This window comes from Schistocerca piceifrons, chromosome 1, assembly GCF_021461385.2.
Source record: "Schistocerca piceifrons isolate TAMUIC-IGC-003096 chromosome 1, iqSchPice1.1, whole genome shotgun sequence".
Classification (NCBI taxonomy): domain Eukaryota; kingdom Metazoa; phylum Arthropoda; class Insecta; order Orthoptera; family Acrididae; genus Schistocerca; species Schistocerca piceifrons.
Window position 1 is genome coordinate 1,209,626,695 of NC_060138.1, and position 72,089 is coordinate 1,209,698,783.

At 44.1% G+C, this 72,089-nt stretch overlaps 1 protein-coding gene across 1 annotated transcript; it reads right to left on the minus strand.

Annotated features, from left to right (window-relative positions):
- Positions 1 to 2,533: 2,533 nt before the first annotated feature.
- Positions 2,534 to 57,346, minus strand: LOC124779416 (chondroitin sulfate N-acetylgalactosaminyltransferase 2-like). Its single transcript, XM_047253710.1, has 6 exons — positions 56,855 to 57,346; positions 42,547 to 42,872; positions 27,418 to 27,697; positions 21,331 to 21,482; positions 7,849 to 7,996; positions 2,534 to 2,656 (listed from the first exon to the last, which is right to left on the minus strand). The coding sequence occupies exons 1-6, from the start codon at positions 57,344 to 57,346 to the stop codon at positions 2,534 to 2,536; spliced, it is 1,521 nt and encodes a 506-aa protein (XP_047109666.1).
- Positions 57,347 to 72,089: the final 14,743 nt, after the last annotated feature.

A 72,089-nucleotide genomic window follows, 5' to 3' on the forward strand; every position in this document is an offset into this window, starting at 1 on the left:
AAATCTACCGCACAATCAGCTTCACAGCTCACGATTCATTTGATGAAAAGAATATTTTACAGAAAAATTGAGGTAAGGTAAAGGCACCAGAGAGGCAATTCTGACATTTGAAGCAAGACTAGAGACAAATCAAGACACATTCATAGGATTTGTCGACCTGGAAAAGCGTTCGAAAATGTAATGTGGTGGAAAATGTTTGAAATTCTAAGGACAATATAGACAAGCTGTAGAGAGGGGTAATTTAACTTATACAAGAGCCAGAGAGGATAGTAAGATTGGAAGACCAAGACTGAAGTGCTAGGAACAAAAAGCATGTAAGAGAGAGACATGCAGTCATCCGTCCATATCAACCAATACATCAGAGAAGCAATGACAGAAATAAAAAAGATCTTCAACAACGGGATTAAATTTAGGACGAAAGGATGTCCATGATAAGATGCGCCGACGCGCTGCTATCCTCATTGAAAGTCAGGGATAATTTCAGTATCTGTTAAATGGAATGTTGTAACGAGTAAAGAATATCGATTGAGAGCAAATCGAAAGACGTACGAAGCAGGAGAAATGAGAACAAACCATCAAAGTTGGTGATCACGAAGTAGATGAAGTTAAGGAAGTCTGCAACCTTGGAAGCAAAATAAGTCATGACGGACGACGGAAGGAGGGCATCGAGAAGTCTACAGGCCTTAATTTGCAGCACGGCACTGTGTGGCAGTGAATCACAGTTTGTGAAAAAAGTGGAACAGAAGAGAATCGAAGCGTTTTAGATGTGGTGCTGCAGAAGGATGTTGAAAATTAAGTGGACTGATAAGGCTAGGAACGAGAAGGTTCTCCGCACAATCGGCGAAGAATCAACAATAAGGAGGTACAGGAAGATGGGACATGTGGTGAGATATCTGGGAATAACTTTGATGGTAGTGAGGGAGCTGTAGAGGGCAAAGAATGTAGAAGAATCAGGAGATTGGAATACGTACAGTAAATAATTGAAGACGTAAAGGTAGGTTTCTAAAAAGAAGGTCGCTTACTGAATCCTCTTCTGACCGCTTCTTGAGTGTTTTTCACTGTCGGCTGGCCTGGAGCTCTTACCTAGCTGAACAAAGGGACGGGGTTAGAGAAAATCCGCCATAGTGCTATTTAGTCAGTTTGAGATAGTCTTAAATGCCAAAAAGAATCCCCAGTTGGATATGGAGCAAGAAATTTTCTTTAATTATAAGTTACAGAAAGTCTAAAAATTCCAACAGTGAGTTCCAATATGTATATTACTTCCTACAATACATTTCTACTATTGATCGTCAATGAAAATTATTATTAAAACGACGAGGCCCACAAGGAGATGTTGCTGTGATAGAATCTTCTCGGGTTGACAGCCGAGTCAATGTGTTGTTCTCCGGCAACGTTTCAGCAAGTTTCTTACATGCCATCTTCAGGCGAAGATTCGCCGAGAAAGCCTACCTTCTCAGAAATGTTGCTATGTCTACAGCTGTGAACCTTTGAATTACTGCTGTTGTAGTACGCCGTACTGCACATTAGGATACGGCGAAAAATCCACAAAACTGAAATATTTTCTGTATTAATAACCATTTCTAACTGAAGACCGAATTTTTATATAAATGACCTGCATTCTCACAGTTTTTTTGTTATGTTCTTCACAAAATACTTCTCCGTGCTATTGTATTTGTGCATTATAAAAAGATTAAATGTGGAATGAATGCATGTTACTATGTTATGTTATGTGGTCGGAATGATATACTTTATTTTACAGACTCAGATTAAGTACAAAATATTTATTCCTTGTTACTCTACACAGTTTCGTACACAGTTCAAGACTTGTTTGTGAGGTGAGCCACTGTCAGTCTACTTAGTAGCACTGGTTCGCAGGTCTGAAGCTCTGCGGCTGTATCACCGCCACTCTATGGAGACGTTTTGACCATGGGATGGATCTCACTTTAAAGCACAAGGTGACACGTGTGTGTGGGTGAGCATCATCAGCCAGCCGACGTTTTGGCACGTCCCATGATATAATTCGAGCTGCTTCAGTTGCAGATGTGATGTTTTGCTGAGGGCACTCGACCCAAGGCAGGAGACGATTCGGTGATTAAATGTGAGTCCAACGTCAGCTGTAGGACACCTTGGAACAGCCCCAGCTATACATAAGACGTTTTGATTAGAGATCACATCCTGAGACAGGCAACATTTATACTGCAAAGCAGACTTCATCGTCAGGGGAGGCATCATTTGGCCAGTCGTGCATGTGTCGTGTGTGTAAGGTCGCACGACTTCAGACAGGTGAAGTTTCGGCCGCGGGACGTACTACATCGTCAAGCATTGGTGAAGTCGAGGAAGGCAAGCAGCCGGAGCAGCGAACGTTCTGCTTCGGCGAGGGCGCACTTCCACGGGAAGAGGATTTTGACGTAGTAGTAGGGGTAGTCCACCATCAGGTTTGGAGCACGAGTGGCCCCAGCTGGATATACAAGGCTTCAGTGAGATGGCCCGTTCTTAGGTAGACGACGTTTCGTCCACTAGACGTAGTCCATCGTCAGGCGTGACGCGACTCGTCGCGGAAGGCGAGCAGCCCCAGCTGCGCGTGCGACGCTTCGGTGAGGGCGCGCATCCTCAGGCAGGCTCGCAGCTGTTCCGCGGGCAGCCGCCGACTGCACTCCTGCAAACATGTCAACGTCTTTGTGACACCTACACATACGAAGGTGGTTCGAAATTCAAGGAAAAGGTTTATTCAGGAAGTCAAAGAGGTACACATTTACTCGGGCAATTATACATATTACGGGGACTATTCCAAAAGTAAGGTCCGTTCGGAAATGGAAGCCACCGTGAGAACCAAAAATATTTTATTTGCTACAGCTACCTACACCTTCCAGCTACTTCTCTACATAGTCGCCGCTCCGACTTACACATGTGACCTAGCGTTGTACCACCTTTCCACTACCCTCGTCATAGAAGGCAGCCGCCTGTACTTCGCGCCAATTGTCTGCGCTTGTCTACAGCTCGTTGACTGTGACAAGAAGTTGTCTTCAAAGTTAGCAGATCGTGTGAGCAGATATGAAACTCAGGGGCATCCAGTTACAGGCTGTATTGTGGGTGGGCAAACACTTCCCATCGAAAACGCTACAGGAGCATCTTTATTGCCGCTGCAAGGTTCGCAGGACAGCTTCTGTAAAGTTTGGAAGGTAGGAGACGAGATACTGGCAGAAGTAAAGCTGTGAGTACCGGGCGTGAGTCGTGCTTCGGTAGCTCAGATGGTAGAGCACTTGCCCGCGAAAAGCAAAGGTCCCGAGTTCGAGTCTCGGTCGGGCACATAGTTTTAATCTGCCAGGAAGTTTCATGCCACAAGCAGTCGAGCGTCCACACCTTATTAAACAACGTGTAGGCTGACGGCTTGCTTGCTCTGTAAGGAAATATAGCCGGCAATCTGTCGTCTGACAGAGTACAGTGCAGTGGGAGGCACAAGTGTTTCAGAGCACTCCATTCAGCGCACGTGATTGAGCATCGGCCTATGCAGCAAAAGGCGCCCCCCTCGGCTCCGTCTTTCCATGGTATTTCAACGACATCGTCAGTTACTACTGGAGTGGGCATGCAGTCATCGAGAGTGGACCGTGGATCAATGGGAACTTGTCGCATAGTCGGATGTATGACGTTTCTTGTTACATATTATGGATAACCATGTCTAGAAACGCCATCATTCAGGTTGATCAAAACATGCACTGCACTGCAGGTGCTTTCCTGTAAATGCAATATTGTGGGCTTCCAAGGGACGTTTGGCAGTAATCGAAGGCAGCATAACAGCTTTGGGCTGCATGAACATTACTGTGGACCACGTCCATCCCTTCATGCTTGATGTCTTCCCTGAAGGGAGGATGACGGTTCAATCCCGCGTCCGGCCATCCTGATTTATGATTTCCGTGATTTCCCTAAATCGCTCCAGGCAAATGCCGGGATGGTTCCTTTGAAAGAGCACGGCCGCCTTCCTTCCCGTCCTTCCCTAATCCGATGAGACCGATGACCTCGCAGTTTGGTTTTCTCCCCCAAACAATCCAATCTTCCCTGACGGCGATATTATACAGGGTGATTCAAAAAGAATACCACAACTTTAGGAATTTAAAACTCTGCAACGACAAAAGGCAGAGCTAAACACTATCTGTCGGCGAATTAAGGGAGCTATAAAGTTTCATTTAGTTGTACATTTGTTCGCTTGAGGCGCTGTTGACTAGGCGTCAGCGTCAGTTGATGCTAAGATGGCGACCGCTCAACAGAAAGCTTTTTGTGTTATTGAGTACGGCAGAAGTGAATCGACGACAGTTGTCCAGCGTGCATTTCGAACGAAGTATGGTGTTAAACATCCTGATAGGTGGTGTATTAAACGTTGGTATAAACAGTTTACAAAGAATGGGTGTTTGTGCAAAGGGAAAAGTTCTGGACGGCCGAGAACGAGTGATGAAAATGTACATGCATCCAGCAAGCATTTGTTCGCAGCCCAGGAAAATCGACTCGCAGAGCTAGCAGAGAGCTGCAAATTCCACAATCAACTGCACGGAGAGTCCTACGAAAAAGGTTAGTTATGAAACCTTATCGTCTGACATTGGTTCAAGCACCTGAACGTCAACTACCCGAGGCGATGGATCGGCCGCCAGGTAGCCCGTGACAGAGCACTTCATCACTGGCCTCCAAGAAGCCCTGATCTTACCCCCTGCGATTTTTTCTTATGGGGGTATGTTAAGGATATGGTGTTTCGGCCACCTCTCCCAGCCACCATTGATGATTTGAAATGAGAAATAACAGCAGCTATCCAAACTGTTACGCCTGATATGCTACAGAGAGTGTGGAACGAGTTGGAGTATCGGGTTGATATTGCTCGAGTGTCTGGAGGGGGCCATATTGAACATCTCTGAACTTGTTTTTGAGTGAAAAAAAAACCTTTTTAAATACTCTTTGTAATGATGTATAACAGAAGGTTTCTTTCATTAAATACACATTTTTAAAGTTGTGGTATTCTTTTTGAATCACCCTGTATTTCAGGAGGATAACTCTCCATATCAAAAGGCTAGGATCGTGCTACACTGGTTTGCGAGGACTGGTAGTGAACTCACGTTGATGTCTTGCCCACCGAATTCGCGTAATCTGTACCTGACGCAACACATCTGGGAGGCTTGCGTGCTTGATCAGCGTCCACAACCCATCGGTCCATAACTTACGTGAAGTGTATGACATGCACGAAGACGTCTGGTGCCACATGTCTCGGGAAACCAACGAAGGACTTGCCGCATCTACGTGCCGCATAAAATCGCTGATGTATTTCGCTCCAAAGGTGGATCAACAAACTACTGAATGGTTGGTCATAACGTTTTGTCTCATCAGTGTTTGCGGAATATTATGAAGATATCTGGATGGTTGTCTCAAGTGCGCGTCATATATCTTGGCGGCCGAGTTTAGGTTCGTTCTGCGCATCTGACGTCACAAAACACAGTCAGCCAATGAACAGAGAACGACGTTGCCAGATCTCGACAGCAGTGCAGAGCATGGACGAGTGTCTTCTGTTTTAGAAACGTTCAGTCATAAATAAAGTAATAGAACAAAAGCAATGTCTTGATAGCAGACTTTCTTTTACAGAAAGTTTGGAAAAAGCATTCTTTATACCAATTGCTTCATATTCTATTAATTAATTAAACCAAACAAGCAATAAGACTCCTAATTCAGGCGATAGCAAGGAAAGGTGTTTGTTTCAATCTCACGAACTGCTTTTTCGCAGTAAATAACAGCGGTAATTGTTTATTTCCTATTGTACTTCGACGAAGCGTGAGTAATTCATAGTCATACCAACAGTGTTTATAAGTAGTTGCGTGAGGTGTTAGAGTCCTTACGGAGTTACACTGTTCGACGAGCTGAGGTAGCGGAACGGTTAAGGTGTTGTGCTGCCAAGTGAAAGGTTATGAGTTCAAACCTTGTGTGGTGTTCAATATTTTCTTTATTTAAAAACAATATTGGAGTGCCTTACTTCACGAATTTTATTCGTTTGAATGAAATTTCTAGTGCTTTGCCTCTTCATTAACTTTTTCGCTGCTGCAGACACGTGCTCCCCGCATTCCGCGCTGTGCGCGATTTTGTCATCACTGTACTTGTCGCCTGTGCAGACATATGGTGTTCCCACTGCTTTGACACACTTATCATTCGATTTCACAAAAACTATTTGGCCAAAAAAATTGATTTTTACACGTCTTCTTGCCTGATACCTTCCCCCCATAAATGACTTAATTTTGTTTTGATGTGCAGCATTAAATGTAGTAAACCATTGCACGAAATTTTGAAGAGTTTGCAGAGGTAAAAGCCCATAGCGTATACTTTCGGTATGGTCGATTTTAGTTGCCACAATGATGAGAATGAAATGTGGACAAGATACCTAAATTTCATATAATATTTACTGTATAACAATATCTCATTTAATTTAAGTACCACATAGGTGTCGTATGTAATATTGAGAAATATTCCGCCTTTCGCGACTGTAATAAAAGTTTTATATATACACGGCGCGTTTGGCTTTATTTTAAAGCACTTCCATCGGTGAAAGGTATGGCACATACACAATGGTATTCATGTTCTATTTCTTGTTTTTGTTCCACAGTCGCAGTTTTACCAATGGTATTGAAATATATCCCTCTTCTGCAACTGTAATAAGCGACTTATTTAGACCAGACGCGTTTCTCTCTTTTGAAGCATCATAAGAGGACTGTATTTTGTGTCCTCCATTGCCAAGTCACCTTTCGTAGTTTTGTGCTGCGGTAGCACAATATTCAACTTTTGTGTTGGCTCATCAGTGTTTTATCAAATAAATGCTGTTTGTGTGTGCCACACACAAAATTATATTTGACATAGCTCTGAGCACTTCACTGACAGACGGTATATTCAAGTCCTAATGTTTTTGTAAGTCCACAGTTTTGTTTAATGTATTTTGTCTACTTCCTTTTATTGATTAAAGTGCTTTAAAATAAAGCCAAACGTGCCCAGTGTAAGTAAAACTTTTGTTACAGTCACGAAAGGTGGAATATTTCTCAATATTACATACGACACTTATGTGGTACTTCAATTAAATGAAATATATAGGTATCTTGACCACATTTCATTCTCAACATTGTGGCAACTAAAATCGACCATACGGAAAGTATACTCTATGGACTTTTACCTCTGCAAACTCTTCAAAATTTCGTGCAAAGGTTTACTATATTTAATGCTGCATAACAACTGCGTTGAGCATCAAAACAAAATTAAGTCATTTATGGGGGGAAGGTATCAGTCAAGAAGATAGGTAAAAATCTAATTTTTGAGCCAAATAGCTTTTGTGGAATCCAATGATGAAGAGTGTCATAGCAGTCGGAACACAATGTGTCTGCACAGGCGAGCAGTGCAGTGACAAAATCGCCCACAGCGCGGAATGCAGGGAGCACGTCTTTGTAGCAGCGAAAGGGTTAATGCGGCCGTGGTGGCTTTACTTCATGAACTGCGCGCTCCCCCCTACACGTAAGCTTGCGAACTATGCTACACTATGGCGCTGCTTCTATTGGCGCGTGCGTCGTGTGCAACTGGCAACGCAGCAATCTCCCGCGTCTGGGCGGGCATGCGCGAGCCGCCAAGATAAAAGAATTGAACTATAGTGACTCCCTACGTCATCGCGATCCTAGTCGGCTTTTACCGGCATGAAGTACCTTGTCTCTCGCTTGACTCCATACCACTCTAGACCGCAATCAGTAGTTTCCATTTTGAATGTCTGGTGCTCCACATGACGCTATAGCGAATGCTGCACATAATGAATATGGCTGACGTCAGCGAGCAGTGACAGCCGCCGCTCACCTTGGGGTGCCACAGGCGGAAGATGCCGGGGTCCGTGGCGCGCACCACCTTGGCGGGCGATCGCACGTGGCGTCGGTACAGCGACACGCCCTCCCCACCCCAGCCGGGTGGCTCCTCCGCCGGGGTGGACGCCTTCAGGAAGTCAGACCTGTAAACATACCCCTGCCTGCAATCGCGTCTGTAACAAATCCACACATTATGCTGCCGCTGGCAAACTGGCACACTTGGCGAATGTGACAGCCGCTAACCATCATTGAGTTCCCAGTTGTAGTTAAGCTCGATTTCACCAAACGAATTTCACTTTGTTCACTGATTCTCGGTTTTATAATTTTCATCCTCAACATCAGCATCACATAGCCGACGCTTTCTCACGGCAGCAACCGTTACTTTTTTTTATATCTATAATAAAGTCCATTACGTAGTAAATGCAATGAACTCAGTGAGAGTAATACACTACTGGCCATTAAAATTTCTACACCCAGAAGAAAGGCAGATGATAAACGGGTATTCATTGCACAAATATATTATACTAGAACTGACATGTGATTAAATTTTCACGTAATTTGGGTGCACAGGTCCTAAGAAATCAGTACGCAGAACAACCGCCTCTGGCCGTAATAGCGGCCTTGATACGCCTGGGCATTGAGTCAAACAGAGCTTGGATGGCGTGTACAGGTACAGCTGCCCATGCAGCTTCAACACGATACCGCAGTTCATCAAGAGCAGAGACAGGCGCATTGTGACGAGCCAGTTGGTCGCCACCATTGACCAGACGTTTTCAATTGGTGACAGATCTGGAGAATGTGCTGGCCAGGGCAGCAGTCGAACATTTTCTGTATCCAGAAAGTCCCGTACAGGACCTGCAACATGCGGTCGTGCATTATCCTGCTGAAATGTAGGGTTTCGCAGGTATCGAATGAAGGGTAGAGCCACGGGTCGTAACACATTTGAAATGTAACGTCCACTGTTCAAAGTGCCGTCAGTGCGAACAAGAGGTGACCGAGACGTGTAACCAATAGCACCCCATACCATCACGCCGGGTGATACGCCAGTATGGCGATGACGAATACACGCTTCCAATGTGCGTTCACCGCGATGTCGCCAAACACAGATGCTACCATCATGATGCTGTAAACAGAACTTGGATTCATCCGAAAAAATTACGTTTTGCCATTCGTGTACCCAGGTTCGTCGTTGAGTACACCATCACAGGTGCTCCTGTGTGTGATGCAGCGTCAAGGGTAACCGCAACCATGGTCTCCGAGCTGTTAGTCCATGCTGCTGCAAACGTCGTCGAACTGTTCGTGGAGATGGTTGTTGTCTTGCAAATGTCCCCATCTGTTGACTCAGGGATCGAGACGTGGCTGCACGATCCGTTACAGCCATGCGGATAAGATGCCTGTCATCTCGTCTGCTAGTGATACGAGGCCGTTGGGATCCAGCACGGCGTTCCGTATTACCGTCCTGAACCCACCGATTCCATATCCTGCTAACAGTCACTGGATCTCGACCAACGCGAGCAGCAATGTCGCGATACGATAAACTGCAATCGTGATAGGCTACAATCCGACCTTTATCAAAGTCGGAATCGTGATGGTACACATTTTCCCTCCTTACACGAGGCATCACAACAACGTTTCACGAGGCAACACCGGTCAACTGCTGTTTGTGTATGAGAAATCTGTTGGAAACTTTCCTCATGTCATCACGTTGTAGGTTTCGCCACCGGCGCCAACCTTGTGTGAATGCTCTGAAAAGCTAATCATTTTATATCCCAGCATCTTCTTCTTGTCGGTTAAATTTCGCGTCTGTAGCACGTCATCTTCGTGGTGTAGCAATTTTAATGGCCAGTAGTGTACAACCTTAGTGCACTCGGATAGTATGGTTACGTAAATAAATTTATACAGATACCCGGTTATTAATCGGCCACTTAGTGCCATTTACATCTGCATACATTCTACGGAAGACCCCATACGGTGTATAATGGAAGGTAGCTTGGAGCACTGTTAACAATTCGCTCTCCTGTACCACTCGCAAATGGAGCGCGGGAAAACTGACTGCCTGTATGCTTCCACATGAGCGCTGCGTTCTCTTATCTCGTCTTCGCGGTCCTTATGCGAACTCTACGATGGTGACAGTAGGACCATTATGCAATCTGTCATGAATTCTGGTTCTCAAAGCATTCTCAACAGTGCTTCGCGAGAAGAACGTATCACGCTCTCTATGGAAACCCATTTGATTTCACGCAGAAGTTCTATATTATTCGAGAGTTGATCGAACCCGCCGGGAACAGGTCTAGCAGAACGTCTCTGAATTCCTCAAATGTCTTCCTCTAATCCGGTCTGCTGTGGATCCAGAACAAACGAGCACTACTCACTAATGGAATGACCAACTGATCTGCACTCAGTCTCCTTTATAGAAAAGCAGGACTTTCCTAACAATTCACACAGTCAACCAGGACTACAGTTCCTCTTTCTTACAACCGGCCTTACGTACTGGCTTCCTTTTATTGACCTGCGTGTGCCAAGCAAGACACTAATAATACCGTGGTGTAACATTGCAAGATTCTTTTTCCTGCATATTGGCATTAATTTTTATTTCCTCACAATAAGGACGAGCCACATCAAAGAGAAATTCTTTCTAAGTCATCTTGCAACATCCTTTTCGACTTTTCTTTTTGGGTCATGGGCCTTCTAACTGCTTTGATGCAGCCTCTCTTACGCCATCTCATGTTCTCGGAGTATAACTTGCACCCTGCGTCCTCAGTTGTTCTACATCTACATAGGTACTCCGTAAGCCACCGTACGGTGCGTGGCGGAGGGTACCCTGTACCGCTACTAGTCATTTCCTTTCCTGTTCCTCTCGCAAATACAACGAGGAATAAACGACTGTCTGAATGCCTCCGTACACTTCCTAATCTCTCTGATCTTACGATGGGCGTTTGAAAAGTCCGTGCAAAAATAAGAACCTACGTAAGGTTTTGGAATAAACCTTCCTTTATTTTTTGGCGTAGTCTTCTTTTAGACTTTTACATTTCGTTCAACGCTCTTCTAATTTGTTGATCCCTCCGAATAATGGTAACTGTCCAAGTTTGCAAATAGCTATTAATTGCTGCAATCACCTCCTCGTTTGAATAAAATCTTTGTCCCGCTACCCATTTTTTTTAAATTGGTGAACAAATAGTAGTCCGAGGGAGCCAAGTCTGAAGAATAGGGGGGATGTGAAACTAGTTGGAATCCTATTCCCGTTAATTTTGCGACCACAACTGCTGAGGTGTGTGCTGGTGCATGGACGTGATGGAAAAGGACTTCTTTGTAGTCCAGTCGCCGGTGTTTTTCTTGCAGCTCGGTTTTCAAACGGTCCAATGACGATGAGTAATATTCACCTGTAATATTTTTACCCTTATCGAGATAGTCGATGAGGATTATCCCTTGCGAATACCAAAAGGCGGTCACATAACCTTTCCGGCCGAAGGAATGGTCTTCTCCTCTTTGGTGCAGATTCTCCCTTGGTAACCCATTGTTTAGATTGCTGTTTGGTCTCAGGATTATAGTAATCTATCCACGTTTCAGCCACAATGACGAAACGACGCTTAAAGTCCTGCGGATTCTTCCTGAACAGCTGCAAGCATCCTTGCAACACTCCACACGATTCCGTTTTTGGTCAAGCGTGAGCAATCGCGGAACCCGTCCTGCGGATACCTTTCTCATGTCCAAACGTTTACGCAAAATATTATGTACCCGTTCATTCGAGATGCCCACAGCACTAGCAATCTCACGCACCTTAACTCACCATATCACGGATTTTATCAATGATTTCTGGAGTCGTAACCTCCACAGGGCATCCAGAACGTTCAGCATCACTTGTGACCATATGACCACTTCGAAAATTTTGAAACCACTTATAAACTGTTATAATCGAAGGTGCAGAGTCACCGTAATGTTTATTAAGCTTCTCTTTAGTCTCCTGAGGCGTTTTTCCTTTCATAAAGTAATGTTTAATCACCACACGAAATTCTTGTTCGTCCATTTTTTGACAATCACTCGTCTTCCTTGATTCACACCAATGCCAAACACAGAGAAATAGACCAATATGGCTGAAACGTGGTATGCTTTCTTACCAAAGATGCTACTAACTAAAAATAACCTCAATACGCGCCGATGGTGCCATCAATCGGACTTTGCTCGGACTTTTCAAACAACCCTCGTATTTTCATGGTCCTCACGCGAAATGTACGTTGGCGGCAGTAGAATCGTTCTGCAGTCAGCCTCAAATGCCGCTTTTCTAATTTTTCTCGATAGTGCACCTCGAAAAGAACGTCCCTTCCAGTGAGTCCCACTTTAATTCCCGAAGTATCTCCGTAATACTTGCGTATTGCGCTGGTTACAAATCTAGCAGCCCACTTCTGAATTGCTTCGATGTCTTCCTTTAATTCGTCCTGGTGCGGATTCCAAACATTCCAACAGTACTCAACAATGGGTCATAGTAGTGTCCTATACTCGGTCTCCTTTACAGTGAACCATCCGTGCTACAATCCTTACATGCTCATTTCGTTTCATATTCCATATCAGCGTTACGCCTAGACATTAAATCGTTGTGACTGGGTCAAGCACCACATTACTAATGCTGTATCTGAGCATCACAGGTTTGTTTTTTGCTACTCATCCGCATTAAGTTACATTTTCCCACATTTAGAGCTACGTGCCTGTCATGACACCAACTAGAAATTTTGTATGAGTCGTCTTGTATCCTCCTACAGGCACTCAACAACGACTGCTTGCCATATACCACACCACCATCAGGAAAAATCCACAGACTGTTGCTTATCCTTTCTGTCAGATCATTCATGTATATAGGATGAAGCGAAATTCGTGCACTCGGGCATCGCAGCGCGACTCCTCACATGCTAGCGATAAAAAATGTCTCTCACAAAATTTCGTCCGGCGAGTACATACAGCAGAAAAAGGACGTTAAAGAGTGGCAATCTGGAAACACTGTAACCACCTGTATGGTAACTAAGTCTGTCACCTCATATTAGTTGTGCTGTACAGCTGGTGCATTGGATAGAGTTTTGGGCTAGCATACAGGAGGTCGAGGGTTCGACCCTGAGTTGGGGCGCACTTTTTTTATTAGCTAACTTCATTCTGACATTTAATGCTCTAATATACACTGTTGACGCGATGTTTCCACAATCCCGTCGATGATGATAATAATAATAATATTAATAATGCACTGAGATATGTACTGAACAGCATGCGGTTATCAGACTCAATGTTGAAAAGCATAATTAATGGGACCATGATGATAATACATACAAATAGTAACTGAGTTTCGACATTATTATCGAAACACTTTGCTAGTCCTACTGGCCCTAATGAAATGTAGTGGACCTCAAGGAGGCAATAATAATAGTAGCTACTAATGTATGGGACCATTGGGAAGGGTACAAAGAAACTAGGATTCGCATGTAACAGATGAAGTGGAATGTAGTCGAATTAATTCGGGTGATGCTGAGGGAATTAGATTAGGAAATGAGACACTTAAAGTACTAAAGGAGTTTTGCTATTTGGGGAGCAAAATAACTGATGATGGTCGAAGTAGAGAGGATGTAAAATGTAGACTGGCGATGGCAAGGAAAGCGTTTCTGAAGAAGAGAAATTTGTTAACATCAAGTATAGATTTAAGTGTCAGGAAGTCGTTTCTGAAAGTATTTGTATGGAGTGTAGCCATGTACGGAAGTGAAACATGTACGATAAATAGTTTGGACAAGAAGAGAATAGAAGCTTTCGAAATGTGGTGCTACAGAAGAATGCTGAAGATTAGATGGGTAGATCACATAACTATTGAGGAGGTATTGAATAGAATTGGGGAGAAGAGGAGTTTGTGGCACAACTTGACTAGAAGAAGGGATCGGTTGGTAGGACATGTTCTGAGGCATCAAGGGATCACCAATTTAGTATTGGAGGGCAGAGTGGAGGGTAAAAATCGTAGAGGGAGACCAAGAGATGAATACACTAAGCAGATTCAGAAGGATGTAGGCTGCAGTACGCACTGGGAGATGAAGAAGCTTGCACAGGATAGAGTAACATGGAGAGCTACATCAAACCAGTCTCAGGACTGAAGACCACAACAACAACACAGATGAAGTGGTGAGAATACATACACGTCCACGACGTGGAAAGGGCTTCTTTCAAAGCTGACCAATCTTCCATTTCTACGGTTGTAATATGTAAGCGCAAATGTTTTCTAGAGGACCTGCTGCAATTCTGCCGACGATTAAGATGCCAGATACCGTAACACCTGGACTACATGAACCGAATAAAAAACATATTCCTCAGCCGGGGATGCAACCCTCGACTTCCTGCATGCTAATCCAAAACTCTCTCCACTGGACCAACTGTACAGCACAACTAATGTTTGCTAAAGACGTACTTACCATACATGTGGTTACAGTGATGCCAGATTGCCACTCTGTAACGTCCTTTTTCTGCCGGGTGTACTCGCCGGACGAAATTTTGTGAGAGACATTTCATTATCGCTGGCATGTGAGTAGTCGCGCTTCGAAGCCCGAGTGCGCGAATTTCGCTTCACCGTGTATAGAAAACTTGTCCTATCACACTTCCGTAGGGCACTCGTCTGATGAATGCTCACCGTCGATGGCAACATAGGGGTTCTGTTAGATAAGAGGTCCGATATATTTCATTCTCTGTTGGCCCCACAGTTTTTATCTTCTACAGCTTCCTGTAGAACCACTGAAGTTATTCCCTGACGTCCTAACATATGTCCTATTTCTTGTCCCTTCTACTTGCCGGTGTTTTCTATGTGTTCCTTTCTTCTGTGATTTTATGCAGAATCTCATTCATTCCTTCATCAGTCCACCTAATTTTCAACGTCCTTATGGAGCACCACAGCTCAGACGCTTCGATTCTCTTGTTTTCCGGTTTTCTCACTGACCGTGGTTCACTACTACAATGCTGCCCTCCAAACTTACATTATCAGAAATTCCTTCCTCAAATTAAGATCTACCTCGGCTACTACTACAGAAATGCATTCTTTATCTGCGTTGTTCTCCTTTGTTTTTATGTCCTCCTTACCTTGCCCGTCATATGTTGTTTTGCTTCGAAGGTAACAGTATTCCTTAAATTCACAAGTTTGGTATTAAGTTCATCGCTAATCTCATTTCTGGTGCTCCTCATTACTTTCGACTTTCCGTGCTTTACTCTTAATCCATATTCTTTACTTATTACGCTTTCAGTTACATTTTTCAACTCCTGCAATTCTTCTTCACATTGCTTTCCATCATTGCTTCTTTTATATAATTGAATAACAGGGGCGAAAGACTGCATCCTGTGTTACACCGTGTTTCTTATGAGAATTTTGTCCTTTATCATCCATGCTTATTTTTCCCTCTTGGATCTTGTCCATGTTGCATATTACCCGCCTTTCCCTAAGTCTTACTATTATTCTCTCTAAATTTCCGACATCTTGCACCATTTTACATTGCCGAAAGCATTTTCTATCCATTATCGCGCACAAAGTTAGAACCACCACTGTGGTGCGTTTCCCTTTGATCGTTGTCTAACAGGTTTTCGGTTTTCTTTTCCATTCATCTGTATGTTATTCGGGTCAGCAACATGGATGCTTGTACCGTTAAGTTGATTGTGTTAAATTCTTGTGCTTACTAGCAGTTGATGTCTTCGGGATTGTGTGCGTGAAATTTTTCCGGAAGTTGGACGTGACGTCTCGAGTCTCATAGATCCTATAAACCAGCATGAATAGCCGTCCGGTTGTCAGATATCGTCAATGTACTCTTTGTCACTTAACCACTCTCTCCTCTGCGTTTTACACTGGAATCCCTACTGCGCTCTTAATATTGCCACCTTGCTTTTAATTCCACCGAAATCTGTTTTTACTTTTCTGTATGCTGAATCACTATTCTCCCATAGCCACCCAAAGATGAATCTTTCCCGTACACTATAGCGCCATCAACAGACAGTTGTAGAGCGCTCGTCATTCTATCCGAAAGATTGTGTGGTATCGATAGCAACGATGCCACAACGTAGGTCCGCTCTGCTAGGTTGGCACTACGAGAGACACAGACGACAGCGCCCTCTAGCCGGTGCTGTCGAGGTCTACAATCTCCGCGACTGCTTCAGCGCATTTCATTGGGTGCAGACAGCCAGGACACTTCGCTTCAACTTTGCACCACCTTGCAAGTTATGTAATATGTTTGCATATGTTATCCGGCAGTAAAATGCCTTGACTGTCTCTGCAGTACCGAGATATTAGTACATTTTCCTGTTCCTTACCCACGCGCCGCCTCCCAAGCGGGATACTAAAGATTGTTTGTATGTAGCAGGCTAATTTGACAGGTTCGATGTCCCAGGCACTGGGAGAGAGGCTTCTGTTTTTATGAACCACTGCGTTTTATCGCCTTCTATAAAAGCATCACTATAAAAATGAAACAAAAACACAAATTGCTATTACAGCTAGTAACACCGCTTCTCCTCTACAAGTTCTACGAGTGTTGTTACGGAAACCTATACATGAAAATGTAGCATTTTCACCGCATACTTTGAAAATATGTTATTCTTGAGCGATGTACGTTACGGATGTTGTCAAGACTCCATAAAATTAGATAAAGGGGAATTTGAAATTATATTTATTATTCTATAATACACTCCTGGAAATTGAAATAAGAACACCGTGAATTCATTGTCCCAGGAAGGGGAAACTTTATTGACACATTCCTGGGGTTAGATACATCACATGATCACACTGACAGAACCACAGGCACATAGACACAGGCAACAGAGCATGCACAATGTCGGCACTAGTACAGTGTATATCCACCTTTCGCAGCAATGCAGGCTGCTATTCTCCCATGGAGACGATCGTAGAGATGCTGGATGTAGTCCTGTGGAACGGCTTGCCATGCCATTTCCACCTGGCGCCTCAGTTGGACCAGCGTTCGTGCTGGACGTGCAGACCGCGTGAGACGACGCTTCATCCAGTCCCAAACATGCTCAATGGGGGACAGATCCGGAGATCTTGCTGGCCAGGGTAGTTGACTTACACCTTCTAGAGCACGTTGGGTGGCACGGGATACATGCGGACGTGCATTGTCCTGTTGGAACAGCAAGTTCCCTTGCCGGTCTAGGAATGGTAGAACGATGGGTTCGATGACGGTTTGGATGTACCGTGCACTATTCAGTGTCCCCTCGACGATCACCAGTGGTGTACGGCCAGTGTAGGAGATCGCTCCCCACACCATGATGCCGGGTGTTGGCCCTGTGTGCCTCGGTCGTATGCAGTCCTGATTGTGGCGCTCACCTGCACGGCGCCAAACACGCATACGACCATCATTGGCACCAAGGCAGAAGCGACTCTCATCGCTGAAGACGACACGTCTCCATTCGTCCCTCCATTCACGCCTGTCGCGACACCACTGGAGGTGGGCTGCACGATGTTGGGGCGTGAGCGGAAGACGGCCTAACGGTGTGCGGGACCGTAGCCCAGCTTCATGGAGACGGTTGCGAATGGTCCTCGCCGATACCCCAGGAGCAACAGTGTCCCTAATTTGCTGGGAAGTAGCGGTGCGGTCCCCTACGGCACTGCGTAGGATCCTACGGTCTTGGCGTGCATTCGTGCGTCGCTGCGGTCCGGTCCCAGGTCGACGGGCACGTGCACCTTCCGCCGACCACTGGCGACAACATCGATGTACTGTGGAGACCTCACGCCCCACGTGTTGAGCAATTCGGCGGTACGTCCACCCGGCCTCCCGCATGCCCACTATACGCCCTCGCTCAAAGTCCGTCAACTGCACATACGGTTCACGTCCACGCTGTCGCGGCATGTTACCAGTGTTAAAGACTGCGATGGAGCTCCGTATGCCACGACAAACTGGCTGACACTGACGGCGGCGGTGCACAAATGCTGCGCAGCTAGCGCCATTCGACGGCCAACACCGTGGTTCCTGGTGTGTCCGCTGTGCCGTGCGTGTGATCATTGCTTGTACAGCCCTCTCGCAGTGTCCGGAGCAAGTATGGTGGGTCTGACACACCGGTGTCAATGTGTTCTTTTTTCCATTTCCAGGAGTGTAGTTTAATCATTAGCCAGCCAAGAGCAGTAACGCCCATGCTTCCGTGACGCTGGGAGGCGAACCAAACGTGGATTAACGACGAGGGCTAGTGAACTGGCCACCCTGGATGTGGTTGTTAGGCGGTTTCCCACATCCAAATAGGTAAATAACGAGTTGGTACCCACGCCCCTCCTCAGATGCAACGCTACCCAAACGTTTAGAAAACGTTGCCATACTTAAACACGAGATCTACAGTAGATGCAGACACATGGTGTACACAGATTCCTTCCCAGGGACAGCAGGAAGGACCTCCGGCCACCGATGTCACTAACATTGCGAAAACCGACGTACAACAATGCCGGCCTCGAAGCGAAACAGGAAACGGCAAAAGAGGAATAATAATAATAAGCTAGTTTATTACCATAATTTTCAGTGGGATGAATATTGTAGTTACGTTTCGACTTCGGATCCGTTAGCTAGAGCATCATCCATGCAATGCCACTCAAACTGCGGCAGGTTTTTATCAACACCCATAGAAACATTTTACACCACATTTCTTGTAGTTAGGAGTGTAACTGAGGAAGTAACAACAATTTATTTCATCTAATATAACGAATAAAGGTACCGAGAACTAAACGTGCATTCAAAATTCGTATCGTAGATACATTTTTGTAATAATTACACTGCAATAGATAAACAAAAATTTTATTGCTGCTTTGCTTGATGTTATGCAGTGTTTATATAAAACCGCAAAGTACTAAATGCGATCAATCTACTGCAGGGGTGGGCAATTGTTTTGGCTCGGGGGCCACATTATAGACACAGAGGTTAGCAGACGGCCGCACCTTACAAACCTTTCACTTCTAATGCCGTATATATACTGGCGGCATATATATATAATTAGAAATAAAGAAAACTTGCATTTTCATAAACATTTTGGGAATATATATATATTTTGGGAATATATATATATATATATATGGTGTATATATATATATATATATATATATATATATATATATATATATATATATATATATATATGAATGTTTATGAAATTGCAAGTTTTCTTTATTTCTAATTACATATCACACACAGAGTTGCAATTTCGGGTGTAGCAGTGAAAGCGTTAAATTGTATTGATTAGTTAGCTTTACATTTCATAAAAGGTATCATAAAAATCATTAGATATAAATACAAGAGTCAGAAGCAAAGGGGTATAAGTATACTTCTTATAATTTTGATAAGACTAAAGCCACTTGTACCTCTTTCCTTCTGAAGTCCTCAAATAAGATAGTTGTGTTCAATTTCATTTATTTTGCAAATTTAATATCATCTCCACGTACATTAAATTTTAAAACAAGTTTAATGGGGCAAATGCATCCTATCACAATTTTGCACAATTTTTTTGAAATCAGGAGTCAGACTGCTAGTTGATATTCTCATCACAGCCTGCAAATTACTGTCTGTTAAACAGCTTCGGTATTTGCTCCAGTTGATTTTCAAGCAAGAAAAACTTTGTTCACAATAATACGTCGATCCAAATATGGAGAACATTTTGCCTGCAAATTTTCTTGATACGTGGAAATTTTTCAGCTGACAAAGATTTATAAAAGTCAACTAAAGTTACAGCACTAAACAGTTCTTTCACTGCGTGATCTGCCTGCATGTCAATCAGTTCAAGTTGCAACTCCTGTGGTGCAGTGTCAATATCAGCTGTGATGGGATACGATAAAACATTAAACTGAGGCTCAAGTTTCTTAAAATCCTGAAATCTTGTAGTAAACTCAGCCTCTAAACTCTGCAGATAATCCCTAACTTAGCTGAAACACTTCCAGGTACTTTCTGTTTCCCTAGTAAAGGGAAATGACAAAATGTGCCTTGATTTGCTTGCCTTGCAAAAAGACCTAGTTTTGTTTTAAATGCCTTGACATGTGTCCACATTTCATGAGCAAACAACCCCTTTCCCTGCAATGTCACATTCAGCTGTGCTGTACTGTACTGTAGATTCACAAGTAATGTGCTTTGAAAGAATGGGGTTTCAATGCTACCTGTTCATGTCCAGGTCCCCACACAACTCTACTTTTGTAAGACATGATAGGTAAGACGCCGGAGAGGTTGTTCTTGTTGTTGATGTGGTCTTCAGTCCAGAGACTTGTTTGATGCAGCTCTCCATGCTACTCTATCCTGTGCTAGCTTCTTCATCTGCCAGTGCCTACTGCAGCCTACATCCTTCTGTATCTGTTTAGTGTATTCATCTGCCCTCCTGTACTAAATTGGTGATACCTTGATACCTCAGAACATGTCCTACCAACCGATCCCTTCTTCCAGTCAAGTTGTGCAACAAACTCCTCTTCTCCCCAATACTATGCAACACCTCCTCATTAGTTATCTGATCTACCCATCTAATCTTCAGCATTTTTCTGAAGCATCACATATCGAAAGCTTCTATTCCCTTGTTGTGTAAACTATTTATCGTCCACGTTTCACTTCCATACATGGCTACACTCCATACAATTACTTTCAGAAAAGACTTCCTGACACTTAAATCTATACTTGATATTAACAAATTTACCTTCTTCAGAAACGCTTTCCTTGCCATTGGCGGTCTACATTTTATATCCTCTCTACTTCGACCATCATCAGTTATTTTGCTCCCTAAATAGCAAAACTGATTTACTACTTTAAGTGTCTCATTTCCTAATCTAATTCCCTCAGCATCACTGGACTTAATTCGACTACATTCCATTAGCCTCGTTTTGCTTTTGTTGATGTTCATCTTATATCCTCCTTTCAAGACACTATCCATTCCATTCAACTGCTCTTCCAAGACCTTTGCTGTTTCTGACAGAATTACAAGGTCATCGGCGAACCTCAAAGTTTTTATTTCTTCTCCATGGATTTTAATACCTACTCCGAATTTTTCTTTTGTTTCCTTTACTGCTTGCTCAATATACAGATTGAATAACATCAGGGACAGGCTACAACCCTGTCTCACTCCCTTCCCAACCACTGCTTCCCTTTCATGCCCCTCGACTCTTGTAACTGCCATCTGGTTTCAGTACAAATTGTAAATAGCCTTTCGCTCCCTGTATTTTACCCCTGCCACCTTCAGAATTTGAAAGATAGTATTCCAGTCAACATTGTCGAAAGCTTTCTCTAAGTCTACAAATGCTAGAAACGTAGGTTTGCCTTTCCTTAATCTTTCTTCTAAGATGAGTCGTAGGGTCAGTATTGCCTCACGTGTTCCAACATTTCTACGGAATCCAAACTGATCTCCCCCGAGGTCGGCTTCTACCAGAGGTAACACACGAGATATCATCGCCCTAGTGGGTCCCCCTACGCTGTTATACACCAGATGGAAATAAGACAAAGTGCGAGAGCGGCTGCTAGCGCCTCACCTGTACTGGCAGGAGGTGGCGAAGTCTGCGTCCTGCCAGAAGCCGGTGTCTCTGGAGATGACGAGCTGCTCGGCCTCCGGGGGCAGCGGCCGGCCCTGCAGGGTGTACACCACGTGCGGGTTGTACAGGCTGAACACGATCGGGTAGTACACCTGTGAACCAGGGGGCAGCCGGCTTAGTGGCACAGCGCTGCAACCTGCCAGACCGCTAACTGTGCACCTACATCCACTGAGGAACCAAAACATCATGACCACCTGACTGATAGGGTGTTGGTCCACCTTTGCAACACAATACTGAGATTCTGCACGTCATCTTTGGTGTGACGTCATAAGCGAGTGACTGCGTGTGAGATCGCTCTCTAAGTTTTTATATATTTTTAGGTTTCAGATACATGTGTCAACATGTGTTGACCACAAAATATTACTGCAGAAGTTGGACCATTATGGAGTAAGGGGAGCAGCTTACAATTGGTTCGCCTCTTACATTTAAGAACAGAAAGCAGAAGGTAATTCTCCGCAATATTGAGAGTGGTAGCGATGATCAGTCCCAATGGGGCACTGTTAAGTGGGGCGTTCCCCAAGGGTTGATGCTGGGGCCACTGCTGTTTCTTATTTATATAAATGATATGCCTTCTAGTATTACAGGTGATTCAAAAATATTTCTGTTTGCTGATGACACCAGCTTGGTAGTGAAGGATCTTGTGTGTAAAATTGAAACAGTATCGAATAATGTAGTTCATGAAATAAGTTCGAGGCTTGTGGAAAATAATTTGATGCTAAATCACAGTAAGACTCAGTTTTTACAGTTTCTAGCTCACAATTCAACAAGAACCGATATTTTGATCAGACAGAATGGGCATATTATAAGCGAGACGGAACAGTTCAAGTTCCTAGGCGTTCGGATAGATAGTAAGCTGTTGTGGAAAGCCCATGTCCACGATGTTGTTCAGAAACAAAATGCTGCTTTATTTACCATTAGAACAGTATCTGAAATAAGTGAGACTTCAACACGAAAAGTAGTCTACTTCGCACATTTTCATACGCTTATGTCGTATGGTATTATTTTTTGAGGTAATTCTTCTGATTCAAAAAGGGTATTTTTCGCTCAAAAACGGGCTGTTCGAGCTATATGTGGTGTAAGTTCGAGAACTTCTTGTCGACCCCTATTCAATAGTCTGGGAATTCTGACATTGCCCTCACAGTATATATTTTCTTTAGTGTCGTTTGTTGTTAGCAATATTAGCCTACTCCCAAGAGTTAGCAGCTTTCACTCAGTTAATACTAGGCACAAATCCAATCTGCATGTGGAATGCACTTCCTTGACTCTTGTGCAGAAAGGAGTGCAGTATTCTGCTGCATTCATTTTCAATAAGCTACCACAAGAACTCAAAAATCTTAGCAGTAGCCCAAACTCTTTTAAGTCTAAACTGAAGAGTTTCTTTATGGCTCACTCCTTCTATTCTGTCGAGGAGCTCCTGGAAGAGCTAAAAAATTAAGCAAATTCCAGTGTTACATTGCTGATTTTCTTTATTTAAACTTACGACTTGTCACCTTAATATGTTTTTTTATATTTCATTTTATCTGTTTCTAATATCGTGTTATAATTTCATGTATTGACTCGTTCCATGACCATGGAGACTTCTCCTTAATTTGGTCCCACGGAACAATAAATAAGTAAATAAATAAAATAAATAAACGGATTCGAAACATCCTTGGCAGGTTATGCTGTTTCTGTGAATTAAGGACTGTTGATATGTGGTCTCATATGTGTTCAGATCGGGCGAATTTGATAGCCGAGACATCAACGTGAGTTCCCCGTCGTGCTCCTGAAACCACTGTAACACGATTCTGACCGTGCGACGTGGGTAGTTATCCTGCTGAAAGATGCTACGGTGGTCACGGAAGGCGTCAGGCGTGAACGGGTGCAGGTGGTCCGCAGTAATGGTCACGGAGCGCACGGCTGTGCTGTCATGGGGCCTTAGACTACCACCACAGGGTCCATGGAAGACCAGGTTGATGTCCCCCATAGCGCAAAACTGCTGTCGGTGGCACTGTGCATGTTTCGAGCTGCCAAATGCCTGTATGATGGCGTATTCGGACACGATCGTCTAGCTGGTATTACAAGAAGCGTGATTCATCCGACCAACCGACACTTTTCCAATGATCCATTTCGTTGAGTCAGTATGAGAACACACTGTAATTCTCTGCTGCGGCGCACCTTGTTCAACACCGTGGGTTGAACCGTGTACCTGCACCAGCATTTTTCTGTTCAGTTAGATCTCCCACATATTCTCAACTGCCATAGATCGCCGCCTATCCTCCTTTACAGAACGCGCAAGTCTCCGACCGACACACTATAAGGTGTGGACGTGCAACACTTAGTCATTTTATTCATATAGACTGAAGCGAAGAACGAAAATTAGTACCATGGCAGGGAATCGAACCTGGGTATCCTAAGCCTCTTTGACACAATGGTATTTAATACACTACTGGCCATTAAAACAGCTACACCAAGAAGAAATGCAGATGATAAAAGGGTATTCATTGGACAAATATATTATACTACAAATGGCATGTGATTACATGCCGGCCAGGGTGGCCGAGCGGTTCTAGGCGCTACAGTCTGGAACCGCGCGACCGCTACGGTCGCAGGTTCGAATCCTGCATGGATGTGTGTGATGTCCTTAGGTTAGTTAGCTTTAAGTAGTTATAAGTTCTAGGGGACTGATAACCTTAGTTAAGTCCCATAGTGCTCACAGCCATTTTTGTGATTACATTTTCAAGCAATTTGGTTGCATAGATCCTGAGAAATCAGTACGCAGAACAACCACCTCTGGCCGTAATAACGGCCTTGATACGCCTGCGCATTGAGTCAAACAGAGCTTGGATGGCGTGTACAGGTACAGCTGCCCATGCAGCTTCAACACGATACCACAGTTCATCAAGAGTAGTGACTGGCCTATTGTGACGAGCCAGTTGCTCGGCCACCAGACGTTTTAAGTTGGTGAGAGATCTGGAGAATGTGCTGGCCAGGGCAGCAGTCGAACATTTTCTATATCTAGAAAGGCCCGTATAGGACCTGGAACATGCGTTCGTGCATTATCCTTCTGAAGTGTAGGGTTTCGCAGTGATCGAATGAAGGGTAGACCCACGGGTCGTAAGACATCTGAAATGTAACGCCCACTGTTCAAAGTGCCGTCAATAATAACAAGAGGTGACCGAGACGTGTAACCAATGGCACCCCATGCTATCACGCCGGGTGATACGCCAGTATGGCGATAACGTATGCACGCTTCCAATGTGCGTTTACCGCGATGTCGCCAAACACGGATGCGACCATCATAATGCTGTAAACAGAACCTGGATTCATCCGAAAAAATGACGTTTTGCAATTCGTGCACGCAGGTTCGTCGTCGACTATACCATCGCAGGCGCTCCTGTGTGTGATGCAGCGGCAAGGGTAACCGCAGCCATGGTCTCCGAGCTGATAGTCCATGCTGCTGCAAACGTCGCCGAACTGTTCGTGTAGATGGTTGTTGTCTTGCAAACGCCCCCATCTGTTGACTCACGAGCCGGCCCGAGTGGCCGAGTGGTTCTAGGCGCTACAGTCTTGAGCCGAGCGCATGGATGTGTGTGATGTCCTTAGGTTAGTTAGGTTTAATTAGTTCTACGTTCTAGGCGACTGATAACCTCAGAAGTTAAGTCGCATAGTGCTCAGAGCCATTTGAGCCATTTTGTTGACTCAGGGATCGAGACGTGGCTGCACTATCCGTTACTGGCATGCGGATAAGATGCCTGTCATCTCGACTGCTAGTGATACGAGGCCGTTGGGATCCAGCACGGCGTTCCTTATTACCCTCCGGAACCTACCGATTCCATATTCTGGTAACAGTCATTGGATCTCGAAGAACGCGAGCAGCAATGTCGCGATACGGCAAACAGCAATCGCGATAGACTACAATCCGACCTTTATCAAAGTCGGAAAGGTGGTAGTACGCATTTCTCCTCTTTACACGAGGCATCACAACAACGTTTCACCAGGTAACGCTGGTCAACTGCTGTTTGTGTATGAGAAATCGGTTGGAAACTTTCCTCATGTCAACACGTTGTAGGTGTCGCCACCGGCGCCAACCTTGTGTGAATGTTCTGATAAGCTAATATTTGCATATCACAGCATCTTCTTCCTGTCGGTTAAATTCCGCGTCTGTAGCACGTCGTCTTCGTGGTGTAGCAATTTTAATGGCCAGTAGTGTATATGACTCCTATGGCAAGCATATGACAGGATATTTACATTAATTTGTAATTATATAAATTAAATCAAATATATAAGTTAAACCATTATGTGTTCAGTCGTTAAATGTCAATCAGAACTCCACCAAAAACTTTCAGAGGCGACAATATGGAAGAACACAACAGAAAAGGTGTCCAGAAAGCAAGGGATCTAAAATGCGTTCCTTAATAGTTATAACATCTTTTGAATATAAAAGATGTCTTTCACAGTAGCGAAGACGAAAATTGCCCATAGCTCTTAAGCTATGCACTTTAGAGCCCACTATTTCTTGTTTTGGTCCATAGTAATACCTCTCAGAAAAGAAATACCTTTCATCAGATGCGTCTCACACAAAAAAAGATGAACAAGTGCCCGTAACTCTGAAGATATCTATTTGAGAGCCCATGATTACCAAATTTTTTTTATCACGTTTTCGTTCTTACTACTACCTCTGAAAGTTTTTCGGTCTAATTCTGGTTCACGTTGTATATATCTATGTATTGAAAGATCATTCTGAATAAGTTATATATATATATATATATATATATATATATATATGTGTGTGTGTGTGTGTGTGTGTGTGTGGGTGGGTGTGGGTGGGTGTGCGTGCCTGTGTGTGACAGGTATGTCTTTAGAATGAAATTTTCACTCTACAGCGGAGTGTGCGGTGATATGAAACTTCCTGCCAGATTAAAACTGTGTGCCAGACCGAGACTCGAATTCGGGACCTTTGCCTTTCGCGGGCAAGTGCTCTACCAACTGAGCTACCCAAGCACGACTCACGCCCCGTCCTGACAGTTTTACTTCCGCCAGTACCTCGTCTCCTACCTTCCAAACTTCACAGAAGCTCTCCTGCGACCTTGCAGAACTAGCACTCCTGAAAGAAAGGATATTGCGGAGACACGGCTTAGCCAGAGCCTGGGGGTTGATGCTAGTATGAAATTTGCAAGGTTCGCAGGACAGCTTCTGTGAAGTTTGGAAGGTAGGAGACGAGGTACTGGCGGAATTAAGGCTGTGAGGACAGGGCGTGAGTCGTGCGTGGGTAGCTCAGTTGGTAGAGCTCTTGCCCGCGAAAGGCAAACGTCCCGAATTCGAGTCTCGGTCCGGCACACAGTTTTAATCTACCAGGAAGTTTCAGGATATGTCTTATTTACTAAAATGTTACTCAGAATAATTTGTGGCCTTTTGTGTATCGGAGATTGGCTATGGATCATGTCCGAGGCTACAAATAAAAAAAGGAAGTGATTTCCAACTTACCTCAAATAAGCAGTGTCGAACAGGGATAACAATTCCTAAACGAATTAGCTAAAAATGCTTAGAAGATACATACAGAGAACCAGCATCTCTCCCATCCTCTAAGAGGAAGAAATGAAAAGGTCAACAACAAAAAATAAAGAAGCGCAACTAATCATTCCTTAGCAGTCACCAGATCTTGGAAACTATACGGTTAAACCCAGCAGAGTCCGCCCCGGTAGCTGAGTGGTCAGCATGACAGACTGTCAATCCTAAGGGCCCGGGTTCGATTCCCGGCTGGGTCGGAAATTTTCTCTGCTCAGGGACTGGGTGTTGTGTTGTCCTAATCATCATCATTTCATCCCCATCGACACGCAGGTCGCCGAAGTGGCGTCAAATCGAAAGACCTGCACGAGGCGAACGGTCTACCCGACGGGAGGCCGTAGCCACACGACATTTCCATTTAACCCAGCAGAGTACTGAAGAAAACTTTAATTTACCGTGAACGTGGTTAATACGCGTACGCTGGCTGCGGCGCTGCTTCCCGGGTACGGTGCAAGCAGCACCACGAGAGTCCCGCCGTACCTTCTTGCCCGGCTGGGCGTTCCAGCGGCAGCGGTCGAGGAACCTGGCGCTGAAGACGAGGTGGACGTCGCAGAGGAAGAGCAGCGCGTCCCCGGGGGCGGCGGCGGCCCTGTCGGCGGCGACGCGCAGCCCGCGGCTCCTGGAGAAGGACTCGTTGAGCGCCAGCAGCCGCAGCTGGTCTGGCGGCCCGCCGCGGGGTGAGAGCGACAGCGCGCGAGACATGGCCGACCGCGCCTCGGCCAGGCCATCCTCGCCGAAGAACACCACCGTCAGCTGCACCCTGCGCCAACACACCACGCGCGGCTGTACAGCGGGCGCTGCAGGCCGGAGACTGGCAGGCAGTGTGACACTAAAGGCCTGGCCAGACAGAATCTGGCCTGCCGCTGAGACGGACGGCGCAGCGGGAGGCCGGGCTAGTCAGCGGCCAGGGACGCCACACAGGGAACGGCCGGCCGCACCGACTCTTGATGCGTCAGCTGTTACACTGTGGAAAGGGCCGAACCCCATTATTAAGCTTGCATGCGTAGCGCGATTGTCTTGGCGTTAGACGATTTGGAAGCTTCACGCGGGACGCGTTGTCTTTGTGCGAGGAAATGAGTAGCTCGCACCAAGAAGAGCAGATGTTGGGTGCACGACAGTAATAGCAAGAGAGAAAGCTTAGAAGAATACCATCGTCTGTGTATTGATCTAGAGTATGACGAAGATAGGTTCTTCAAATATTTTCGTATGTCGCGGCAGTGTTTCGAGGAACTGCATCGCCTGATAAAAAGGTAGCACCGAGAAGTGCGCAACGAACTGGAGAAAGCCAGTTGATGCAAGGCACACACTAGCCATTTGTTTGAGGTACGTTTTACCACTTGTGGCCTCTGTTCTTCAAACAGAAGTCATATAATTTATTCCATTTCAGTTTTGCTGTATCATATGACATGTTCGGCGGAAGAAAATGCTATCCGACAACGTAGTTATGAGTGGAGTGATAAGTTTATCTGCAGTGTTTACGAATACAGCAAACGATAGTAACATGTAGTTCCGTATGTTCCCCTAGAGGGAACTTTCTACTTAATAGATTGCTTTGTTTCATTGTATTCATAACATTGTCATTGAATTTAAACAAAACATATCTTTGGTCGTTAACTTATCCATTCGTTCTATCGGCATAATTTATTTTAATCTTTTCAACATACTTGACTACAGGCGACAGCCACCAGACCATAGCTTTTTCTTTTCGGTTAGGACGTTCAACAGTCTCAGAAATTGTGAAACAAGTGAGCCAGGCAATATGGACTGTTCTACAACCCAAGTATTTACCTACTCCTACAACATAGATGTGGAAGAAATCTGAAGAAGGATTTCTAGAACTTTGGGGGTTTCCGAACTGCCTTGGAAGCATAGGCGGAAAGTGTATCAGGTTAAAATGCCCGAAGGATAGTGGATCCCAGTTCTTCTGTCACAAACAATTCTTTTCGTTGGTTCTCCTGGCGATCGTTGATCCATACTACGATTTTACAGTAGTTGATATTGGAAATTATGAACGCCACAATGACAACAGTATTTCTGAGAATTCAGCTTTCTATCAAGAGTATATCGAGGGCAAAAGTATTCTACCACCAAATCAGGATCGCGTATATCGTACAAAAAGTTGTGTTGTGGAGGAGGAGGAGATTAGTGTTTAACGTCCCATCGACAACGAGGTCATTAGAGACGGAGTGCAAGCTCGGGTGAGGGAAGGATGGGGAAGGAAATCGGCCGTGCCCTTTCAAAGGAACCATCCCGGCATTCGCCTGAAGCGATTTAGGGAAATCACGGAAAACCTAAATCAGGATGGCCGGAGACGGGATTGAACCGTCATCCTCCCGAATGCGAGTCCAGTGTGCTAACCACTGCGCCACCTCGCTCGGTAGTTGTGTTGTCTCACCTCCTCTATAAGTCTAAAGCCGTCTGCACACGGACCGTGCTGTCGAACGTTAACGTTGAGCGTGCCAAGTCCAACGTGCTGCTGAACGCTCAGGAACGATGCTTCTCGTGCATACGGTACGTGGCCCCAACGTGGTACACGCGATCGCAACGCACTCCAGCGGCAGTTGAGCGACGTTCCTAGTTCGTAAATCACACAGTTTACTCCACAGGCGCGCTTAAAATTCCCACGTTAGCTCTATTAAAACGCACATTTCCTCCATCGTCCACGAAAAGGAAAGTACCATGTCCAGTCAATAAGGACACAGGCTTATAAAAGTTCGATTACAAACAGTGCGGTACAAATTTGGAATACTTCTCCCACATTTTAGTAAAACCCCAAGGTCAGTCTTACTTGATCACTGTTCCTACGCAGTAGCAGTATATTTGCAACATGTGAATTGCGAAGTGTAAAAGAAAAAGGAGTAAAATATCTTTATACAAGTACCGCAAGCTGTCCTGTAGATTAAGCCAATCGAACAAAGTCACCCCTCAAAAAAAGGTGAACTTATATTTACATCAAATATTATAGCATATACTTACATTAAACTAATAATAAAGTACCAGAACCTAATAAAAACGCTAATGTTATGAAAAAATTTTGAAGTTTTAAAACCCGAAACACTGCCTCAACAAAAACTAATTGGTGGACAGAGACGCTACTCATTATGCTAAACCGACAACATAACACTTGTTGTTAATCATATTATCTTACCACTTACTGAAAACGTTAATCATAGATAATGATGTTACTAATTGAAATTAAATTACAACAAACTGTACCCAGAACAATGCGTTTTGGGTGGATCTTCAGTGTGTCGCTGCCTTCAAATAGCCTACTCACATAATACGCAAGTTACAGTAATTCTTTTGCCACGCATATGATGTTTGGGACGAATCACACAACTAACAACGGTTTTTCCAGTGATTCTCAATTTGCTGGTGCTCAGAAACGGCATATATACGTATAGGCTTGAAATGAATGCCAATATGGCGCCTCACAACTCTGTGCTGAAGGGAGACGGCGTGCGAGTGATGTAGGTGGCGTTGTGCCATCTCATTGGTCAACGCTCAGACGCACGCTCAGGATATCTGACATGTCAGATATTGCTCTGCGCGTTCGGAAAGACTCCCGAGCGTGTTATTCCACGCTATGACGTCAGAAACTTGGCACTCTCAACGTTCGGATGCACGGTCCGTGTGCCGACGGCTTATAAGGAGACTGCAGCGTGGAGAATCTGCTGAACTGTATGCCTGGCAAACCCTCTATGAACAACACCCCGGTCACCTGCCACCTGTTATCACGTACCGGTTGGCTGCAACTAAAGAGCAGCAATTCAGAGACAAGTGACCGATTCCACCCCTCTGCTTTGACCCATGACGTCATCAATATGGCGGAAATGGCTATTCTAAGCGTCTCCAACACGGTGCTTAAGATGTCACTAAATACACACGGTAACAAACACGAAAATACGTATAAATAAGACAACAACATCTCCCTCCAAAAATACAATCAGACTAATGGGGCAGCCGCGGGAAAATGGGGGTTTTAGGGAGGGGACAAACTAAATACAACAGTAAAAACAAGACAGGCCAAGATCCCAAAACACGAAAATGACAAACAAACAAAAAATTACCGTATCTACAGGAATCAGACACTTCCCTTGACCAATATTGGTCAACTGCAGCTGACGATACCGAAACGCAAACAGCCAAAACTACGAAAATTGGAATCACACATTTCCCTTGACCACAGCTGACGATACCAAAACACCAATACCTACATATAAAACTACGAAAATTGGAATCGGTCATTTCCCTTGACCTATATAGGTCAACCGTAACTATTGATACGAAAAAACCACCACCTACAACTACGAAAAACAAAACCAAAACCACACCACCATAAAAATTCAAAAGTCAAACATTCCTACGTTAATTAAAACACATTCAATACAGAAAAAACAACAACAAAACGACATTTACAAACACAACCAACTCATAAACTCCGCGTCGCAATCACGTCACACACCACAACACCCTTACGTCATGGGTCAAAGCAGACGAGTGGAATCAGACGCTTCCGTTGACCCCAGTGTGGACTGTAATTATTGTACAGCAGAGAAACTTCGTAGATATTCCAAGGGATTAATGCAGAAGAGATTTACGGTGGGAAAAAAATTAGTTCCAATTTTGGCCACCAGGTGCAAATCTGGCGCTTTACGGCATTTCGTTGTCGGCCCCGGTGCAAGCGGCGGTTAATAACATCAACATTATGTCTTTCTCACTTATCTGACCCTTTCTGCCAAAGTCGCGTTCTTAATGCACTATATACAGAACCATGTCTACATATCTTCCTTGCATTCACAGCGACAGATTTGCGCATTGTGGCCAAAATTGGAACTATTTTTTTCCACCGTTAATCGGTTCCGCATTCGTGCTTTAAAATGCCCACCAAATTTCGGTGCCATGCGATAATTACAGCCCACCCTGTACCTCTGTGAGTAGCCGGAAGACCCGTTCCTGAGCCCAGTTGTTTTATTCCAAATTAGTTCACTGAGTACGAGTTCCTTGACATCAGCTGTATTAGGTACAAATCTACCACCCAATAGTGACATAAGGAAATATGTGCCGGGCCAAGATTCGCTTCCGGATTTTCAGCTTACCATTAGCAGTTGCTTAGCCAAGTCTACTCTCTGTACTTGCTCTCCGGACCGACCCAAACTTCTATATGTCTACATCCTTATCTCGTAGTCTACTGAACACATCACCCAATGCCCACATTACTTGGATTCTGCATCAGGGAGAGTGAGACGAGGAATCGAGACTAATGTTGTTATTGTCTTGTGCCTCCGTATCGCATAACTAAGGAGAGAAAAAAAAAAAAAAAAAAAAATGCAATACCTGAGAATATTCGACTGCGAGAACAGAACTACATGTCCACATTGCTGTTGTATAGAATGTAATGGAACTTACTGGCAAAAATGCCAACTTGGAATCAAAAGGTAGCTTAAACTATTTCAGTATCGGTTGTACAGAATACTTCAAGTCGGTTTTTCTCAAGTATCGCAGGTTTACTTCCATGTCTGAATGAACAACACTGTTGACAAAACAACACTGATCTCCATTCCCCATTTTCTCCTTCTCCCCAGCGCAGGAATCTAGTTAATAATGTTAGCGAGCATTACGTGATAAAAACAATGAGCTATGGCATAATAGTGTACACAGTGTGATGTATGGACGTTTGGGTTTGTCCAGGGAGCATGGATATTCGAAGTGGTTAAGGCGACCACGAAGGAAATCCTGGTTCGAGTCGCCGTCCGATACAAATCACACCACTGTTGGGTGGTAGATCTATACCTAACACAGCTGATGTCCATTGTTTCTCACAGCTGTGGACCGTCAACAGTCTCTGCTCTTTCAGACATGAATGTAAGTAGTACAAGCCCAGGCGGGAAAAAGATGATAACAGCACTGGTCTAGATTCCTCGCTGTTTCCTCATTTTCCCTGGTGCGGGAATCCAAGTTACGTTGCGAGCATCAGGAGATGAATTCAGTGGACTACGATATACTGTAAAGATGTAGTACCTATGGAATTTTGAGTCTGTCCGCGTAGCGTGCATGGATAGCCGCAGTGGTTAGGGGTACTGCTCGTGGTAAGTCAAAAATTCGGTTTCGAGTCCGACCTGCACAAATTTTCATACATCACTGGTGGGTAGCAGATCTGTACCTCATAAAGTTAATGTCAAGGAACTCGCATTCAGCGAATTAATTGCCAATTATATCGTACAGCTGTGGACTGTCAACAGTGGTCATTCTTTGAGACATTCATACCAGTTGTTTTGATTCTCTGGACGGAGGCTATAGGAGGTCACATGAACTAGACCATTTACTGTTTCTCTAACTACACTGTTCTTTGGTTAGAATCGCTGAGCATTCCAGAGAGTTGGGACCACGGTTACTTGATTTCGGGCCCTGTTATGTCTCTTCAGTTGTTGGGATAGGAGGTGGATGATGTTAAGGTACTGATCGATGGTGAAATGTTGGGGGTGGAAGCTATTCAGACTACTAAGAATGAGTGTGTGTTATTCAAGGCATTTAAGGCATCACGGGAGACTGGCCTTTAATGTGGCACTAACGACCTGAGGTCATTTGAGAGGAAGAAGCTTGCAATAGACGGGGATGGCGTTTCCTTTTGAAGGGCTCATCACTTGCAATGGGGAAGAAGAGGAAAGCTATATTTGTTATGACCAGCCAGGGGTCTGAAACCACTTCATACTTCCAAAATCAGAATTCAGTTTATTAACAACACACTTGGTTCTACGGATTTAACATGTGAAGACTTTAGTTCAAGAACTCTACAGAAGGTGGGAGGTAGGCTGCCTAATTGGCATGACAAAATATTAGCTTGATTATTTACTGTCACATTGTTCGCTGCTGGGCTAACAAAGAAACGTCATCAACTTTGACCTCAATCTAACCTGTAAGTGCAGATTCTAAACATGTGCGATTAGCGATTTTTCACTCGCTCCGCCCCACTGCAGTGCGCGAAGTCTTGTACAGTGCAGTGAGTAAGACTGTAGTTACATACTGTTAGAAATTGGAAATATGCTTTGTTCACTGTGTTCTTACCTGTAGATGAGGCCACAGATTTCTTTGCTTCGAACATTTTTATGTTGTGATTAACAAATACGGTGAAAATGAAAGAAAGGAATGACCGTTCCATCAAGAGGTAGAATAGCGGTGTTTGATTATTAACATCGTTATTATGCGTTATTTACACTGGATTTTAAAGCTGGCCCTGTTAAAGTAAGGTACATTTGCAGGGTCAGGCATGATTAAATTGAGGACAGAGACCGCATATGCTGCTTTTTCATCGGATAAATGGTATTAAATAAGCAGTCTGATTTTTACAGCTAAAAATTTGTACGATTGAAATGAAGAAAATAATTCGCTTACAATAGATATAAACGTTTTCTTTTCATTTCATAACTAAGGAAAGCACATATTACAAAAAAAAGAAAAAATGCAATGGCTGAGAAAACTCGACTGCAAGAACACAACTACATGTCCACATTACTGTTGTATAGAATGTAATGGAACTTACTGCCAAAATTGTCTACTTGGAATCAAAAGGTAGCTTAAACTATTTTATTGTTACTTAAAATCCGTCTCGATTGCAAATTTTTTATTCGTATGACAGGTTTCGGTTCATTCAGAACCATCTTCAGATCTGTAAAAATAATGATACTAATTTACTATTTCACGGAAGCAAATCTTTTTCATCCTATGTAATCAACATCAAATGTACCAGAACGTACGTGATATTTCAGTTACAGGAGTAACCTGTCCAAATCCAGCAACTTTCACATGCTACATCACATAAAATTGGTTGGCAGACTGCACGTCATTTATATTAATTATAACACTATTACCGACAGGTGGCGTCTGATACACTTGTTACATTCCATTTGCACATACAGTATTCAGTAGATCTTTTTTTATATTGAAAATACTTAATTAAAATATGTAGATGTCAAGGTTAAAATCTGTACTTGTCAGAACTAAAAAACAGTAAAATTATCATTTTTATACGATCTAAAAAGCATAGAGCGATTTATATATCTATGGTGCTGGTGTGAACTTGTTTTCCTCTACGGTCTGCTTCCGTGCTTCCCGCCATTTCGGTGTTGTGCCGCGATCCGCTCAGTCGTCTGCTGTCCATCGCCGCGGGCAAGAGGGCCGCACAGGAGGGCACCGTCAACGACGCCAGGCGTTGCACGCGGCTTCCGGCTTCTCCACCGCGCACCATCTCTCATCCCTCGGCCTGGATCTCCACACGCAACAGTTGTCATCTTAGTAGACATCCTGCATAGAGCTCATAAGGGACGGTTTCTTAACATTTTGGAAGAGATTGAAATATACACCCACAAAAATAAAGATCCGGATTTAATCCTCAACGAGCAAAGCGAATTCAATCATTTTAGCATTTATGACGACCTACTAAGATGACAACTGTGGCGTATGGAGATCCAGGCCGAGGGATGAGAGATGGTGCGCGGTGGAGAAGCCGGAAGACGCGTGCAGCGCCTGGCGTCGTTGACGGTGCCCTCCTGCGCGGCCCTCTTGCCCGCGGCGATGGACAGCAGACAACTGAGCGGATCGCGGCACAACACCGAAATGGCGGGAAGCACGGAAGCAGACCGTAGAGGAAAACAAGTTCACACCAGAACCATAGATATATAAATCGCTCTATGCTTTTTAGATCGTATAAAAATGATAATTTTACTGTTTTTCTAGTTCTGACAAGTACAGATTTTAACCTTGACATCTACATATTTTAATTAAGTATTTTTAATATAAAAAAAAATCTACTGAATACTGTATGTGCAAATGGAATGTAACAAGTGTATCAGACGCCACCTGTCGGTAATAGTGTTATAATTAATATAAATGACGTGCACTCTGCCAACCAATTTTATGTGACGTAGCATGTGAAAGTTGCTGGATTTGGACGGGTTACTCCTGTAACTGAAATATCAGGTACGTTCTGGTACATTTGATGTTGATTACATAGGAAGAAAAAAATTTGCTTCCGTGAAATAGTAAATTAGTATCATTATTTTTACAGATCTGAAGATGGTTCTGAATGAACCGATACCTGTCATATGAATAAAAAATTTGCAATCAAGACGGATTTTAAGTAACATTATAAAATCACTGATTGCTGTTATCCCACAAGACATTATGTCTGTTTTTGCAAACTATTTTATTGTTAGTATCGGTTGTACAGAATACTTCAAGTAGATTTTTCTCAAGTATCGCAGGTTTGAGTTGTGTCACTATTTTTGCCCAGGTGCCACATGGTAATAGCGTGGCTACGAAGTATATGGCGATGCTGTTTTTGGCAAGTCCATGTAGATGTGGGGTCCAGCAAGTAAGCATTGTAGAGATGTGTGGAAATGCAGCTGGAGGGATTACTATGTCTTGGAGAGTAACACTGGGGTGGTAAGTGTGAAATCGGTAATTGTGGGCTAGAATAGGGGAGGAGGGTGGAGATTTGGAGGTCAGGAGAATGTGTGGAATCTTAAGTTAAGGAGAAGGTATGGCGGTTAAGGTAGGTGTAAGGAATGGTAACATTTTCGGCGTGCAGGGAAAAATCTCTCTGTTGAGTGCAGAGAACGCTGGAAGATTGTAATCCTCACGTACTGTTTGCAAGTAATCTTAGTAATTTTAGTCAGCTGTGGACATTTTACTGGGTGTTCAGTAGACGGAGGAACCGAGTTAACGTATTGTCAAGGACACATACTGCTGACGCAAGTGTACATCATTGTGGTAAGTTTCAGCTCCAAACTAAACTGCTACATACTGTCTAATTTGAAGACAGTGAATTTTGCAATCACGACAGCTATACATTCAGTATCAGTACTAATGAATATTTAACTTGAGCGACGAAACTGTAATTAAATAATTGTATTTGTACTGCAAAACTCAATAAAATCAAAAGGTTCAAATTTTAAACAGTGTGGAAAAGTGCTGCCAGACTGAAATGTCAGATGGCATTGCACGAGGATTGCAGTGCGCTTTGCGCAATTAAAGCCACTGGACTGCAGCTAAGCGATTCAGACGCGTGCGATGTGACGAATCAACGCAGTTGAAATCAAAACGCCTTAAAAAATTAGATACTTTGTCTTATATAATTGCTGCACGTAAATAGTATGTTTATCTCAATATTTTAAAACTGATTTTGAATTATATGTGTGTATGTGTTTTTTTAGGTTTATGCGCGCTCAACGCCGACTTTATTAGTCCATTTTTAATTGAATTTATGCTTTGTTTTGAGAATGTTATATGTGTAAGTAGTGTATACGCTGACAATTGTTAGAGCACAGAATTCCCGCAAAATTTAAATAGTTAATCACGTGAACTACATACTCCAATAGCCTCGTCGACTGTATGACGACTTCACCCAGGTAGGGACAATTAAACGCACATCCTTGTACTGTAGAAGCTACCTAATTACGATACGCTAACAGCAGTTAAGCTCACTGTAAGATGATTTGCATAACGTGATGTGAAAGCAGTTTTTTACGAGTCGTGAAGGACCAAATGTCACATGCTGATGCTCAAAATTTTCCCAAAATCATTAAGAGGGGACTAATTATAAAATGAGCCTATTTGTCGCAACATGTCAGTGTGTTTACAACTTTGTACGGTGAAATGGAAATCATTGAGATAAATGACGGATAGTGTCTCTTGTGTGTATTGCTCAAGATTTGCAGGGGCTGAAATTTTACCGACTATGTTTGTACCAGGAGAAGTTATTGAGATCGATGTGGAAGGATTGTTGGAAAAGCTTGGAGGGTTTGGTTGAGAGCAAGGAAAACGGTGTCGTTGATATTTCGGAGGACATGGATGAGGGCTGTTGGCACTTACCTGGAATATTATTCGTGGTAATAAATACTTAATGCCCTATGCTTGTTCTCCTGTCTGTTTTGCAGTCCGCCTTCATGCAAACCTACCTGCTCACTCTGCCACAGAAAGAACCCCCCCCCCCTCCCCCTCTCCGCCTTCCCGACACTCAGCTTTCTGCTTGACAAAGTGTCATTACGTTGACATGCTAAAGAGATTTTACGCCAGGAAAGGAGATTTTTACGCCTACTAGCAAGTTAAGTACCAAATAGATTGTAAACTATATACTGTGGAGGTCAAATGCCACAAAGTTCCTGCTTGACAAATGATAAGACTTTCGAAGTATGGTTGTATTGCATGTCTGGGTCAGCCTATATTGTAGCCAGAACGGCCCAACTCAGCTGCCCTCCCCCACCCCCTACCCCCTTCTCATCCATCCTCCACTCCCTCCCTCTTCCCCACCCCTTCAGGCCACTTCTCCTGTTGGTGGGAAACTCAAGGGCAGTTGTCCTACTGGCAGAAGAGACAAGAACAGCCTGCATGGTTCCCCAATTCCCTTCGACGTCCAGATGACAGCCTCAGAGATGTCACGTTCCAAGATGGGTGCTCATGGTGGTTACTTCCACGAGTTGTCATTTAAGTCTGCCAAGACTGCTGCTACTATGACGTCAATCGAATATAAAAATGGTGGGAAATTAAAAAGTCCAAGCAACATCTTCTTTTAAACACTTACATATTGCATAACCTATTTGTTGTATTTCAACATTTAGTAATGTTTTGATACATTCTAATCTATCGGGTTTATTCTGATTTAACTATCGATAAAACTACAATCTTCTTCTGCAATGTTCTGTCGTTTAGCTTCTCCCAAGACAGTTGCAACAGGTGATTTACCTGGTTGAGGTGCGTCTTCACAGGTTTAACTAAACTAAGCTCCGTCCGAACAGGCCTTGGAAGCCCCATCGGTACCGATCGGCCGCCGTGTCATCCTCAGCCCACAGGCGTCACTGGATGCGGATATGGAGGGGCATGTGGTCAGCACACCGCTCTCCCGGCCGTATTCCAGTTTACGAGATGCCAGCCGCTACTTCTCAATCAAGTAGCTCCTCAGTTTGCTGCACAAGGGCTGAGTGCACCCCGCTTGCCAACAGCGCTCGGCAGACCGGATGGTCACCCATTCGCGTGCTAGCCCTGACCGACAGAGCTTAACATTGGTGATCTGACGGGAACCGGTGTAACAACTGCGGCAAGGCCATTGGCCTTCACAGGTTTACTGTATCTTAATCTTCTGTAGACCGGAAGTCCGTCTATTCGAAATGTTCTGGAAGAATCCCGTTCCACGTGGCCACCTTCTGGTCACACGCTGACTGTATGTCTCTCCCTCCTTCACGGGTATGCATAATAAGTCATTCTGTAAAACTCTGTCGCATTGATAAAGACGAATACAAAAATGGCTTCCGCCATGCTACCTGACATTACGGCGCCTTGAGGACCTTACGTAAAATTAATTTCAAGACTACTTATGTAATCACACATCAATATGTTTTCACAAATCGATTACGGAAAATGAAGTCTTTCATACAGATGCACAGTAATAGTTGCATGTACGCTACTGGCCATTAAAATTGCTACACCATGAAGATGACGTGCTACAGACACTATATTTAACCGACAGCAAGAAGATGCTGTGATATGCAAATGATTAGCTTTTCAGAGCATTCGCACAAGGTTGGCGCCGGTGGTGACACCTACAACGTGCTGACATGAGGAAAGTTTCCAACCGATTTCTCATACACAAACAGCAGTTGACCGGCGTTGCCTGGTGAAACGTTGTTGTGATGCCTCGTGTAAGGAGGAGAAATGCGTACCATCACGTTTCCGACTTTGATAAAAGTCGGATTGCAGCCTATCGCATTTGCGGTTTATCGTATCGCTACATTGGTGCTCGCGTTGGTCTAGATCCAATGACTGTTTGCAGGATGTGGAATCGGTGCGTACAGGAGGGCAATACGGAACGCCGTGCTGGATCCCAACGGCCTCGTATCACTAGTAGTGGAGATGACAGGCATCTTATCCGCGTGGCTGTAACGGATCGTGCAGGCACGTCACGATCCCTGAGTCAACAGATGGGGACGTTTGCAAGACAACAACCACCTGCACGAACAGTTCGACGTCGTTTGCAGCAGCATGGAGTATCAGCTCGGAGACCGTGGCTGCGGTTACCCTTGACGCTGCGTCGCACACAGGAGCGCCTGCGATGGTGTACTCAACGACGAACCTGGGACTTAACATCTATGGTCATCAGTCCCCTAGAACTTAGAACTACGTAAACCTAACTAACCTAAGGACATCACACACATCCATGCCCGGGGCAGGATTCGAACCTGCGATCCTAGCAGTCGCGCGGCTCCGGACTGAGCGCCTAGAACCGCTAGACCACCGCGGCCGGCTGCCCCGAATGGCAAAACGTAATTTTTTCGGATGAATCCATGTTCTGTTTTTCAGCATCATGATGGTCGCATCCGTGTTTGGGGACATGGCGGTGAACGCACATTGGAAGCGTGTATTCGTCATCGCTATACTGGCTTATCACCCGGCGCGATGGTATGTGGTGCCATTGGTTACACGTCTCGGTCACCTCTTGTTCGCATTGACGGCACTTTGAACAGTGGACGTTACAGTTCAGATGTGTTACGACCCGTGGCTCTACCCTTCATTCGATCCCTGCGAAACCCTACATTTCAGCAGGATAATGCCAGACTGCACGATGCAGGTACTTACGGGCCTTTCTGGATACAGAAAATGTTCGACTGCTGCCCTGGCCAGCACATTCTCCAGATCTCTCAGCAACTGAAAACGTCTGTTCAATGGTAGCCGAGCAACTGGCTCGTCACAATACGCCAGTCACTACTCTTGATGAACTGTGGTATCGTGTTGAAGCTGCATGGGCTGCTGTACCTGTACACGCCATCCAAGCTCTGTTTGACTCAATGCCCAGGCGTATCAAGGCGAGAGGTGGTTGTTCTGGGTACTGATTTCTCAGGATCTAACCACCCAAACTGCGTGAAAATATAATCACATGTGATTTCCAGTACACTATCTTTGTCCAATGAATACCCTTTCATCATCTGCATTTCCTCTTGGTGTAGCACTTTTAATGGCCAGTAGTGTACGTCATTCTGTAAAACTCTCTCGCACTGATAAAGACGAATACAAAAATGGCTTCCGACATGCTACCTGGCATTACGGCGCCTTGAGGACCTTAAGTGGAATTAATTTCAAGACAGCTTATGTATTCACACAAAAAATGTTTTCATAAATCTAGTAAGGAAAACGACGTCTTCCATTGTCATGCACAGTAATAGTTGCATGTGTTTTATTTGAAAATAATAACACCAGTACGATTATTGAATATGGAATGCAGTGTGAAGTTTAGGTGGAATGCCGGTTCAGGACAACTGAGCTGTCATGTGTCTAGGTGGCTGGGACACACCAGCTGTGTACAGGTGACAGAGGGAGGGAACAAGACTGAGGCTAGGGCACTATTTAGGACGAATGTATGGAATGAATTTAGGTGTGATTGGTGGCGAAAATATAACTGAAATTACTTAAAATACGTAGACTGGAACACTCTCTTTCAAATTGTGAAGGTACCAGGGGTAAAATACAAGGAGCGAAAGGCTATTTACAATGTGTACAGAAACCAGATGGCAGTTATAAAAGTCGAGGGACATGAAAGGGAAGCAGTGGTTGGGAAGGCGGTGAGACAGGGTTGTAGCCTTTCCCCGTTGTTATTCAAACTGTATATTGAGCAAGCAGTGAAGGAAACAAAAGAAAAATTCGTGGTAGGTATTAAAATCCATGGAGAAGAAATAAAAAGTTTGACGTTCGCCTATGATATTGCAATTCTGTCAGAGACAGCAAAGGACTTGAAAGAGCAGTTGAACGGAATGGACAGTGTCTTTAAAGCAGGATATAAGATGAACATCAAGAAAGGCAAAACGGGGATAATGGAATGTAATCGAATTAAGGAATTAGATTAGGAAGTGAGACACTTGAAGTAGTAAAGGAGTTTTGCTATTTCGGGAGCAAAATAACTGATGATGGTCGAAGTAGAGAGGATATAAAGTGTGGACTGGCAATGGCAAGGAAAGCGTTTCTGAAGAAGAGAAATTTGTTAACATCAAATATAGATTTAAGTGTCAGGAAGTCGTTTCTGAAAGTATTTGTATGGCGTGTAGCCATGTATGGAAGTGAAACATGGACGATAAATAGTTTAGACAAGAAGAGAATAGAAGCTTTCGAAATGTGGTGCTACAGAAGAATGCTGAAGATTAGATGGGTAGATCACATAACTAATGAGGAGGTACCGAATAGAATTGGGGAGAAGAGAAGTTTTTGGCACAACTTGACTAGAAGAAGGGACCGGTTGGTAGGACATGTCCTGAGGCATCAAGGGATCACAAATTTAGTATTGGAGGGCAGCGTGGAGGGTAAAAATCGTGGAGGGTGACCAAGAGATGAATACACTAAGCAGATTCAGAAGGATGGAGGTTGCAGTGGATACTGTGAGATGAAGAAGCTTGCACAGGATATAGTAGCATGGAGAGCTGCATTAAAGCGGTCTCAGGACTGAAGACCACAACAACAACAACGTAATTTTTATGATGAATATGTGCAGAGAATGCAAAAGAGTCTGCTCACAGGGAATACTGGAAGGAGTTAGGGTCTCACCAAAAGGCAGCTCGCTGCGGAGTGACTGACCTGCGGTCGTTCTTGAGCGCGATGCGCACGAACTTGTCCATGAAGGCGCGGAAGTGTGCGGCGGGCCCCGGGGCCAGCGGCAGCAGCACGTGCACGGTGGGCCGCCCCCGGGGGGCCGCCAGCCGCTCCACCCCCACCACCAGCGGCGCCAGCAGCGGCCGCGCCAGCGTCACGCGCCTCCCGCCCCCGCCTCCGGGGCCGCGGAACACCAGCTCGTACTGCGTGCCCGTCGTGGGCTCGGTGCGGTACACGCCCTCGCTGAAGTCCGACAGCGAGAAGCGCTCCCCACCGCCGCCGCCGCTGCTGCTGTTCAGAGTCTCCAGGGCCTGCAACAGGTGTGGCATGTCTCTGCAGGCGGTACAGTACGTGTACTGTCCTAATGAGAAACGGCCAACTACGGGGAGGCGTTGCGCCGTTTTGTTTCCAGCCGCAACTATTTAGCGGTGTCAGCTGCAGTGTCGATAGGGTGTGGCCCCGTGTGGTGTGCGTACTGTAAGACCTTCGGTACACACACCATCAGATTATTTGACTTGTCGCTCTAGCGAAGTAGGCGAGTGTCAGCAATATGTCTCGTGGTCTTATCGGGGCGTGTTTATCTTCTGCCGTTAGGTCAGACGATAGAAATGCCACTCGCACACTTATAGTAGCAGATTGACAGTGACCAACTTTAAACAGAACTTGATTAATTTTCACACACATTTATTAAAATAATAAAAATCGTAGACATTACGTAACTTGTTCTGGATGCTATTTACAATTGCCAATCTGAAGTTCCTTTGGTCTTGGTACGTTAATCTTATTCTCACATATCTCTGACACTTGACAAAGTGTCTATACATTTCTCTTCGTGGCTATGTACAGTAATATGATAATCTTATTAGGCGCAGACTGAAACTTGACTATAAACTGTTGCAGACTAACTAATCGGAGGTCTGTACACTCGTTATATTACCTCGAGCGTTAAGGTATCACTGGCGAGTGTTATCCGCGAGGAGAAAAGGTTCTGCGTTCCATATTAATACGCGGATCGGCGGAAGCAGAATTTGGTCCGTCTCTAAGGCAGCGCCATCTCGTAGTGCGGAGACAGACGAGCGCTGCGCCTGCGCTGTTGTGCTTAGCGGGGCGCGCTCTAGTGGGAAAGTTTGGTACGCGCTGACTACGCGGAACTATGTACACAACACCCTGTAATAAGTCGTCGGTCTTCGTCTCAACCAGAAACTGATAAACCATTGACAGAGGTGAATTCAGAGTTTGCCTGTGGCTTTCACACATTGTGGTAGGGGTCTAATTTCTATTTGCGATGTACGAGGGGCGTTTGAAAAGTGTGAATTTCAGGAATACTGTTACCTTCGAAGCAAAACAGCATATGACGGATGAAGTAAGGAGGACATGAAAACAGAACAGAAGACTCTGCAAGAGAGACGCTCAGTAGCTCGGTACGGGCTTTTGTTGAAGTTTCGAGAACATACCTTCACCGACGAGTCAAGCATTATAATGCTCCCTCCTGTGTATATCTCGCGAAGAGACCACGAGGATAAAATCAGACAGATTAGAGCCTACACAGAGGCATACCGACAATCTTTCTTTCCACGAACAATACGAGACTGGAATAGAAGGGAGAACCGATAGAGGTACTCAAGGTACCCTCCGCCACACACCGTCAGCTGGCTTGCGGAGTATGGACGTAGATGTAGAATAACGCAGATAAAGAATGCATTTCTGTAGTAACAACCAAGGTACACCTTAATTTGGGGAAGGAATTTCTGATAATGTAAGTTTGGAGGGCAGCATTGTAATATTGAATCATCGTTAGTGAAAAAACCGGAAAACAAGAGAATGGAAGGGTCTGAACTGTGGTTCTCCAAAAGGACGTTGAAAATTAGGTAGACTGATGAAGGAATAAATGAGAGATTCTGCATAAAATCAGAGAAGAAAGGAACACATAGAAAACACAGGCAAGTAGAAGGGACAAAAAACAGGACATATGTTACGAAAGTCAGGGAATAACTTCAGTGGCACTATAGGAAGCTGTAGAGGATAAAAACTGTGGGGCCAACAGAGAGTGAAATATATCGGACCTCTTATCTACCAGAACCCCTATGTTACCATCGACGGCGAACATTCATTAGACAAGCGTAACGCCAGGAGTGCTCCAGGGAAGTGTGGTAGGACAGATTTTCCATATACATAAATGGTCTGGCGGAAAGGTTGGGCAGCAGTCTGCGGATTTTTGCTGATGATGCTGTGGTGTGTGGCAAACAGTCGTCGTTGAGTGACTGCAGCGGGATACAAGATGACTTAGACAAAATTTGTGGTTGGCGTTATGAATGGCACCTAGCTCTAAATGTGGGAAAATGTAAGTTAATGCGGATGAGTAGGAAAAACAAACCTGTAATGCTCAGATACAGCGTTAGTAATGTAGTGCTTGACCGAGTCACATCCATTTAATGTCTAGGCGTAATGCTGCTAAGGAATATGAAACGAAATGAGCATGTAAGGATTGTAGCAGGGATGGTTCATTGTAAAGGAGACCGAGTATAGGACACCACTACGACTCATTGTTGAGTGCTGTTCGAGTGTTTGGAATCCGCACCAGGTCGAATTGAAGGAACACATCGAAGCAATTCAGAAGCGGGCTGCTACATCTGTAACCAGCGTAATACGCAAGTATTACGGAGATGCTTCTGGAATTAAAATGGCAGTCACTGGAAAGACGGCGACGTTCTTTTCCAGGTGCACTATCGAGAAAATTTAAAAAAGCGGCATTTGCGGGTGACTGCAGAACGATCTACTGCCGCCAACGAACATTTCGCGTGAGGACCATGAAAATACAAGGGTTGTTTGAAAAGCCCGTGCAAAGACCGAGAGTTGGCACGGGCGGTGCTTACCGAGGTCATGTTTAGTTAGTATCATCTTTGCAAAGAACGCACATCACGTATCAGCTATATTGGTCTATTTCTTTGTGTTTAGCATTCGTGTCAATCAAGGAAGTCGAGTGATTGTCAAAAAATGAACGAAAAAAATTTCGTGTGGTGATTAAACATAACTTTATAAAGGGCAAAACCCCTCAGGAGACTAAAGGGAAGCTTGATAAACATTACGGTGACTTTGCACCTTCAGTTAGAACAGTTTATAAGTGGTTTCAAAATTTTCGGAGTGGCCATATGGGCACAAGTGATGCTGAACGTTCTGGTCGCTCTGTGGAGGTAACGACTCCAGAAATCATTGATAAAATCCGTGATGCGGTAATGTATGACAGAAGAGTTAAGGTGCGTGAGGTTGCTAGTGCTGTGGGCATCTCGAATGAACGGGTACATAATACTTTGCATAAACATTTGGACACGACAAAGCTATCTGCAAGATGGCTTTCGCGATTGCTCACGCTTGACCAGAAACGGAATCGTGTGAGGTCTTGCAAGGATTGTTTGCAGCTGTTCAGGAAGAACGCGCAGGACTTACAGCGTCGTTTCGTCACTGTAGATGAAACATGGAATCAGTACTATACCCCTGGCACCAAACGACAATCTAAACAATGGGTTACCAAGGGAGAATCTGCACCAAAAAAGGCGAAAACCATTCCTTCGGCCGGAAAGGTTATGGCGTCTGTCTTTTGGGATTCGCAAGGGATAATCCTCATCGACTATCTGGAAAAGGGTAAAACTATTACAGGTGCATATTATTCATCGTTATTGGACCGTCTGGAAATCGAGCTGCAAGAGAAACTCCGCTGACTAGATCGCAAAAAAGTCATTTTCCGTCACGACGGTGCACAAGCACACACCTCAGCAGATGTGGTAGCAAAATTATAGGGTTCCAACTCGTTTCCCATACCCCCTATTCTCCACACTTGGCTCCCCCGGACTACTATTTATTCCCCAATTTGAAGAAATGGCTGGTGGGACAAAGATTTTATTCAAACGAGGAGGTGATTGCAGCAACTAATAGCTATTTTGCAGATTTGTTGATCATGACACTTAACAACAAACTGTTCGACCCAAACCAAAATTTATGTCAAGTGGATCCAGTCTCTATTTTATCCATAAGATTATAAGACAAGAACATAATATTTATGATTGCTACACATACAATATTTCCGAAACGTTACCCGTAGTTTAGGATCCCTGTAAGAAAATCAAATTTCGAATATTGAAACCAGTTTAATATGTTACCTCATACTTTGCTACCATGAATTAAGAGCCAAAAACAACTAAGGAGCATAATATGACCATAGGTGTCAAAGGAGACTAAGTCATTTAGCTAATTCCGAAATTGAATCAAATATTAACAAACAAAACTGTTCCACAAAATTCACTCAAAAGATGTTTCGAGAAGAAACATTTATTCAGCAGCTGCTGAGGACAGAAGCACTTATTTTACTGATGCAACTGTAATTCAAACGCAACAGCTGAAATATATTACAAAAATTCTCTATGACTTGGGAAAGTCGGCCGGTGTGGCCGGGGGGTTCTAGGCGTTTCAGTCCGGAACCGCGCGACCACTACGGACGCAGGTTCGAATCCTGCCTCGGGCATGGATGTGTGTGCTGTCCTTAGGTTAGTTAGGTTTAAGTAGTTCTCAGTTCTAGGGGACTGATGGCGACAGATGTTAAGTCCCATAGTGCTGAGAGCCATTTGAACCATTTTCGACTTGGGAAATATAACCGACTCACAAGATCTGCGGCCAGTTTCGGAGTCATTACGAATATTCCTCTGAGATGAAAAACTTCAGGTTGAAATTCTTAATCGCATTAAATTTCGTAGAAACTTGTTTTATTTTTCTAAGATGGCGAATATTTTTGTGGAAATAACAGTGGACTCAGGTATGATTGCTACTACATTAACACTCATTGACACAAATTTAATGTGGAACAGCGAAACTGTTATAAGTTAATACTAATATAAATTAAAATAGTATTAGCCTTCAGACAGCTTGACTCTGTTATTAAACACGTTTTTATACTTTGTTTGTGACATCATATCTCTTCAGCTGTTGGTGAAGACGTGCTATTTAATGCATTCCTACACACCGAGCGTCACTAGAGAATAAGTTGATATTGTGATAAATTCATTTAGAACCGAAAACTTTTAATTTTTGTGAACGTCAGCTAAAGTATGTTAGCAACAGTGCATAAATGAGTCTGGTGCCTATCACGAGCGTCTCTTTGAGAAGTGTTTAATCATTGTCTTCAAATTCCTGTGACAAGTAATGCTCCATTTTCCACAAAAAATTATGAAATCAACAAACTCTGCCATGGACAGATAACAAGCAAACGATTGTATGCTTTCTCGAGCTAGTGAATGCGACGTCAATGCAGCATACAGTAGTATCGTTCATTACAAACACAAATCTCTCACGGAACGCTATTTCAAGACTTCGTGACACAATAAGGTATTCATTTGAGACCACTGGTATCTTATCTCAAAATACCAGTTTAGGCTTCTGTGTAATTTTGACTCTACGTGTTTGGAACACCCTGCATAATATTCCAGGCCGAGCCAGGAGGGAGGAGCGATGTCAGAATCCCAGCCTGTTCACCTACATTTAGGTTTTCCTAAATGGATCAAGTCCTATGGTAGAACGGTTACTCGTCAACGAGACAGTCGATTATCTACGTGCACTTGTCCTGTGAAAGTTGGTGCTCTTATACTCAACTTCTAGTCAACAGAACGCTACAACTTGAACGTCCTTTTTTCCTTTTTCACAGGACTCAAAAGTAGACTCAGTATGGCAGTAATGTGATATCGATTTAAGAAAACGAATATGCCTGATAGTACTAACCGTAGCTGTTGTCATTTGATGACGGTTAACTTTCACCAGTGATTTTTGTTTTCTGTTTCTCAAAATGGACTGATGTTAGTGTACTGTATCCTTCCAAAAATAAGTCAGAGATCAAATGCTATACAAACAGTTTTGGGAAGAAAACATAGTATTGTAGATTGTCTATGGCTCTAGGAAATGGTCATGTGTAATTTTCTGAGACAATTAGTCGGTGTGATACTGTTGGTCAATACGGTTGCGAGCCCGACCATGCAAATTATTTTCGTCTCAATAAAATTGAACCCTTTGACAAGATTATGATATTAGGTCTACAACTTTGCTTCCGCCGTTTTGCGATAGACAGCAGTAGCGGCAAGTGGGGTTCAGGTAGTTGGTCATAGGTGTAATAGAATAAGCTTAGTCACCTGTAAACATAATGCCATAAAAATATTAGTCGATTTCTGATTGCATCATAAGGCTATTCTCGATTAAGTACGTCAACTTACGTACCCATTTCTCGCCATTTGAGGGATGTTTTAATTTTCTGCTTTAACATGAAGAAATCTGCGGCTGTGGCTCTTAAAATGCTGGATAAGACTGATGGTGAGGGAACTATTAGTGAAAGAACGTGCAGAGAATGTTTTCAACGCCTTAAGAACGGCGATTTTGATGTCGAAGACCGGCATGGCGGTGAAAGACAGAACGTTTTCGTTGCTACTGAAACAGACGAAGACAGTCACAGGACATCATTATCGAAAGCAATTGATGCGTTCCAGCCCAGCTCTGAAGAAACACAAAGGGCCAAAACACAGCGATAGATACGTAAAGGTAATTTTGCAGCAGGTCAGTGCTCCACCCCATGTCGCAAAACCCGTCAAAATATACATGGAATCGTTGAAATGACAAGTCCTATCCCTCCCGCCGTATTCTCAATACGTTGCTCCCTCTGACTACCTTCTTTTACGATCAGTGGCATACAGTCTGGGTGACCAGCACTTCCGATCATATGAACAAGTGTAAAATTGAATCGATTCGTGGATCCCCACAAAAGACGCCCAGTTCTTCAACCAAGGGATTCGTATGCTAACCGTAAGATGGGAGAATGTAGTGGCCAGCGATGGGCAATACCATGAATCATAATTTTTTTGTAAGTTTTTCAGAATAAAGCTCCGAACTTACGAGAAAAAAAGGTGGAAGCAAAGTTGTAGACCTAGTACATATTTCGAGACATCTAAACGTAAACAAATATCGCTTGAGGGTTATTATAAAAGACTTTTTCTTTGGCTCTAAATTGCCTTGATTGCAACACAACTGAAGATCTGTGGACCTATTTCAACTGTCAAGCTCATTGTATCAACACTCTGCCACTGCCTCCTGAACAGCTGTGGTGAGCACTGTTACAACGAGGCTTGATCGATATGTTTAAGAGTCCGACCTGCCAGCCGCTGCCTGGATCTTCTCTAACCCTTCCAGTCGTTGTCTATGCTGTAAACATTGATTACCCTGGATTCAAGCAGATGGTCAGGATAACTTGACTAGTCAGTGTATCTCTGGGAGGCCGCAGCGCCATAATAGGAGCGCAGAGGTTTGCTGTAGAGATCAGGAACGAAGAGAGTACGGTTCTAACGCTCGGGTTGCATAATTCACAAATAAAGGCGCGGCTGTTACGTCAGTGCTAAGGGGTTACCTTCGTTCCTTCTGTAGTTTCGCTAGTATGACGTGTCTGACAGCGACGGCGCTGCGGTCGCTTCGTACTCGTCGACTCGTTCCCTCTTATTGAACCGTGCCAGGAGTGTAAGGTTAGTCGTGCTTTGTCCTTAGTATGGAAGCTGCGCACACGATCCTGCTGCTGTACGAGTAAAGAAGCAAAGTGACAAGGAGAAATGACCGATTGTTTGGATCAGGTGGCCATTTCCGAAGCTGTGTTTTGTTAGACTGTGGCGGGTGTAGGAGGAAACTCAGCTGACGCAAAATAAACAATTTGAATTGTGTGCCATTAGAGGAGGCGTGATATCTGGAATAAGTTTCACACTATAGTCCACGCTTCAGACGATAAATACAGAGATTTCGTTCAACACCAAAAAAATTGCTGTTTCCTTGTTTATTCCACTTCCACCATGAGAAAACATGTGTTGCGTCAAACGAAAACTGAGAGTAACGTCCCTGTTATATCCCTGGGAAAGAAGAGGCTTTATTTCTATATTCATTCGATTATGGCAACTTGCGTTTATGGGCTACAAGCGAGTTGTGTAGCTTATCGTTCATTTCTGTACTTTAATAATAAATCACCAATTGCGGCAACTGCGGAGCCTAGCCTCACGAACAAACATAAAATATTGTTCGGTGAAACAAAAATTCTGTCCGATGCCTCCACGTACTGGGATTCTGTTATTAAGGAGGCTGTTGAAATAAGAATGATACAAAATAACTTTAACCGCTACAGCGGATACCATCTGAGCTGTGCGTGGAAACGAGCTCTCGATGCAGAGAAGCAGCAGAGACGTTCCTTCCAAGGATTACGTTCAAACGGAAGCGGTGGCGCCACCGGCGCACACAGTGACACCGTCTGAGACAGCAGTACGTAATCGCCGACCAATCAGAAGCCGACCAATCAGAAGCCGTCCACGGGCTATATAGAGGCTACCACAGTAGCAGTGAAGACAGTCAGTTGCTCCTGACGATGACGGTGGAGGTAATCGTCGAAAGCTCGAGATTTTATTCAGAAGTGACGCGGCAAGAATACCGAGAAGGTTTTACATAAATAAATCACCATTTAGGTATTGAACTTCAACCTCATGTGATGATTTCTGGTGCTGTCGTTACAGATTCGGTAACGCCTCGAAAGTGTGTATCTGTCAACGTACTTGTTAGACATTCTGTGAATAGATATTAAATATTAAAATAAATTTACCGCAATTTTGGGAAACATTTTTGGAATACAGTGATCAAGTCAGGTGACTTCGTAGCAGCTGAGGAGAGCTCCGCCTACCATCCTCCAAGGAAGCCATGGGTCTGAAGATGGTTATATAAATATAACCGAAACCGGTCACCTATGTTATTGGGACATAAGTATTGTGATCAAGACTGAGCTTTAGTTAAAACATGAATTTACCGCAGTTTTCGAAAAAGTTTTATCTACATAAATGTATGTGTAAACAGCGCGGTATTGGCTGTTAACGGATCAGTCGTCGTACTGGTACATAATTTGCTTCCAGCAAGTAATTGAGAACTTTAATTGCAAGAGCTACTCTCAGAAGAGAAAAGACTTTTGCGACATTTCAGCTTGCTCTTGAGAATGGCTGATAAGCCGAAATAAATGAACAGTAATTTGCAATTTAATGACGGAAATTTTTTGTCAACGGTGGGGTATTTAGCGAGAGCGCCGCGAGTTCGCGGACTCGTGTACTCGCTCTCCTTTCTGAACGATTCGTGTCCACTTGGATCCAAGAGCAGACGAGTGGACTGAAGCGAAGACTTGGGAGTCGAATCTATGGGCACGCGGAGACGCGAGTTCAGTAATGACGACACAGGACTCTCTAGCAAATTTAAACAGAGTACACGGAGCTCATTTCTGATCTCTAGTATGCTCTACGGGAAGGTTATTTACAATTTGTACAGAAACCAGATGGCAGTTATAAGAGTCGAGGGGCATGAAAGGGAAGCAGTGGTTGGGAAGGGAGTGAGACAGGGTTGTAGCCTCTCCCCGATGTTATTCAATCTGTATATTGAGCAAGCAGTAAAGGAAACAAAAGAAAAATTCGGAGTAGTTATTAAAATCCATGGAGAAGAAATAAAAACTTTGAGGTTCGCCGATGACATTGTACTTCTGTCAGAGACAGCAAACGACTTCGAAGAGCAGTTGAACGGAATGGACAGTGTCTTGAAAGGAGGAACATCAACAAAAGCAAAACAAGGATAACGGAATATAGTCGAACAATGACGGGTGATGCTGAGGGAATTAGATTAGGAAATGAGACACTTAAAGTAGTAAAGGAGTTTTCTATTTCGGGAGCAAAATAACTGATGATGGTAGAAGTAGAGAGGATGTAACATGTAGACTGGCAATGGCAAGGAAAGAGTTTCTGAAGAAGAGGAATCTGTTAACATCAAGTATAGGTTTAAGTGTCTGGAAGTCGTTTCTGTAAGTATTTGTATGGAGTGTAGCCATGTATGGATGTGAAACATGGACAATAAATAGTTTGGACAAGACGAGAATAGAAGCTTTCGAAATGTGGTGCTACAGAAGAATGCTGAAGATTAGATGGGTAGATCACATAACTAATGAGGAGGTATTGAATAGAATTGGGGAGAAGAGGAGCTTGTGGCACAACTTGACTAGAAGAAGGGATCGGTTGGTAGGACATGTTCTGAGGCATCAAGGGATCACCAATTTAGTATTGGAGGGCAGCGTGGAGGGTAAAAACCGTAGAGGGAGACCAAGAGATGAATACACTAAGCAGATTCAGAAGGATGTAGGTTGCAGTAGGTACTGGGATGAAGAAGGTTGCACAGGATAGAGTAGCATGGAGAGCTGCATCAAACCAGCCTCAGGACTGAAGACCACAACAACAACAACAACAACAATATTGCTGATTGCTACAAATCCAATATTTTCGATTTTTTTTACTATTCTGCAAGAAAACCATATTTCGAATGTTGAAATCGCTTTAATATGTTACCTCATATTTTGCTACCAACTAAGGACCATAATATGACCATAGGTTTTATGGGAGACCAAGTCATTTAACTGATTCCAAAACTGAATCAAATATTGACAAATAAAGCTGTTGCACAATATTCAAATTCAATCAAAAGATTGTTTCGAAAAGTAACATTTACTTCAGCAGCTGCTGGACGGCAGAAGTAAATATTTTACTGATGTAACTGTAATCCAAACACAACAACTGCAATAATATAACAAAAATGTAAGTCATAATATGAAATTTTCCATGAATTGGGAAATATTGCAGACTCGCAAGATCTACAACCAGTTTGGGAATCATCACGAATATTCTTCTGGGATGAAACACTTTAGGTGCAAATTCTTAATCGTATTAAATTTCACAGAAACTTGTTTTCTTTTCCTAAAATGGCAGACATTTTTGTGGAAATAATCGTGGATTCAAGTACGGTCGCTACCACATTAATACTAACTCGCATAAATTTAATGAGGAGCAGTAAATCTCTTATAAGTTAATGCTAGTACAAATTAAAATAGTGCTAATATTCAGGTAGATTAACTCTCTTCTTAAATACATTTTTGTACTCTGTTTTGTGACGTCACATCCCTTTAAGTAGTGGCAAGAGGTGTGCTACTTAACGCATTTCTTTTCTACACGCCGAGCGTCTGTGGAGAGTGAGTTGATGTTGTGTTAAAGTCATGTAGACCTGGAATACTTTTAATTTTTGTGAACTTCAGCTAAAAGTAGGCCAGTAAAAGTACATGAACACGTCCGCTACTTGTCACGAGGAACTTTTCGAGAACTGTTAAATCCTTACCTGCAAGTTCCTATGACTAGTAATGTTCCATTTTCCACAAAGAATCGTGGAATTAACACACTCTGCCATGGACCCACAATGAACGATTGTGTATGCTTTCTAGCTAGTGCAAGCAATGTCAACGCAGCGCACATTAGTATCGTTTATTACAAACACAAGTCTCAGACAGACAGCTGTTTTAAGACTTAATGAAACCTGAGATTTTCGTTTGTGACCATTGGTTCTTATCTCAAAATAACCGGTTCAGGGTTCCTTTTGGTTTTGGCTCTGCATGTTTGGGACACCCTGTATAACATTCCAGATCGAGCCAAGATTATGGCACATTTAGGAGGAGCGATGTCAGAATGGTTCAAATGGCTCTGAGCACTATGGGACTTAAAATCTATGGTCATCAGTCCCCTAGAATTTAGAACTACTTAAACCTAACTAACCTAAGGACATCACACAACACTCAGTCATCACGAGACAGAGAAAATCCCTGACCCCGCCGGGAATCGAACCCGGGAACTCGGGCGCGGGAAGCGAGAACGCTACTACACGACCACGAGCTGCGAGGAGCGATATCAGAATCCCAGCCTTTCACCAACATTTACGTTTCCCTAAATAGATTAAATTCTATGACAGAAATGTTCCTTGTCAACGAAACAGTCGATTACCTCTGCGTACTTGTCCTGTGACAGTTAGTGTACTGCGTCTAATGAGCTTATAGGCAACAGCGTGCTACAACTTGAACGTCCTTTCATTTTTTTTCTTTTTTACAGGACACAAAAGCAGACTGACGCTGTCAGTGTGCTAGTAACGTCATATCGATTGAAAAAATGACTCTCTTGGATAGTACTGAACCGTATCTCTTGTCAGTGGATGACAGCTAACTTTCACCTGTGAGTCTTGTTTTCTGTTTCTCAAAATGGATTGATGTTAGCGTACTGTATCCTGTCAAAAATAAGTCGGAGATCAGATACTATACAATCAGTTTTGTGAAGAAAACAGACCGTCATAGGCTGCGTGTTGCTCTAGAAAATGGTTTTGTGTGATTATCTGAGACAATTAATCGATGTGATACCGTTGATCAATACGGTTACGAGCTCGACCATGCAAATTATTTTCGTCTCAGCAAAGTGGAACCCTTTGACAGGATAATACATATTTCCATACAACTAAACGTATACAAATATCGCTTGAGCGTTATGACGAAGACTACAAACTTCTTTGGCACTAAACTGGATTGATTGTAACACAACTGAAGGGTCTGTGGGCCCACTTCAACTGCCATGCTCATTGTATCAACACTCTGCCACTCACTTTTGAACAGCTGTGGTTAACACTGTTACAATATGGTTCGATCGATATGGTTACGAGTGCGAAATGTCATCCGCTGCCTTGCATCTTTCCCCACTCTTCCAACCGCCGTCTACGCTGTAAACAATGATTACCCTGGACTCAGATGGTCGCGTTAATCTGATTGGCCATTGCATCTCTAGGAGACAGCAGAACTATACCACGAGGGCAGAGGCATGCTTAGGGATCAGGAACGAGGAGAGTACGGATCTAATGCTCGGGTTGCGTAATTCACAAATAAAGACACCACTGTTACAAGAGTGCTAAGGAGTTTCTTTCGTACCCGCTGTAGTTCCGCGGGTATGACGGGTCTGAGAACGATGGCGCTGCAGTCGCTTCGTACTCGTCGACTCGTTCCCTCTTACTGAACCGTGCAAGGAGTGTAGGCATAAGCGTGCTTTATTGTTAGTGCGAAATATGCGCACGCAGTCTTGCCTCTGTAAAGAAGCAAAGTGACAAGGCGAAATGTCCGATTGTTTGGATCAGGTGACCTTTAACGAAGCTGTATTTTGCGAGACTGTGGAGGGTGTAAGATGAAAATTAATTGATGCACAGTACACAATTGCAAATGTGTTCCATTAGAGGAGGCGTGATATCTGGAATACGTTTCACGGTGGAGTCCACGCTTCAGACGAAAAATACACAAATTTCGTTCAGCGCAGATAAAATTGTCGTATTCTTGTTTATTCCAGCTTCAGCATGAGAAAACGTGTTGCATCAAACGGAAACGGAGAGTAACGGCACTGTTAAATCCCCGTGACACAAAAGGGCTTTATTTCGGTTTTCATTTGGTCATTGCAACTTGCGTTTATATGCTACAAGCAAGTTGTGTAGTTTATGACTCATTTCTGTAATGTAGTTCAATAATTAATGATGATTGCTGATTGACCACATCCTCATTTCATGTTTGCTAGTGCTGTCATTACAAACTCGGTAACGCCACGGAAGTGTACGTATGTCAACGTAATTGTTAGACATTCTCTGAATAGATATTAAAATAAATTTAAAGCAGTCTTCAAAAAGTTTTATATACATATTGGTACGTCTAAACAGAACGGTATGCACTGTGAATCGATCAGTCGTTATACTGGTATATAACTTGCTTCCATCAAATAACTGATGACGTAGTTTGCAAGTGCTATTCTAAGAAGAAATGGGCCATTTTCTGACACTTTAATTTGCTTTTGAGAATGGCTATAAAGTCGAAATCGTGATTGGTTCAAATGGCTCTGAGCACTATGGGACTTAACATCTGTGGTCATCAGTCCCCTAGACTTAGAACTACTTAAACCTAAGGTCATCATACACAGGCATGCCCGAGGCACGATTCGAACCTGCGACCGTAGTGGTCGCGCGGTTCCGGACTGAAGAGCCTGGAACCGCTCGGCCACTGCGGCCGGCCGAAATCATGATTGTTGTGTGAAGTGAAAGAATTATAATTTGCAGTTTAATGTAGGAAATGTCTTTCAAAACGGTTGCGAATGTAGCGGGAATGCCGCGACTCCGCGGACTCGTGTATTCGCACTCATTTCTGAGCAAGTCGTGTCCACCGAGGCCCGACAACACACTAAGGTGACGCGTGGGCTGGAGCGGAGACGCGCGAGTCGAGTCAACGGAAACACGGAGACGACAAGTTCGGGGATGACGTTACAGGACTCTCGGGCGAATTTAAGGCGAGTACACGGAGCTCATTTCTGATCTCTAGTACGCTGACCTGCATAAGAGCCTCCAGGAGGTCCAGCTTGCGGAAGCCGATGGGCTTCTCGACGACGCGCTTCCCGAGCGCCAGCTCGACGGGGTAGACGCGGCTCAGCGTGAAGTGCGAGAAGGCGACCAGCTCGAACTCGCTGGCCAGCGGGCGCCCCCTGTCCAGCAGCTCGGCCTGCGACACGTGGCGGCGCGCCTGGTCCACGCACTGCTGGGCAGTCAGCGGTACGTGCAGCGGCGCTACAGTGGCGGCGGTCGTGTTGCCGGGGGCCAGCAGGCTGAGAGGCCGCGGGGAGCCGCTGGACAGCCACTCCAGGCTGCCTGCAACACACGGAATACAGGCGAGGTTGTTCTCCTGTGGCACTTGCTGATGCACATAGTCCAGACACCGCACATGAAGCGGCCAAGTAAAGGTGGTTGCCAGCAGGCAGCGGGGACAGCCATTCCAGGCCGCCTGCAACATACGAAATAGAAACATTGCCGTCCACTTCTGACACATGCTGATACGCGTGGTTCAGGCCCCATAAGCCAGTCATGAAGCAGCGCAGCAGAGGTTGTAACGGCGAAAGTGCATATCCTCCTATTTCCATCTACTGTACTATAATTTTTTTTCCTTATTTTGTTTACCTGAAGATATGACACTTCCGCATCTTTATGTATCGTAATTGTTTTACTATTTGTATTTTTACGCTGGGTCTTGCCTAGGGAATTCTATGCTATCGAACGATAACATCGATAGGTCGTGTGGAGAACCAAAGTGTTTAGGATCTTTGGTAGTGTCAACTCTACCGCGTGGAGCCCGGGGAGAGCGGAGTCTGGCTGGAGTAGGGCGGTGGAGCAGGTGTGTCGAGTGACGCTCCCGCGAGTTGCCGCGCTTTCGGGGTTTGGCAGCATGTAATTGCGCTCGACTCGCTATGATAGTTTCTGACACGGTGTCGCGGACGGGAAGCATTAGCTGGTGCACATCAAAAGCCCGTTTCGGCTGGAGACCGTGCCGAGAAGAAGGCGCGCCAACATCCAGCTTCTGCAACAGCTACGGCCGACAATGAGTGATTGTCGCCACCTCCTCGACCGACGACTTCAAACCTTCAATCAACCAACAAGGAAGACTAAAAGCACGTAAAGTTTTAGACTGTATGGCAGACCTCAGCTTTTAAAATTGTCCCATTTGCCTCTCAAAATTACAGCAACTTAGCATGAACCTTTGTAGCTCATTGTCCCAATTGCATTACCAAGCAGGGTCCCTTCCTTTTCCGGAATGAACTCGAGTGTCGTTGAAATTCAAACGCCAGCATTAAAGTAATATCATTCGATTTCACTGCTTTAATTTTAAAGTTCAGTTAAGTTATTCATAGCTGGGTACAATAACAAAGTTCACTATTAATTTCAGTCACGAAATTAACTTTCAATTTTCCGGTTTTTTTTGCTAAATTAAGTCAGATTGTAGTGAAACGTATTACTTCTGACAAACATTCAGTTTTCACACAACACGTGTCAACCTTCAAATGCCACGCTTTTAGTGCTAATTATATGTGTCATAACCTTTCATTTTCAGTTATTATAGTAGTTGTCCATAGGACTGGCGACCGTAATTTTCCCCAAATCTCAAATATCTAATTACCGCCAGTCAATTGTTAACGTAACGACCCCACATTTACTTTCTTTATTAACTTTACCCTTTTTCAAAATTAATTTCCACCAGTTTCATTTGCATTTTTCCTTTCATTTAGATGTAACCCTTTCCTCCCTCTTTACGACAGATTAACTTCGGTGACGATTGCTTATCCCAAATTTCCATTAGGTACACGTTGTTTAATTTTTGCAGTCATTAAGGTCGATAAGTGAGGGGGAGGCTACAAGGTGGTCGTGTTGCTAGACGCCATATAGCTGGCAGATGGTAGAAAGCCACTAGACAGCCACTCCAAACTGCCTGGAACATGTGGAAGAGACACACAGTCATCCACTTGTCACATGTACTGGCACACCGAGCCCACGCAAGTCAGTAGCGTGTGCAGTGGTGCAACGGAGGTGGCAAACCATCGACAGCTGCCAGTAACTCTAGGCCACCTACAACACGTAGAACAGACACACAGTTATCCACTTGTGTCCTGTGGTGGCACAAGCATGAGGTGGCACACTGGGTCTATGTGCCACTCGCCAGTGAGCAACACGTGTAATGGCGCAGCAGAGGCGGTTGCGTTCCTAGAGGGCAGCAAGCCGGTAGACTGTAGGGAGTTGCTGGACAGCCACTTCAGGCTGCTTTCAACAAGTGGAATGGACCTATGGTCATCCACTTGTCACACTGGGTCCATACACCTCTCACCACTCAGTAGTACGTGCCATGCCGTAGCGGAGGCAATCACATTGCCAGAGGACATCAAGCTATCAGATTGTGGAGAGCCGCTGGACAGCCCCTCCAGGCTACCTGCAACATACTTCTGCTTGTGAAACATGGCAGCACACTGGATCCATGCATCACTCTCCAGTCAGTGGCACGTACAGCACCAAAGCATAGGCTGTTGCCTTGCTAGAGGACACCAAGACTGATCAATATATCAATATTAGTGGGTACAGGCGATGAAAGTGCAATCGCCGAGCAACTGTCCACCCAGATCAACCAAGGGGTTGTCAATAGTGGCTTCTCAATGACCGTTCTCCGAACGTTTCTGCGTGTGGGCTTTCGTACCAGGTGCCTAGTGCACGCACCCATACTGACTTTCGTTCGAAGGTGGTGAAGGCTGGATTTTGCAGCCCCATTCCGTTAACTGGACGTCCATTGAGTGGCAACAGGTGTTGTTAGGTAAATCATATTTTATGCACCATCGGAGAGATTGGCGCTGGCTTGTACAGCGTGAAACGACTGAAAAAAAAAAAAACACCCTGCAACAATCGCTGGAAGTGACCTGTCCGGAGGAGGGAGCGTTATGGTCTGGGGAATGTTTACGTGGCATTCCGTGGGTGAGCTCGTCGTTCTGAAAGACACAGTGGATCATCACAGGTACGCATCTATCCTAGGCGACCATGTCCTCACCTACATGCAGTTTTTCTTCTCCACACGGTGGCATCTTCCAGCAGGACAAAGCATCGTGTCAAACAGCTCGCAGTTCACTTGCACCAGTATGAGTTTATTGTACTCCACCGGTCACCAAACTGCCCGGATTTAAGCGAGACGGAGAATCTGTGAGACCACCTCGCTCGGGCTGTACGTGCCATACGTGCTCAGCCGAGAAACCTGGCGCAGCTGGAGACGACCCTGGAGTCGGCAGGGTTCCACGTCGCTGCCGGCACCCTCCAGAACCTCGCTGACCTTCTTCCTGCACGACACGCAGCGCAGCATGTCGCGCTGCAAGATGTGATTATTCAGGCTTTTGACACGTGGTCACTTTAATGTGACTGGACAGTGTAAAAGCACGCTTCGTACATACTGTTAAAAACGGAGATTTTGATATTTTAACTCTGTTGCAAGCAAGTATTCAGTAGTAGCCTCTTTAATCAGATTTTCTGCTGTAGCAGTGTCAATAGTCAATGCTATAATTAGGCCACAGTACGTTGTATACCCATTCAGTTGTACTGTGAGAAAATAAATTAATACAATGCTTACATATTGCCTAGAATGGGGGAAGCCCACAAACTTGGTGTTCATTTAGAAGTTGCTCATGAATACAGATCCATTTTTTACAAATCACGTACTCTTTTTAAGCATTCTCCTTCTTGGGATAGAACGTCATGTGCAATTTCTTTTCTAACAGTTGCATGTGATGTATCGTCGTTCAACCCTTTAATCCACGGCCTGTGGTGCACCACAATGGCCTCGACTTCCATTTGGAATAGCGCCATTTTGTCACACACGATATGCTTTAACCACCGCGGCGCACGAACTACACTCCTGGAAATGGAAAAAAGAACACATTGACACCGGTGTGTCAGACCCACCATACTTGCTCCGGACACTGCGAGAGGGCTGTACAAGCAATGATCACACGCACGGCACAGCGGACACACCAGGAACCGCGGTGTTGGCCGTCGAATGGCGCTAGCTGCGCAGCATTTGTGCACCGCCGCCGTCAGTGTCAGCCAGTTTGCCGTGGCATACGGAGCTCCATCGCAGTCTTTAACACTGGTAGCATGCCGCGACAGCGTGGACGTGAACCGTATGTGCAGTTGACGGACTTTGAGCGAGGGCGTATAGTGGGCATGCGGGAGGCCGGGTGGACGTACCGCCGAATTGCTCAACACGTGGGGCGTGAGGTCTCCACAGAACATCGATGTTGTCGCCAGTGGTCGGCGGAAGGTGCACGTGCCCGTCGACCTGGGACCGGACCGCAGCGACGCACGGATGCACGCCAAGACCGTAGGATCCTACGCAGTGCCGTAGGGGACCGCACCGCCACTTCCCAGCAAATTAGGGACACTGTTGCTCCTGGGGTATCGGCGAGGACCATTCGCAACCGTCTCCATGAAGCTGGGCTACGGTCCCGCACACCGTTAGGCCGTCTTCCGCTCACGCCCCAACATCGTGCAGCCCGCCTCCAGTGGTGTCGCGACAGGCGTGAATGGAGGGACGAATGGAGACGTGTCGTCTTCAGCGATGAGAGTCGCTTCTGCCTTGGTGCCAATGATGGTCGTATGCGTGTTTGGCGCCGTGCAGGTGAGCGCCACAATCAGGACTGCATACGACCGAGGCACACAGGGCCAACACCCGGCATCATGGTGTGCGGAGCGATCTCCTACACTGGCCGTACACCACTGGTGATCGTCGAGGGGACACTGAATAGTGCACGGTACATCCAAACCGTCATCGAACCCATCGTTCTACCATTCCTAGACCGGCAAGGGAACTTGCTGTTCCAACAGGACAATGCACGTCCGCATGTATCCCGTGCCACCCAACGTGCTCTAGAAGGTGTAAGTCAACTACCCTGGCCAGCAAGATCTCCGGATCTGTCCCCCATTGAGCATGTTTGGGACTGGATGAAGCGTCGTCTCACGCGGTCTGCACGTCCAGCACGAACGCTGGTCCAACTGAGGCGCCAGGTGGAAATGGCATGGCAAGCCGTTCCACAGGACAACATCCAGCATCTCTACGATCGTCTCCATGGGAGAATAGCAGCCTACATTGCTGCGAAAGGTGGATATACACTGTACTAGTACCGACATTGTGCATGCTCTGTTGCCTGTGTCTATGTGCCTGTGGTTCTGTCAGTGTGATCATGTGATGTATCTGACCCCAGGAATGTGTCAATAAAGTTTCCCCTTCCTGGGACAATGAATTCACGGTGTTCTTATTTCAATTTCCAGGAGTGTATTTAAAGACTTAGCCATTTCGGAGATACCTCCACCCTTGACCCGAAAGCCAATGATTATGCAGTTTTGGACCTCAGGTAAATCGCTCCATTACAACAAGGACTGCGCTGTTTTCTAGGTCCCTCCGATATGCTTGTGTTAGTGTTGGCACTTGCCGTCTGTGGGTGGTCGTTGCACGTTGACCTCTGTCATAGGCGGAGGTCTCACTAAAGCGACTGGCCACCTGTGTATCAGTGATGTAAGGAAGTACCTGTTTCAATGCACTTGTATGTATTCAGATAGTTAGAGCATTCATTACTCTCTGTGCAAAACACAATTTTCAAAGCCCAGTTTCAAACACACTGTACTTTCAGATGGATTGACTAGCTCCTGTGTGGGAATAATTAGCAGGTAGGAAGTTACGACAACTACTAACCTCCATTGTTCCATGTGTCATTGTGTCTTAGGATACTGACTGCCTCTAACGTTCAAACAGTTCGAAGTCTTGGCACACTGGAACTGGTTCACTGCTGAGCAGATCAGGTGCTGTGTGAAACTTCGAATAATTTTTCCTAGTGAAGTGATACCATTTAAAATAAATTTTATTACTTAATATTATTAGTTCAACTGAAGAAACTGCAAAGAGGTGGGAATTTAAGAAGATGGGAGCTGGATAAACTGAAAGAACCAGAGGTTGTACAGAGTTTCACGGAGATGATTAGGGAACGATTGGCAGGGATAGGGGAAAGAAATACGGTAGAAGAAGAATAGGTAGCTTTGAGAGATGAAATAGTGAAGGCAGCAGACGATCAAATAGGTAAAAAGCTAAGGGCTAGTAGAAATCATTGAGTAACAGAAGAGATGTTGAATTTAACTGATGAAAGGAGAAAATATAAAAATGCAGTAAATGAAGCAGGCAAAAGGAATACAAAAGTCTCAAAAATGAGATCGACAGGAAGTGCAAAATGGCTAAGCAGGGATGGCTAGAGGACAAATGTAAGGATGTAGAGGCATATATCACAAGGGGTAAGATAGATACTGCCTGCAGGAAAATTTAAGAGACCTTTGGAGAAAAGAGAAACGTATGAATATCAAGAGCTCAGGTGGAAAACCGGTTCTTAACAAGGAAGGGAAAGCAGAAACGTGGAAGGAATATATAGACGGTCTATACAAGGGCTATCTACTTGAGGGCAATGTTACGGAAATGGAAGAGGACATAAGTGAAGATGAAATGGGAGATGTGATACTGCGTGAAAAAATTGACAGAACTGAAAGACCTAAGTCGAAACAAGGCCCCGGGAGTAGACAACAATCCATTATAAATACTGATAGCCTTGGGAGAGCCAGCTATGACAAAACTGGTGAGCAAGATGTATGAGACAGGCGAAATACCCACACATTTCTAGAAGAAGATAATAATCTAAATCCCAAAGAAAGCCGGTGTTGACAGATGTGAAAATTGCCGTACTATTAGTTTAATAAGTCACGGCTGAAAAATACTTACACGAATTCTTTACAGACGAATGGAAAAACTGGTAGAAGCCGACCTTGACAAAAATCAGTTCGGATTCCGTAGAAATGTTGGAACACGTGAGGCAATACTGACTCTACGACTTATCTTAAAAGAAAGATTAAGGAAAGGCAAACCTACATTTCTAGCATTTGTAGACTTAGAGAAAGCTTTTGGCAATGTTGACGGGAATACTCTCAAATTCTGAAGGTGGCAGGGGTAAAACACAGGGAGCGAAAGGCTATTTACAATTTGTACAGAAACCAGATGGCAGTTATAAGAGTCGAGGGACATGAAAGGGAAGCAGTGGTTGGGAAGGGAGTGAGACGGGGTTGTAGCCTCTCCCCGATGTTGTTCAATCTTTATATTGAGCAAGCAGGAAAGGAAACGAAAAATTCGGAGTAGGTATTAAAATCCATGGAGAAGAAATAAAAACTTTAAGGTTCACCGATGACATTGTAATTCTGTCAGAGACACCAAAGGACTTGGAAGAGCAGTTGAACGGAATGGATAGTGTCTTGAAAGGAGGATATAAGATGAACATCAACAAAAGCAAAACAAGGATAATGGAATGAAGTCGAATTAAGACGGGTGATCCTGAGGGAATTAGATTAGGAAATGAGACACTTAAAGTAGTAAAGGAGTTATGCTATTTGGGGAGCAAAATAACTGATGATGGTCGAAGTTAAGAGGATATAAAATGTAGACTGGCAATGGCAAGGAAAGCATTTCTGAAGAAGAGAAATTTGTTAACATCGAATATAGGTTTAAGTGTCAGGAAGTCGTTTCTGAAAGTATTTGTATGGAGTGTACCCATATATGGATTTGAAACATGGACGTAAATAGTTTGGACAAGAAGAGAATAGAAGCTTTCTAAATGTGGTGCTACAGAAGAATGCTGAATATTATATGCGCAGATCACGTAAGTAATGAGGAGGTATTAAATAGAATTAGGGGGAGCGGAGATATTTGTGGCACAACTTGACTAGACGAAGGGATCGGTTGGTAGGACATGTGCTGAGGCATCAAGGGATCACCAGTTTAGCATTGGAGGGCAGAGTGGAGGGTAAAAATCGTAGAGGGAGACCAAGATATGAATACACTAAGCAGATTCAGAAGGATGTAGGTTGCAGTAGTTACTCGGAGATGAAGAAGCTTCCACGGGATAGAGTAGCATGGAGAGCTGCGTGAAACCAGTCTCTGAACTGAAGACCACAACAACAACAACACATTCTAACTCCGTATGAACTCTGAAATTTTGGCGTTGTAAGTGTAAGGAAGCTGTCATTAAGGAACTGTCAAACAGAGAGAGAGGTCACTGCACTCGGTACTTAATAGCAATACTAGTTTCAAACTTACACGGAGTCATTACAAACAAACATGAAGAAGATTATTAGAAATGTGTGAGATATAAGAATTACATTTCGGATTTGATCAATTCCAACAACATATCTCAGCGACAAGGTGACTGTACCGTGTGGATACATCGCGGCGCAATTGGATATCAGTTGATCTCTCTTGTCGATTTAAGAGTTAACGTGGCAAGAGTATGTCTCTCTCTCTCTCTCTCTCTCTCTCTCTCTCTCTCTCTCTGTCAGTGATCGGGTGCCAAGCCGTTTGTGTGGCGTCGGCAGGTAATTACCGCCGTGACTTGGTAGCCAATCAGATCCTTGGTTCGCTGCTGCATGTGGTCAGATCGGTTTACGAGATGACTTGTGTCCTCCACATTACCCATTGTAGAAGTCGTTTCAGTGTGTTACTTGGGCACCTATTTGGATTTGGATAATTCAGAAGATGCCTGTTTTCACTGCAGTGTCGTGTTGGTTTCCCGTCAGTCAGTTCCAAAGGACTGAACACACGGGCGGCCGGTGGATGTGCTCAACCAATTGGAGCCATTGATCGGGCGGTTGACTATGTTCCTACTTGCTGGAAATTATGGTGTGCTTTCAGTTACAGTCCCAGTCGCTATACTCTTTGTGTGAAAATGCTATTCTCTTCCTTACCATTCTGATTATCCACTGTCATCTGTAAAGCATTTTTTGTAAACCTTTGAGGTGATCCCATTTAAGTCATTTTACTGTGTGTTTTGGACTATTAAACTAGTGGTGTAGAAGCCTCTCACCAGGGTTTGGCCGCGCTAACTGGGGTTACCTAAATTAAGCAGTACAAAACGAGCTTACAAATTTTCTTCAGCGTCTTTTGGTGTTGTAATGTTTTCTAAACTTGTTAACTAATAATTTATATGTTACACAATAGCTTGAGTAAACATGAGGATTATATTGTGAGTCCCACTAAAAGGATCTTGAGTAAAAAAAATGATTAATCGTAAAGTGGTTGCTCTTACTGTTAGCCGTGCTAAAGCAAGATCCTAAAAGTGAGCAAGCCAACCAGGTTGAGTGCTGTTCATAAACAAAAGAAAGTTCTTTTAGCCCAAATGGGCGCCTTGTCTGTTCGACAAACTGATTATATTTTATGCTTTACATGTTATGTATTTTACTTTGCAGTGGATGTCAGATGTTAATTACCTGTTAATCATTTTGTAGGCTTCTAAAGCTTAAATCTGTAAGGTATAGTTAAACATCACATTGATGATCTTTAAACAACTGTTTTAAGGCTTGGATTTAATGTCAGCATTTCAGAAAATTTTCCTGGGAGTCTGTTCTCAGTTCTTTTAAAGTTATTATAGATGTTTTGTCAATTCTACCACCATTTGCCTTGTTTCCAAAAGAAAAAGGCACTAGTAAATTAAATTCTGCTGGTAGTTGTTGAATTTTTTTTTTGTCTCTTTGATCTGGAAATAAAGTGGTTTACTTTTAATTAAATTTGTTAGTAAAATTACGGCCCAGTATATTACCAAAAATTTCTTTTCGTCATATATTTCATTCTTTATATTCAGCTCTGGTTACACAGTGTGGTTAAAGAGGTAAAAATTATAACTAGGACATAACTCTTATTTCCTATCACTATACGGTTGCAGGGTATTTACCAACTAATGGCTTGAGCAAACTGAAGTTGGAGTAAATGCTCACATTTGGTTTAACTTTAAAATTATTACTGTTGTATATTAAAGAGAGTTGATGCTTATTTCATATCAAATGATAGAGAATTTTCTTTATATCATTAAAAAAATTGAACCTCATTTATTGAGTGTAGTGGAATATAATACTATGTAAGATTATAAGATGGATGGCCGTAGAAATGAAAGAAGCTTTCGTGTGTAGACGTTGTGGCGTTTATGCCACATCACCGCCTACATCTCCTTACATGTTTAGTGCTACGTTTTAACTTTCAGTATAGGAGGAGTTACATCGGTGTAAGGCAGTGAGAAGCGTACACTTCATTATTAAGCCACTATTATTGATTATTGATTTCAAAACAATGTATTTTCATACAGATTAAAAAGTTTATAACCTCCCTAATGACTGGAGTGAAAGGAAATTTGTAAAATCTTCCTTTTATTAGGATGGTTTTATTTGAACGGAAGTTTAAAATATGTGTGTCTGTCACAATAGTTTATTTCATCCACAATCTGTTTTGACGCTTGCTTCAATTTCTTAGGTTAATTTTCTTTCTCCAAAGTAGTACCGATTTTTGTTTGCAGCCATTGCTCTTCACATAAAACTCAATTGTAAAAAGCTTTTCACCCAAAGATGATAGTGTAACCACTAAGATACTTGCGACTGACACAGATTTTCTATACTTTTAATTCAGATTAACAGTCCAGAATGGATGAAATTTTTGTCATTATTTGGTAAGTAGTAATGTAGTACGTGATAATTCAGTAATTAGTAATGTAATAATAAGTAATGAAGTAACTAGAAATTTATTAATTAGTGAATAACAGGTTACACTTTTCGTACTTTCTTCGTAATTAAATATCTTGTGTTACATTGTTGAAATACATTATCAGGGAGACTTGGAAGGGCGAGTACAGCCACAAGCTATAACAGACACGTAATTCCTGGTGTGCAACTTATCAGCTATGTTAGCCACAGCCGTCGTTTTGTGTACCGAATGGCAATCCACACCGCCACACTAGCTGCTGGCAGTCTCTTGCGTAGTGCTTGCTAAACACGTTTTTCTAAAGTTGTAGGTGTCTTGGTAACACAAATTACTGTGCTTATTAACGTAGAGGAAGGAATAAATAGCTAATTTACTGTTTTACTATCAGTAATGCTTCCAATAGATAGAAATATAAAGGAACGTGGCTGTGACGATCCTGTATCCTTATATTACGTGTTGACAGAAAGTTTTTCGTTTATTGTTTACTTTTTGATTCGGTAAACTAACAGTTTAAGTTCTTGCATCAAATATATAAACAGCCAAGTGAGAAAATGAAAGAGTATACAAACGGTGACTACCAAAATTTGCGTTAAACACGGCATGTGACGTTATGCGATTCTCACTCTGTGTTTCATGAAATTTCAGTCTATTTAGGCAATTCCCAGATAGACGCTTATACCTTACTCTACTCTGAGTTCGTTTCTTTGCGTTGCTAATAGTTATCGATATTTTAAGTGTGAGTAATGATTCGTGGGAGTATCTTCCACTGTCGCAAACAGTGACTGAGTCTGCCTGCCGTAATCACCTCCTACTGCTACAGCACGATTGGAAATTCTGTCCACTTAGTGCTGGCGGGGTGGGCAGTAAGCCAGGGACACAATGCGTGGGAGGGCTGGCAGACTATCCTGATGATTCCGCCCACCACTGGGCCGAAACACAGCCCGACTGCACTGCTCAACTTTGCTCATTACGCGCCCCTCCCTCTGCCGGACAAGCGGCCGGCGGCGCATCTGGGCTCTGCAACTATTTGCACTACATGTGGGGCAGCAGCGGCGAGCCGTCCCGCCCTCAGCCACGTTTTTCGCCGAATATCAACAACTCTAAATTGCGCTGCGAAAGACATTCAAGGCTGAACTGAAAGTAACTGAAACTGAACGCCTACAGTGAGACAATCCTACGGTAGCGCTCATATGCTTTATATGAACGAGTACAAGAAAAAAAAGATTAAAAATCTGAACTTTTCCACACTTGTTGGTCGTTCACTAAATAAATTCCTCACTCAAAGGAGAAGACTGGTCTCTTTTGAGTGTTGCACGTGTGGTGTCACCTCCAGACACCACACTTGCTAGGTGGTAGCCTTTAAATCGGCCGCGGTCCGTTAGTATACGTCGGACCCGCGTGTCGCTACTATCGGTGATTGCAGACCGAGCGCCGCCACACGGCAGGTCTAGTCTACAGAGACTCCCTAGAACTCGCCCCAGTTGTACAGCCGACTTTGCTAGCGATGGTTCACTGTCTGCGTACGCTCCCATTTGCAGAGACGACAGTTTAGCATAGCCTTCAGCTACGCCATTTGCTACGACCTAGCAAGGCGCCTTATTCAGTTACTACGAATGTATTCTGAACAGATAAAATTGTGATTCCGGTACCGTCAAGAGCGATGTTCATCATTAATGGATTGAAGTTAAATATCAAACTAATTACGTTCGCTTTCTGAATTCTAATTCCTTGTTATGTTCCAGATCTCACGTCAGTATAGTCCTTCCCTCCTCACGCCAGCCTGCGTGAGCTAAACGCGTCCATTTCGGCCTCCTCTCGTAACACAGTGTTGGCTCTTCTGCCAACACAACAGCATGTTGTGTGGAACTCGTGCGAGGTGGTCATGTTACCTAAGACATGGCAGTGAACTGGAGGGTGCATGCCAGTCGTTAGTATGAAATCAGAGTAGGAAGATGGATGGCCGTAGAAACGTCACGGAACGTCTGAAAGGAGCTGTTGTGTTTCGACGTTGTGGCGTTTATGCCAAATCACCGCCTATATTTTTGTAGTGCTACGAGTAAGAGCAGTATCGTGCTAGAACCTGTATAGACAGCACCTGCGAGGCTTGGCGTGAGGGAACATAAATTACATCACTTAATTTGCTGTTTAAATATTAATCCCCATCTGCAACCGTGCTTCTGGCGTTGATTGCATTGACAGCTTATTACTTTTCAGCCCACACATAAAAACTAAATACAAACTTCCACTAATGCTGATAGTCATTGGTGAAAACTGCGGACCAGTCAATGGCGCGCCTAAGCGAGCACGCGCCAAACCGTTAAGATAGCTGACGATGTGTCTACGATCGGTTTCCGGGAAGGCAACACGTACTGTAACGTACCGAGTAATATTTCGCAAAAAGACGAATGGAATCGGTAAAAGTTGCCCGAGACTACATCTGCGTATGATCCCATGAGAACTGTGAGATCGTGTAAAACTGTTTGATGTGACTTTTGCGAGTAGACTGACTCTCAGAATCATTCTCTTGACTTTTCTTTTTTCATTTTGTGATTCCATGGAAAAAAAATAAAAATCATGTGGTATCCCAATTTTCTGTAATTTGATTTTTAATAGCACTGAATCCTTCCCAATTTGTCACTCCATCATGCCGAGCTTACAGCATGCTCCTTGAAGCCTGCCGCCATCGGAGAAGAAACCAGTCGGGAAGATGGCTGAAAACTGCCTCCAGGTGTGCTGGGGAAAGTGAGCGCCGACATCATCATCATCATCATCGTCATTTAAGACTGATTATGCCTTTCAGCGTTCAGTCTGGAGCATAGTCCCCCTTATAAAATTCCTCCATGATCCCCTATTCAGTGCTAACATTGGTGCCTCTTCTGATGTTATACCTCTTACTTCAAAATCATTCTTAACCGAATCCACGTACCTTTTCCTTGGTCTACCCCGACTCATCCTAGCCCCTACTGCTGAACCCATGAGTCTCTTGGGTAACCTTGCTTCTCCCATGCGTGTATCGTGACCCCACCATCTAAGCCTGTTCAACCTGACTGCTACATCTACAGAGTTCATTCCCAGTTTTTTTTTTATTTCCTCATTGTGGACACCCTCCTGCCATTGTTCCCATCTACTAGTGCCTGCAATCATCCTAGCTACTTTCATATCTGTAACCTTATTGATAAGGTAACCTGAATCCAGCCAGCTTTCGCTCCCACACAACAAACTTGGTCGTAAGATAGAACGGTGCACAGATAACTTAGTCTTGGTACTGACTTCCTTCTTGCAGAAGAGAGTAAATCATAGCTGAGCGCTCACTGCATTAGCTTTGCTACACCTCGCTTCCAGTTCTTTCACTATGTTGCCATCCTGTGAGAATATGCATCCTAAGTACTTGAAACCGTCCACTTGTTCTAACGTCGTTCCTCCTATTTGGCACTCAATCCGTTTATATCTCTTTCCCACTGACATTACTTTCGTTTTGGAGATGCTAATCTTCATACCATAGTCCTTACATTTCTGATCCAGTTCTGAAATATTACTTTGCAAACTTTCAATCGAGTCTGCCATCACAACTAAGTCATCCGCATATGCGAGACTGCTTATTTTGTGTTCACATATCTTAATCTCACCCAGCCAGTCTATTGTTTTCAACATATGCTCCATAAATAATATGAACAACAGTGGAGACAGGTTGCAGCCTTGTCTTACCCCTGAGACTACTCTGAACCATGAACTCAATTTACCGTCAACTCTAACTGCTGCCTGACTATTTACGTAAAGACCTTTAATTGCTTGCAAAAGTTTGTCTCCTATTCCATAATGTCGTAGAACAGACAATAACTTCCTCCTAGGAACCCGGTCATATGCCTTTTCTAGATCTATAAAGCATAGGTACAATTCCCTGTTCCACTCGTAACACTTCTCCATTATTTACCGTAAGCTAAAGATCTGGTCCTGACAACCTCTAAGAGGCCTAAACGCACACTGATTTTCATCCAATTTGTCCTCAACTAATACTCGCACTTTCCTTTCCACAATACCTGAGAAGATTTTAACCGCGGACATTACTTACTGAAATCCACCGTGTTTTTTGATCCTGGCACATCTTTCTGGTGGGAAGTGCTGCATTCAGGAATACACTCTGTAGCTTATGAGGGTCAAAATTTGAGTTCAGCGCGAGACAGCGGATAGTACGAACAGTGAAGGTATTAACCACTTCACTTCTCATTCCCCCAATCACTCTCATAAATACTACAACGTGCCAACGACCAAACTGTGAGTGGCCCGATTTGTTAATGAATCAACGTTAATTTGGACAACCCACGTTGATTCAAGAAAAACAAGAAACAGTCACGTAACAAGAAGTACGAACAGTGGTCGTAGAAAGATCTTTACCGAGGAGGGCCACACACGAATGACACGCTTTATCGGTGACAATCAGTTTCAGACTCTACAGGCATTGCTGCTGTTAGTGAATGCAGCTTCATCTGGAACATTTTCCAAGCGAACATTGCGAAGGAAACAGCATGCAGTGGATATTTGGAGTTGGCTACTTCGCAAAAGGCCGTTACGTAATAGTAGCACGTAAGCTGCACTACTTCTGCGGGCGAAACAACACGGAAACTGGGCAGTATCTGACTGGAAACGTGCAGTGTCGTCCGACAAGTCA

What these genes read in the sequence shown, in the direction of transcription:
- LOC124779416 (XM_047253710.1), bottom strand. Translation starts at nt 57,346, where the DNA reads ATGTGTCAGAAGTGGACGGCAATGTTTCTATTTCGTATGTTGCAGGCG. An exon ending in GCGCTCAAGAACGACCGCAG is followed by an intron (nt 27,698 to 42,546) that starts GTCAGTCACTCC and finishes GTGTTGGCGCAG; the next exon opens with GGTGCAGCTGACGGTGGTGT. An exon ending in TCCGCCTGTGGCACCCCAAG is followed by an intron (nt 2,657 to 7,848) that starts GTGAGCGGCGGC and finishes ACATGTTTGCAG; the next exon opens with GAGTGCAGTCGGCGGCTGCC.